Genomic DNA, 71,269 nt, shown 5'->3' with positions numbered 1-71,269 from the left:
GGGGTGGGGGGGGGGGGGGGTGGGGGGGGGGGGGGGTGGGGGGGGGGGGGGGTGGGGGGGGGGGGGGGTGGGGGGGGGGGGGGGTGGGGGGGGGGGGGGGTGGGGGGGGGGGGGGGTGGGGGGGGGGGGGGGTGGGGGGGGGGGGGGGTGGGGGGGGGGGGGGGTGGGGGGGGGGGGGGGTGGGGGGGGGGGGGGGTGGGGGGGGGGGGGGGTGGGGGGGGGGGGGGGTGGGGGGGGGGGGGGGTGGGGGGGGGGGGGGGTGGGGGGGGGGGGGGGTGGGGGGGGGGGGGGGTGGGGGGGGGGGGGGGTGGGGGGGGGGGGGGGTGGGGGGGGGGGGGGGTGGGGGGGGGGGGGGGTGGGGGGGGGGGGGGGTGGGGGGGGGGGGGGGTGGGGGGGGGGGGGGGTGGGGGGGGGGGGGGGTGGGGGGGGGGGGGGGTGGGGGGGGGGGGGGGTGGGGGGGGGGGGGGGTGGGGGGGGGGGGGGGTGGGGGGGGGGGGGGGTGGGGGGGGGGGGGGGTGGGGGGGGGGGGGGGTGGGGGGGGGGGGGGGTGGGGGGGGGGGGGGGTGGGGGGGGGGGGGGGTGGGGGGGGGGGGGGGTGGGGGGGGGGGGGGGTGGGGGGGGGGGGGGGTGGGGGGGGGGGGGGGTGGGGGGGGGGGGGGGTGGGGGGGGGGGGGGGTGGGGGGGGGGGGGGGTGGGGGGGGGGGGGGGTGGGGGGGGGGGGGGGTGGGGGGGGGGGGGGGTGGGGGGGGGGGGGGGTGGGGGGGGGGGGGGGTGGGGGGGGGGGGGGGTGGGGGGGGGGGGGGGTGGGGGGGGGGGGGGGTGGGGGGGGGGGGGGGTGGGGGGGGGGGGGGGTGGGGGGGGGGGGGGGTGGGGGGGGGGGGGGGTGGGGGGGGGGGGGGGTGGGGGGGGGGGGGGGTGGGGGGGGGGGGGGGTGGGGGGGGGGGGGGGTGGGGGGGGGGGGGGGTGGGGGGGGGGGGGGGTGGGGGGGGGGGGGGGTGGGGGGGGGGGGGGGTGGGGGGGGGGGGGGGTGGGGGGGGGGGGGGGTGGGGGGGGGGGGGGGTGGGGGGGGGGGGGGGTGGGGGGGGGGGGGGGTGGGGGGGGGGGGGGGTGGGGGGGGGGGGGGGTGGGGGGGGGGGGGGGTGGGGGGGGGGGGGGGTGGGGGGGGGGGGGGGTGGGGGGGGGGGGGGGTGGGGGGGGGGGGGGGTGGGGGGGGGGGGGGGTGGGGGGGGGGGGGGGTGGGGGGGGGGGGGGGTGGGGGGGGGGGGGGGTGGGGGGGGGGGGGGGTGGGGGGGGGGGGGGGTGGGGGGGGGGGGGGGTGGGGGGGGGGGGGGGTGGGGGGGGGGGGGGGTGGGGGGGGGGGGGGGTGGGGGGGGGGGGGGGTGGGGGGGGGGGGGGGTGGGGGGGGGGGGGGGTGGGGGGGGGGGGGGGTGGGGGGGGGGGGGGGTGGGGGGGGGGGGGGGTGGGGGGGGGGGGGGGTGGGGGGGGGGGGGGGTGGGGGGGGGGGGGGGTGGGGGGGGGGGGGGGTGGGGGGGGGGGGGGGTGGGGGGGGGGGGGGGTGGGGGGGGGGGGGGGTGGGGGGGGGGGGGGGTGGGGGGGGGGGGGGGTGGGGGGGGGGGGGGGTGGGGGGGGGGGGGGGTGGGGGGGGGGGGGGGTGGGGGGGGGGGGGGGTGGGGGGGGGGGGGGGTGGGGGGGGGGGGGGGTGGGGGGGGGGGGGGGTGGGGGGGGGGGGGGGTGGGGGGGGGGGGGGGTGGGGGGGGGGGGGGGTGGGGGGGGGGGGGGGTGGGGGGGGGGGGGGGTGGGGGGGGGGGGGGGTGGGGGGGGGGGGGGGTGGGGGGGGGGGGGGGTGGGGGGGGGGGGGGGTGGGGGGGGGGGGGGGTGGGGGGGGGGGGGGGTGGGGGGGGGGGGGGGTGGGGGGGGGGGGGGGTGGGGGGGGGGGGGGGTGGGGGGGGGGGGGGGTGGGGGGGGGGGGGGGTGGGGGGGGGGGGGGGTGGGGGGGGGGGGGGGTGGGGGGGGGGGGGGGTGGGGGGGGGGGGGGGTGGGGGGGGGGGGGGGTGGGGGGGGGGGGGGGTGGGGGGGGGGGGGGGTGGGGGGGGGGGGGGGTGGGGGGGGGGGGGGGTGGGGGGGGGGGGGGGTGGGGGGGGGGGGGGGTGGGGGGGGGGGGGGGTGGGGGGGGGGGGGGGTGGGGGGGGGGGGGGGTGGGGGGGGGGGGGGGTGGGGGGGGGGGGGGGTGGGGGGGGGGGGGGGTGGGGGGGGGGGGGGGTGGGGGGGGGGGGGGGTGGGGGGGGGGGGGGGTGGGGGGGGGGGGGGGTGGGGGGGGGGGGGGGTGGGGGGGGGGGGGGGTGGGGGGGGGGGGGGGTGGGGGGGGGGGGGGGTGGGGGGGGGGGGGGGTGGGGGGGGGGGGGGGTGGGGGGGGGGGGGGGTGGGGGGGGGGGGGGGTGGGGGGGGGGGGGGGTGGGGGGGGGGGGGGGTGGGGGGGGGGGGGGGTGGGGGGGGGGGGGGGTGGGGGGGGGGGGGGGTGGGGGGGGGGGGGGGTGGGGGGGGGGGGGGGTGGGGGGGGGGGGGGGTGGGGGGGGGGGGGGGTGGGGGGGGGGGGGGGTGGGGGGGGGGGGGGGTGGGGGGGGGGGGGGGTGGGGGGGGGGGGGGGTGGGGGGGGGGGGGGGTGGGGGGGGGGGGGGGTGGGGGGGGGGGGGGGTGGGGGGGGGGGGGGGTGGGGGGGGGGGGGGGTGGGGGGGGGGGGGGGTGGGGGGGGGGGGGGGTGGGGGGGGGGGGGGGTGGGGGGGGGGGGGGGTGGGGGGGGGGGGGGGTGGGGGGGGGGGGGGGTGGGGGGGGGGGGGGGTGGGGGGGGGGGGGGGTGGGGGGGGGGGGGGGTGGGGGGGGGGGGGGGTGGGGGGGGGGGGGGGTGGGGGGGGGGGGGGGTGGGGGGGGGGGGGGGTGGGGGGGGGGGGGGGTGGGGGGGGGGGGGGGTGGGGGGGGGGGGGGGTGGGGGGGGGGGGGGGTGGGGGGGGGGGGGGGTGGGGGGGGGGAATATTTTAGCCTGCTGATATTTACAAAGTTAAATGAGATATGTAAGATTCCCCAGCAGTTGGAATCAAAGCGCATGATAATCCCAATCTTTAAAAAAGAAGACCAAATGCACCCGTGGAATTATAAACCTATAACTTTGCTGGATATCTCCTATAAGATGTATACTGCGACTACTTCTTAATAAAGACTTAATGACTGGGCGGAGGAAAGCTTATTATATTTAATAATATAAAGACAAGCGGGCTTTAGGAAAAACCACAGCTTTGTCGATCATTGCATGAGCTTATCAGTTATAATACAAAAATACACAGCCTGTAAAAGCGGCAAACTCTTTGTTGCATTCATGGACCTATCCTCAGCATTTGATTCTATCGACGGAAAAGGTTGATCCTGTGGCAAAACTTCGTTAGGACAAATATTGATAGAAAGCTGGCTATTCTGATGAAGTTACACACAGATATCACAGCAAGAGTGAGAGTAGGAAATAAGGGCCAACTGACAGATTCAATCCAGTTGAGGAAGGGTGTAAAACAAGGTTGCTTGTTAGCTGTGCTTATTCAACTTCTTTATAAATGACTGTGTACAATCTATGGGAGACCCTACTTTTTTTTCCTCAAGTTGTGGAAGGGAGACAGATACCAATGCTCTTATATGCCAGCATTGCCATGGCTTGTCGTAATAGATCACCAAAGTAGGAATGAAGCGAATGCTCTCTAGATTAGCAATATACTGCAACATCAATAAACTAAAAAATTAATGGCAGCAAGACGAAAATAGTTGTCTTTGGAAGCAGAAATAAGAAACAAAACTGGAAAATAGAGGCAGCAGCTGGTCAGAGCAAACCTCCCTATATAAATACTTAGGACAAACCTTTCAGGATTCTTTTATCCTGGAGGCCCCAAATAAGGGAAAAAATTTCGAAAGCGCAACTTGTCTGTCCAATCAGGCTATTTAGATTTTTCTTTGGCAAAGGGAGGCCTACTGATTCCACCAATTCTTAAAAGCGTTTCCAGAGTAAAGAGTGCTTTAGGCCCAAGTACTGTCACGGAGCAGAAATTTGGGGTTGGGACTTATCGCATACAGTAGGAAGAAACTGGAAACGGTCCAAAATATCTTTCTGAGAAAGATTTTGGCCCTGCCACCCTCCACACCCACGCCCGTTGCTCCGAATGGAAGTAGGACTACCTTCCATCCGGACTAGAATCCATGTAAGAATACTTCTGTACTATAAAACCCTGGCAACTCTAAAGCCCAACCAATTAGTAAATCTGAGTTACAGACACATGATGAGAACAAATAGGTGGAAGGACCAAATTTCTCCCATACTAACTTTCTATATGAAATTCCTGTTATAAAACTATTCATATATGGGAATAGTGTAGGTAAATTCGTGACTGGCTCTATAGTAAAGATGCTCTACAAGACAACCAACTTGCTGCCACCCAGAAATACTCCCCATGGTTCTCTCGTGTTAAAAAGAACAAATGTTACGCACAATATCTTACAAATCTCAAGGAAGCAAACCTAAGAAAATCATTCACTTCCCTGAGATATTAGACATTTAAATCAGAACATTTACTGGGGAGATTTGCTAAAATACCAAGAGAGCTACGAGTATGCAGATGTAGCTTAAATCAGTATGAGGACATAATACACTACACACTTCACTGTCCATTTTATTCTGCTATCCGTAACAATCGCCATCAATGATATCCTGTCAGGCCTGACAGGCAGCGAGGAGGAGAAAGTTTGCTTTCTGATGGCTGATGTGTATGCTGAGGTTACATCCAAAGTAGCGATATTAATGTTTCTAGCAGCAAAAATCAGAGAAAGTTCAACTGATGTTCAAATCACAGAAGCTAAGCTGTAATGAAGGTGGTTGGAGATTCCTAGAATTACAGTCCTGTTGTGGCTAGATTTATGATATTTTGCTTGATGTTGTATGGCTGCATTGCTTCTGTATTCTAAAGCTTGAAAAACTCTCATAACATGTTTTATACTTTTGTAATTTGAGGGGAGTAGGGCTTCGGCTGAAGTACCTTTTTATGTGTATATGGCCTATGGCTAATAAACACTGATTGATAGTAGTATGCTTTGACCCCGCAGTAGCATAGAAAATTTGCAGAATATGATATTGAGAACAAAATTCCTGAGAATCTCACCTTTCATTTTTAGGAGGATCGTGCTTCTGACTATGACAATATGGCAGTGCGTGCCATAATCTCGCAAGCTAGAGAAATTGGTTGAGCAGGGGTTCTAGTAGTTGAAGGAGAAGGAGAGGCCTCTTTCTTTACATGGCGCTTTGCTCTTCCTCTTGAGTGTCAAAGCCAGAATTAAAGTTTGCATACCAGAGCCAGCATAGTGTAGTGGTTAGGAGTAGTGGGCTCTAATCTAGAGAACCTGGTGGGCTCTAATCTAGAGAACCGGGAACCCTTCCACATGAGCAGCGGACTCTAATCTGGTGAACCAGGTTTGTTTCCCCACTCTTAAAGCAGCTGCTGGATGGCCAGTCACAGTTCTCGCCGAACTCTGTCATCCCCACCTACCTTGCAAGGTATCTGTTGTGGGGACAGGAAGGGAAAGGAGCTTGTAAGCCACCTTGAATCTCCTTACGGTTGAGAAAAGTGAGGTATAAATCCAAACTCTTCTTCTAGAAGGCTAGAATGGATTATGCAAAATAAGAAAGATGATTGACATTTGCAGAACTGAGGTTTACTTGGTTCAGAATGTAGGCTACTTTGGTTCAGAGTGATTCTTTTTTTAGTTCCAAGTATAGACATTCCTATTTACAGTGCATGGTATGCACATCTGCAGGATAGAGCCTTATTCCTGAAAGAAAGGAAGCATATTAAACAAATACGGATCAGCCCCTTTACTTCTAGGTCATGTTGAGGAGCTTTCTCGTCCTAATCTACATGTTCCACTACTTTCATTTTGATCACTTTCCCAGACTTGAAGATAGCAACTAGGAATTTTGATTCCTGCTTGTCATTGAATCACAGGGCAAATCCTAAATATCCCATAGAGTTATGATTGTAGTTCAATTTCCAGGTTGCAGCCATTTCCATTCTGACCATTAAGCCTATAATTACTTTCTGCAGCCGTGATTTAAATCCAGGACAGACCTGCGTTTTAGCTTCTGATTTCAACTCTCAAGTTGCTGTCTCAGGACCTTCCTGGCATTGAAAGTCTCAGAGCTCTCTAAAACAGGGGCGAATCAACCTTGCTGTGCCAATGTTTAGTTTTGTGAAGACTGAGAGATTCTTGCTTTCCTTACAGAACCCCATTGATGTTGGCCATCATGAACGGCCATGTAGATTGTGTCCACCTCTTATTAGAGAAGGGATCCACTGTGGATGCAGCAGACAGGAGAGGCAGGACTGCACTGCACCGGGGGGTAAGTGGAAACCTTGCTTGGGGATTCCTACGGTCCCAACATAGCCCTGCAGGGAACTGGCTGTGTGGGGTCCCTTCCGCACATGCAGAATAATTCACTTTTATTGCCCTTTGCAGCTGGATCTTACTGTGCGTAATAGCAAAATCCACGTGCAAACAACTGTGAAAGTGGATTGAAAGTTCATTATTCTGCATGTGCGGAAGGGGCCTTTGTCTTCGGTCTTTCCGATGGAAATTGAAAAACTGAACATCTTTAGCCAGTCAAACCATCCAGTAGTCAAATATAAGAACATAAGAACAAGCCAGCTGGATCAGACCAGAGTCCATCTAGTCCAGCTCTCTGCTACTCGCAGTGGCCCACCAGGTGCCTTTGGGAGCTCACATGCAGGATGTGAAAACAATGGCCTTCTGCGGCTGTTGCTCCCGAGCACCTGGACTGTTAAGGCATTTGCAATCTCAGATCAAAGAGGATCAAGATTGGTAGCCATAAATCGACTTCTCCTCCATAAATCTATCCAAGCTCCTTTTAAAGCTATCCAGGTTAGTGGCCATCACCACCTCCTGTGACAGCATATTCCAAACACCAATCACACGTCGCGTGAAGAAATGTTTCCTTTTATTAGTCCTAATTCTTCCCCCCAGCATTTTCAATGTATGCCCCCTGGTTCTAGTATTGTGAGAATTGTGCATTTGATCCTGACCTCGCATTCCAAAGGGCCTGCAACCAAAGGGAAACGCCTACCTACACAGATACTGTCACCGTCGTATTTGTGTTGGGCATATTCTCTCATTAGTCGCTGTTCTTTGCTGCTCTCAGGCTGTTACTGGCTGTGAAGACTGCCTTGCAGCACTGCTGGACCATGATGCCTTTGTATTGTGTCGGGATTTCAAGGGCCGGACCCCGATCCATTTTGCCTCGGTGTGTGGGCATTCTGAAATCCTGAGGACCTTGCTGCAGGCAGCGCTCTCTACTGACCCTCTGGACTCTGTGGTGGACTATAGTGGCTACTCACCAATGCACTGGGCTTCTTACAGTGGTGAGTATTCAGAGGGCTGTGTGGGGTTTCCACTGACCTTCCCTGTCATGAGTGTATTCAGCAAGGCCCTTACTTAATCAAGCAAATTATGGTATGAGGCAGGGCAGCAAGATTAGGACACTGCTTTTCAAAGGTTCTGTCCCTGGGGAATCTTGCCATTTAAGTTTGTCTGTACATCCCTTATTTAGCTTCAGAGAAAGGTTGTTGCCCTCTTAAAACGAATGTCAGACCGTTGTAGCCTCTCTCATTAGGCGGAAATGCACAAACTCTTGGCCACCCAGTCTTAGAATATGCCTTCTCATTGCTATTAGTAGACTTCTCTAGAACCTGAAAAATGACCAAATGGGTGAAGAAATCTCTTGATTTTGCTGGAGCAGTTTCATGAAGCCAGAGAGTGACCTAATCATTTTGTCTTCCTCTTCTCTTTCCTCACCAGGGCATGAAGATTGTCTTGAATTGTTACTTGAACACAATCCATTTGCATACATAGAAGGAAACCCCTTTACTCCATTGCACTGTGCAGTGTAAGTTTCATCTGAAACTTGAAATATGGTGGGAGTGTGGTATATAGGATTAATGGATGGATGAGAGAAGCAAAGGTGGACTTTTGCCCTGGCAGTGAGATTGGCAGGCTGTATGCTTTCTATGGCAACCATCCCAAACATCTCTGTCTTTTTGAAGCAGTGCTTCCACAGATAGATGATAGCACTCAATCACTTTTCATTCCTAAGTCTTTTGTTTGGCAGGACTGGCCTACACGTATAGCACATTGTTAATGATAAAGGCACACCTGACATTCTCATATCTCCCTTTTGTTCCCGTACCCTTTTGTGTTCTCAGTTTTGTTCTGCCAGGAGATCCTTTTAGATATACCGGTATATTTACAGTTTTGACCATAATAAAGATGGATTGATTGATTGACTCTCATATGCGGAAGGCTGGGAATTGTGGTTTTATGATGGGTTGAGAATCTTTTTTGTTGAAGAAGCTATCACAGTTCCCTCAGCTCTTTGGCTAGGAGTATGAAAGGGGTTTTCATTTGGGGAACAGGCATTAAAACATTTGTTGAACACACATGCCCTCTAAATATCATAGGGGGAAAGAATCTTGAGTTTGGATAGCAGGTGAAAAAGTTTATCTTGGGGATGTAGTCTTTATGGAGTCCACCAGGGGGCATATGCAACTCTTTCCTCACCACCAGCAAAATGATGAGGCAGTTGTGGCAATTGAGAAGTTCCCCTAGGGTTAGCAAACTATGCAAAGAAAGGTAGCACTGATTCATAGCAAAGTTCTGTACTGACCTCATTCCCAGCTTACATCTCTTTTGTCCTGCCTGAGAATTGTTTTTAATTTAGAATAACCTACTCTCCTTTGCACAGAGTCTCAGGATCGAAGGCAGGTCACAACAATATTGAAACACTTTAAAGCACCTAAAACACCCTGCTAGTAAACGTAAGCATTTCTTCTGGAAGATTGTTCTACAAGCACTGGGCAGCTACTGGTAAAACAGAGACTCGAACCATTATAGAACACAACTAGACAATAAACAATAGATCTTGCTGACAATATATCTTGCTGGAAAAAAACACAGAGCTGTCACATGGCAGCATACTGGTAGATGCAACCCTTCAAGTATATGGACCCCTGGTCATGAAGGACCATAAAGATATGCACCACTATCCTATTTATTGGAAACAAATAGGCCATAGGTGTCAAACTCGTGGCCCTCTAGATGTTATGGACTACAGTTCCCATCAACCCCCTGCCAGCATCATGCTGTGAATTTGACACCTGTGAAATAGGCAGTCAGTTAAGAGATGTCAGTCTATGATCCCGCCACCTAGCCCCTATTAACAAAGTTTCTGGATTGTCGTCACGTGCAGCCCCATGTAGAGCTTGTTGCAGTAAACTAGCTTTTGGGGTTATTAAAGCATGGCTCAGCATACCAAGATAAGCCACCAGCAAATAGGAAGCCAACTTCCGCACTAATTGAACCTAGAAAAAAAAGCATTTTTCACAGTCATGGACACGTGTTTCTTCGACAGGAGGCAAGTATCTCACATGATTCCCAAGCTCCTAACATTATCTTTCAGTGAAGGTTGCATACCATCGTTGGTAGGAAGAACAATCCTATTTAAAGCAGCGGCCCTCCCGGCCAGCAACGTCTCCGTCTTATCTGGATTCCACTTCAGTTTGTTCTTCCTCAACCACTTGACCATCGCATTAAGACACCAGGCCAGGTATCCCCAATTTTGGAAGTGGTGAAGGGACCTTTGCCCAAATTTTGGGGTATCCTGGGTATTATGCCCTTCCTCATCCTGGAGTCTCAGGAGTACAAGAAACCCATCATATTAAAGCAGCATTTAAAAGTCCATAGCTTTCTACTGGCTTAAGCTTGCTTTCTGCTGCTCCAGAGACTAGGACCAGGAGTAATGGGTTCAAGGTGAAGGAAAAGAGATTTCACCTAAACATCAGGAAAAACTTCCCGACAGTAAGGGCTGTTCGACAGCGGAATGCACTTTGGAGGTTTTTAAAGAGAGGCTGGATGGCCATCTGTCAGGAGTGCTTTGATTATGTTTTCCTGCATTTCAGGGGTTTGGACTTGATGGCCCTTTGGGTCTCTTCCAACTCTATGATTCTATAATTCTGACCCTAGCCTCCAAAACCCACTTGATGATCTAGAAGATTCTCAGGTTTAGGTTGGATGACCTACCAAGGGCAGGGAGTTCCATAGCCTGGAGAAATCTACTGAGAATGCTCCTCACTATGCACACTCTATATCGTAATGCTACCTCCCTCTCCCCCCCCCCCCGTTTTTTTTTTGCTCCAATACACTTTTCTTTCAATTTTCCTGCAGTTATGGCAGTATGATTGAAGTTGTTTAGAAATCTGTCCATGTGGGTGTACTGAGACAGGCCTTTGGTCAATCTATCTCAGTCTGTTTTGGTTAGAAGTGGCTCTCCATGGCATTAAGTAGTTCTCCTACCTTCAGTCTATTTGAAAAGAGATTGAATTCAGGATTTTCTGCATGAAAAATATGCCCTCTGTCGAGGAACAACAGCCCTCCCTTTGTGCTTGTGTATAAAACATGCCACCTTTCTCAGCTTTTCCTCTTTTTAAGCATCATTTAGAGGAAAATTAAGCTGAACGATGTTAATTCATTTTGCTATATTTCCTTCCTTCTACAGAATTAACAACCAGGATGGCACTGCTGAAATGCTTGTAGAAGCATTGGGTGCCAAGATTGTTAATAGCAGAGATGCCAAAGGAAGGTGAGTGAATGCACAGTCTTTCTGTTTGCCATTGCTGGATGCCATCTTTCTTGTTTCAGGGCTTGGATGGGAAGCTTCCCTTCACAAGGGGGCACAGGGAAACACGGGGAATTGGGAGGAGATGCTGAGTCCTTGTCTCTTGCACCTTTCTAACGTTGAATAGGAGTAAACATACAGCCCAGCTACGAGGGGGCTAATCCGGTGAACAGGCCTCTGGATTCAGTTCTCTTCCCTCTTTGACTGCCATGAAACACACTCCCCTATTATGTTATTGTGCTCCACAGTTCTGTATCCCTTGGATCGTGTTCCAAGCTTTTGTGGAAGCCACCAGCAAGTGTTTTGTGTCTTTAAACATTATGATGTGTGTGTGTGAGGCGGGGGTGGGGGGTGGGGTGGAGAGGAGAGGAGAATACAGAGTTGTTGGTGGCTGCCTTTTTATCTTCTGCAATGTCTCGTTGGATGGCAAGATAAATAGTAGTTCCATGGAGGTTTGATCAGAAACAGTCAAGCAGAGAGGAGTTGCATTTTTGTTTATCAGTAATGTCAAAACTGTCAAGTAGATAGTTCACTCCCCATCATGATAGCTGAGTGGAAAGAGCATTTTTCTAATGTTGTATTGAATGCTTGCTGAAGAACTATGCTCAAGAAAATAGACAGAATCCCCCCCCCCCCCCCCGAACCAAAGCTTCAGTCTTGATTGACCGATAAGATCTTTCCAAAAGGACGTATAATCTTAGGAATATCCTAATCGCAGCCATTATACTAGAAGAAACAATGCAAAAGTTGGGGTGCTGTGTGGTTTCTGGGCTGTATGGCTGTGTTCTAGCAGCATTCTCTCCTGACGTTTTGCCTGCATCTGTGGCTGGCATCTTCAAAGGATCCTCTGAAGGATCCTTCTGGCCGTGAGAGCCTTCGACAATACAATGCAAAAGTTGCTGCTCTGTCAGGACCACATTTGTTCATGGCATTTCCTGTTCTCTTTCCAGGACCCCCCTTCACGCTGCTGCCTTTGCAGACAACATCCATGGTTTACAGCTGCTTTTGCGCCACCAGGCTGAGGTAGACATGACTGACCAACTGGGAAGGACCCCTCTTATGATGGCTGCTGAGAATGGCCGGACAGCAGCTCTTGGTGTGTGGTGAATCCTTTGTCTATCTTGTTCGCGCCATCACATCCTATCTCCTCCTGAGGTCTGCTTGCAGCCCCACAGCCTTTAAAATCCAGGGTGGAGGTCAGCCGGGCACATCTTTGAAACGTTCAAATGGCCTGATGCTGATCTGAGACTTGTGCCCTGCTGAGGTCTTTGTCAAGCTCATTTCTTTGATGTTTCAGCACCTGTGAACTATGTTAAGGTGTGCTTCTTCAGTCATTTACATTTGAGAATGGAAAAGTAATATGGGACGCATCTCTTGAGGACACTCCCATACACCTGGAAATTCATCTTGGGAGGCAGTCAGTGGGAGGTCTTGGGCTCTTACACTTTTCCCCGCTTTCTTCTTCCACAGGTGACCTGATGGTACTTTGAGGCATGAGACAAAAAAATGCAGATAATGTGCTCCATCCATAATATGTTTGTAATGATGAATTTGCTGCCCTCTAGCAGTACCACCAAAAATCTGTCACCCAAGACTGGCTGACAAGCTCTGCAGTTGTCCATATGTCTATGAACGAGCGAACGAACTAGTGAATTGCCTGCTTATCTGAATGTAGAATTCCTTTCCCACCCCACTTATATGCAGTTTAAAATATTCAAGCCAGTGGCTTGCTCCAGAGCTCTCTTTGGGGATAGGTACCATTACAGATTCTTGTTTCCAAGTCCGTGGTCATTCTAATCATGCAGGCTGTAAAAAAATGTGCCAGGTTCCTTAAGAGCATGGGGAGAAGCCCACAAATCAAAGAACCTCATAAATCAATTTTGTTACCTGTCCTCTTGCATCCTGATAGTTAGAAATTGATAATAATTTTAGGTTATATGGATTCCTTTAGGAATAGCCTGATCCATCACCATCAAGGATATTAATTAACTGTATTTTAAAAGTTTTTAATGTTTAAATGTTGCGACTGTGGCAGTCTGATTTCTATGGATTGATGTTCTTGTGTGTGTAAGCTGCCCAGAGCCTGGCCTTGGTTGGGATAGGATATGGGGTATTATGGCACCAGATTGGGAGGGGCAGTTAATACCTGAGAGGACAGGGTCAGAATTCAAAATGACCTGGACAGATTAGAGAGTTGGACCAACAAAACTAACAACATGAATTTCAGCAATGATAAACGTAAGATACTGCAGGAAAAATAAAATGCACAGATATAGGATGGGTGACACCTGGCTTGACAACAGTACATGTGAAAGGGACCTAGGAGTCTTAGTAGACCACCAACTAGAACATGAGTGTGGTGTGACAGCCAAGAAAGCCAATGCAATTCTGGGCTGCATCCGTAGGAGTGTAGTGTCTAGATTGAGGAACATAATGGTACTTCCTTCCCTCCCCCCAGGGAAGCCTGCCAAGAAAGGCGGCGCCAGAATGCCCATCCGCTTGGTTGCCCACCACGGAGGGCCTTGTTGAGGGCTGAGGGTGCAGCTGGGGGGAGGCGCAGCGACAGCGGAGTATGCTGCCTCAGAGGATGATGGAGTCTCTTTCTTTGGAGGTTTTTAAAGAGAGGCTGGATGGCCATCTGTCAGGAGTGCTTTGATTGTGTGTTCCTGTGTGGCAGGGGGTTGGATTTGATGGCCCTGAGGTCTCTTCCAACTCTATGATTCTATGGTTGTATTAAATTTAATAAAATAAACTTTAGTGAGGACACGAGATAGGGACTTTTCAGAGGCAGCCCCACAATTATGGGATAACCTCTCCGGGGAGGTACACCTGACCCCCCCCCCCCCCAACTATTATCTTCAGGAGGCAGTTGAACAGTTTTATTTAGGATTGATGTAGTATTGGCAGTCTTAACCAGAGTTTTTAATTTGTTGATTTTTATTGGAGTTTTATCATTGTTGTTTTTTTGTTTTATTTAATTAATGCTTTATGTATATGCTTGAGTTCTGCAAGGGAGAAAGGCAGCCGATAAGTGTTTTTAAATAAATAAAAATTAAGCATTCCTGCAGACTTGGGATGGTGCAAAACAGTATCATCCGTTGGTTTTGACCACCATCGTCCCCTCTTCCTCCAACATTATCTGATGATAACAGAAAGAAGTGACTTGATGAAATGCGTGTGAGCATTTTAAAAAATTTAGGTGGAAGAAAATGTATCGAGGTGAGATGTATCCTAGGACAAGTGATGTTTTGTGAAATCAACAGGAGAAATTCTAACATGTTGTTTTCTGTATCCCATCATTAAGAGTTTCTGCTGTACAGAGCAAAAGCAGATCTAACTGTGCTGGATGTCAACAAGAACACAGCTCTTCACCTGGCCTGCAGTAAGGTAAAGAACTCAGTGGGGGGCCTGCAGAAGGCACCTTCTCTGGCTACCTTTTCTGTATCTGTTGAATTCAGCTGCAAGTTGATCCATGTATCATTCGGATTGGGAAATGGAGCCAGGGGCTGAACAGCATCTGTGTTTTGCGCTCAAAACACATTTAAATTATGATTCCCAAATACACGATGAAGGTTCCCAAATACATGATGACTGTTAAGATTAGTTTAGCCTACTTTGTTCCAACACGTTTGAGTTTCTGCAGGATTTGCGTTTTTAGTTATCAGAGGGAATTGTGTTGGCAGAAGATTTGTGAAGACCATAGGCGTATATGAGGTAAAGGATAACTGTGGGTCATGAAGAAAGGGCAGAAGCTTCCTTTGCAGCTATCAGCATCTTGTCCTGTCTCAACCATGAGGCTAGAGACTTTCTGTTTTATAATCAGAATTACCAGAACCACGTTTCTGTTCCAACAACAGAAGAATCCCTTCCAACTTTTCCCACTTTGCTCCCCTTCTCCCATTGGTTGTCTTTTCCTTGTTGCTGCAGAGGGTTGGTTCTGCTTCTGCTGGTTGTTGCTGCAGAGGGTTGGTTCTGCTGCCATTACCTGGGATGGTACAGGTCAGGTGCTGAGTAAGTGAGAGTATCATTGCCCCCTCTTGACTAGATGACTCTAGTAATAGGAAAGATGCAAGGTATTTAGATGTTCAAAGCAATGGTTGCCGTCCCTTCTGGTGAATCTTTGATTCCTCTACGAGGAAGCAGTGGAACACAGTTCCAGGTGTAATCATTCCATTGTTGTATGCATACACTCAGTCCAGGTTGCCCAGTCCAGGTGACACATTCTAAGACCATAGAGGACCTGGAACATCATTTATGTGCTTCATTTATAGCCCATTTATAGCCCGCCTTACACTGCATACACTCAGTCAGTTGCCCAGTCCAGATGACACATTCTAAGACCATAGAGGACCTGGAACATCATTTATGTGCTTCATTTATAGCCCGCCTTTCTTGTTTAGATTCACGACAGATTGCAGAATTAGAAGGCATGCCATGGCTAATGCCCTTCCTCCTTTCCTCTTACTTGCAGTCCTCTTCTCAATTTTTTTTATTTCTTTGAATTGTAGCTTACAGCGCTGACCACAGCATACTCAGTCTAGAGACTGTGACAACCTATGGCTGTGGTGGCAAACCTTTGGCACTCCAGATGTTATGGACTACAATTCCCATCAGCCCCCCCTGTGTTAATTGGCCATCGCAATTTGTGCATGCTGGCGAAGCTGAAGTATGAATCCACTAACATCTCTAGATATAAAATTCACTCCTACGGACTGGCGTGATAAACTGGTCCATAACTATCTGGAGATTATAAGATTACTCCACCGGTTATAATAACTGGAGATTGAAAACATTGTGTTCATCTAACTTCTCCTAGGTTTGAGAGAAATGCCCCAGTGTTAAAAATGAAATATTCCTTTCACTTATCTACTTTTCCTTCCAGGGTCATGAAAAGTGTGCCTTGTTGATTCTGGGAGAAACCCAAGACCTTGGCCTTATCAATGCAACTAACAGTGCTCTGCAGATGTGAGTATTTGCACAGCTGATGGAAATGGAGAACACTTTTCCCTCATTTCCCTAGAGGCTGGCTTCCTTTTCTGTCCAATTTCCTAGTAAATTTATAGAAATGAGGCAAGCAGAAGGCTAAACTAAAGCAGGCTAAACTAATTTTCATGTAACTTGAATCCCCTCCCAAATCCAATGATGTCTTCTTGTTTAAGAGTGAAGTGTAAATTCCCTCTTGACAAAGGAAGTAAAGCCCCTTTCGCTGGGGGTGTCTCTATGGAAAAAAACAAACCGCTTTTTGTTGATGCTTGGAGGTTTTAACATCTGGGGCATCATACCTTTAGTGAGAGACAGGAAAATAGATATGATGATCACGTTGGTCAGTTTTGTTTAACTAAAAGGCGCATTTGCACTGCAGCGTTAAATCTATTTTAGTATTCATTCTTTCTTCTGTGGAATTCTGGGAACTCTAGTGGAGAGTTGGCTGCAGATCTTCTATGAAAAATACTCAGTACTCCCACCAGAATATAATGCCCGGTATACTTCGGGGCAAAGGCTTGGATTCTAAATTGGTTTATAACCCTTAAAAGTTGATTCTGCATTATCTCTATTCAGGGATAACTCAGATTCACTAGTAACCCTGGAATATCTTATTATTCATAAGAAACATCTCTACTGCCTTTCTAGCACTCGCATACAAGTCAGTGAACAGCCAAGTTAGCAGTATAAAACAAATGAAGTTTAACAGAATAAAACAACTGTACTGGTAAAGCAATAGCAGACCCCATCGTCACCAGTATCTATAAACACTGGAAACTGGATTAGAAGGAGGTTTAACCTAGAGTTGAAAACTACAAAATGTTCATAGCATGGCAGGGCTCTTTGGGGAGGAGGTGTTACAGCTGGGACACTGCCACAGAAAAGACCTTTCTCCACACATTTGTAGCTCTGATCTTCCCACAGAATCCCAGTCCCAAGCAAGGGCTCATCTAAAGCGAGGTAGTGCTTTTTCAGTCTTATCAGGGGACAGTTTAGACGTCAGATGGTTGGATCCTTGTAAAACCCTTTACTCTAATTTATCTGAAATTGCAGCTGGCCCTAGATGGAGTCAACTTGGCTGCAGTACTTTTTAGACGGTTAATAATAAATTGATGAAAATACACGTGTTTATGGGGAGGTCTCAGTAGTACTTAGGAGCCCACCATGAACCACAGCTGCTTCTACGTAGGGCTTTTTCCTCTCATGGACACCAGAAAGCCCCCAAAGTAAAAGGGAATGCCTAATGAGTACATGACTTCTTTTACTCCCTTTTTTTCTTTACTTCAGAGAAATATAAACCTTACTTTCTCTGAATAAAAATAAAACTACAGTGTAACTTCCCAAGTTTTCTGTCTGTTTCGGCATTCCCCCATAGCCACCCTGGGAAGACAGGCAGAGCTAAACTTCTGCCTTCCTCCTTCCCTTTCAGCATTTCAGAAGTGATATTTTTCCCTGTACAAATCTCTGCTGTAGAAATTGGGTGGCATGGCCCTGCAGACTAGGGTAGGGGACTGCTCAGTGGGCAAGACCAGCAGGGAGGTGTGGGAATGTCAGCTTGCTACAGTGGGCCTTATAGGTGCTGTTCCCACCCGCAGATCTGCTGCTTGCAGTTGCTGCTGCGGCAGAGGGGTGGGCATTTTCACACCCCTCTCTGGAAGGGAGTCAGGATTTCCCATGATAGCCGCTTGCAGCCATTCTCAAAATATGACCCATTGAGAGCATGTTGCATCCAATCTGATTCTACTTCTACCTTTAAAATAAAGACTCACGAATGAGTCACTTGAATTCCAAGCTTGTGAACCTTCTCTCAGCCCCCCCCCCCCCCAACCTGGCGTGCCCAAGAATACAAGTTTAATCCAGTTGAGCCCCTCTTTTTTTTTCTTCCTGCTGTGTGCAGGCCACTCCATATTGCAGCTCGAAACGGACTGGCCTCTGTTGTTCAGGCTCTGCTGAGCAGAGGTGCCACTGTGCTTGCTGTGGACGAAGAAGGTGCGTATTTCTCGCTCCTGGAAATCCTTCTCAGTAACTGTGTAGGGTCAGCTGCAGTGAAGTGTACTGGCAAAATGTATTCACTTCAACTGGAGAGTGTGGCTGTACTCTGTTCCCCAGAAAGATGGTTGTAGATTGTATATTCCTCTGCCATAGAACAAAGCATGCTAGATCTTCTTGGTTGTAGAATGCTTCACCTGAGTCCTGGTGCCTGCTCCCCTCATCCTTTTGAAAATAAAAATACATTTTGTCATAAATGCTCCTGTGTCAAAGTACCATATTCAATAATGCACAAAGTAATGGTTTCTACACGATCCTAACTTGAGACGAGCGGTCACCCTGGCCAGATGTAACGTTCTTCAATACAACAGAGAGTTCCACCTTTTAATTACTGATAGAACCTGTAGTTGCATTCTTGGTCTGGAGGAAACTGTTCATCATGTTCTTCATCACTGTCCTTTGTATGACTCTGAGTGGGAAAAATTACTCAATCCTCTTATGGCTGGTTTATGCAACTCTACAGATGTTGCCAAAACTTTGTTCTTGGTAGACAGTAGCTCAACTGCCATACTCGAACCAACAGCCAGATTTTTGTACGCTGTTATTACTGAACGTTCCCAAATTTTTACTAGACATAATTTAAATTTAATGGCTTGATGTTTTTAATTCCTATTTACTGTATGTCTAAACAGATCTTAATCTAATTTGTATTGTATATATTCGTTATGCCATTAAAGGTTTCATTCATTCATTCACAAAATAATGGTTTTGACAAAGGCAGTGTGTAACAATGAGTGATAATTCTCATGTTCTTTTGGGACTGTTTTCTAATGCTGAAGCATACAACTTTCTCAATCACTGCACCTCAACTGACCAAACTGTTATCTTTCTATGAAACAGAGTATAGCTCAGCTGGTTGGGAAGGGAGAAAATTTAGCGTTGTTTAGCATGTTCTTTTGCAAATGGATGCCAGGACAGGGAAGCTGAATTTCAGGCTGAGCTGCAGCCAATCACTGGCCTTCTGACTGGTGTTTGGAAGTGGCTCCTAGTGCAGCAGTCTTAGTTCTCAAGGCAACTGCTGTACAGCTATAACAGAAATAGCCTTACCATACCAATGAGCATACCTGACATCACTCAGGCTATGGCTTCTGTATATCTGCTGCATAGATGTCTTAACTATCACTAAATACAGGCTGAAATTATCATATATATATATATATATAGACAGACAGACAGACAGGGTTGTGTGTGTGTGTGTGTTTTAATGGTCGTTTGGACCAAAACAGAGTTATAAACAAACATTTTGCAAATAACATCATATAAAAATGGCTCATTTGCAATGATTGCTTAAATACGTGAGATTAATAACGGTCCACCTCTTGTGTAGCACCACCCGTTGCTGATATACATTTGGCCTTCTATTGCAGAACCTAAAGAATCACAGTTCTAGACTGAACACAGAAAAAAAATTGACTGAACACAGAGAAACGTGGAGGCTGGGATTGCAGTCATCCCAGGGTGGGATGTAAGGGCACATGTGGTTCATGGGATATGTCCAGTGTGTTTCTTAAGGTGGCCCTGTTTTACTTGGGAAACATTAGTGGCCTTGTTGTCCAAATCTGGTTTGTTGGGATTGAGCCTCTTCCTTTCTCTTTGTCTCGCAGGCCATACCCCAGCCTTGGCTTGCGCCCCCAACAAGGACGTTGCCGACTGCCTGGCACTTATCCTTTCCACCATGAAGCCTTTTCCACCTAAAGACGCCATCAGCCCTTTCAGCTTCAACCTCCTCAAGAACTGCGGCATTGCTGCCAAGACAGCGGCCTGCAGTGCCCTGCCCAACGGAAACAGCTGCCCCTACACCAAGGATAGGCACAATGCCATCGGCTTAGATGGCTGTTACTCGGAGTAGCTTAAAAACTATGATGGGTGATCTAATATCTTCTGTTTATTTAGAAATTCTATAAATATAGGACACTTTAAATGAGAACAAGACTGGAGGGACCTTCCAAAATGGCCTGGGTACCAAAAAAAAAAAGAGAGAGAGAGAGAGAGAGAAGATGATCTCGGCTTCTGCTTCCTATCTAGACTCTTGATTGACCACTAGCATCTCTTGCCATTAAATAAAACTGACAGGCAATGATGTGGTACTCAAATTCAACTGCATGTGAACGCTTGCCTCCAGTCGCTGTCACGGCACTGAAAGCAGGTTTCAGATCCTCTGCTCTTCATGCAAACATGGTGGCATTCTTTAAAAAATATCATTAGCAATTCATTCCGCCACCCCACTCAAAAATTTGACATTGGATTGGAATTCCTTACATTGGATGGCTCTATCTTATAAATTTACTCTTTGAAGTCTGAAAAAGTTGCTTTAGTTTTGATTGCCTCTATTCCTTTCCCAGGGGCATAGTTTCTGAGCTTGTGGTTTCCTTGGATATGCTACATGGCCACCCATTTAAACTCCCTTTTCCACTGGATTGATGCTCCTGAGAACAGAATCAAATTAACTTCTCATATGGGCTTGCCGAATAAGGAGGGCATAGCTCTCAAGGGTAGGGTGCCAGATTGGAAACTCAGAGCAGCTGAAAGTCGACCCACCTGAAGCTTTCTCATCTATTCAGCCACCTTTGCTGTTGTGATCATTTTCTCCACGTCCCTTACTGATGGCATTCGTTATGTAGGCCAAGCGTGGCCAACTCTGGCGCTTCAGATGTTCATGGACTACAATTCCTGTCAGCCTTGGCCATGCCAGCAGGGGCTGATGGGAATTGTAGTCCATGAACATCTGAAGCGGCAGAGTTGGACACCCCTGATGTCGGCCATGGAAGCTAGGCAGGGAGCAGAAGCCTGAGTTTCTTGCATGCTTTATTTGGCATTAGGGGGTTGACAAATAAGGGGACTGCCACGGGAGGGCAGCAGCACCTGGCAAAGTGCCACTATAACTGCTCCTTCTATGATGATGATGATGATGATGATGATGATGATGAATTTTTTTTCCTGTTTTGTGTTTGTCGTGCTTATCCCTTTTGATTCCAGTGAAAACACTTGAATTGAGAACTACTGTACCTGGGATACTCTGATACCGTCGGCAGCTTGTACTCCCTTGTATGCAAAATGGGAGCTGCTGCCCTGCCCAACGCGGTCCTCACTGATAACTTGTGTATGCGCTGCCCGAATCATCCCTACCATATCAGGCACTTTAGGGATATTCTCTTTTTGGAGGTTTTTTCTTTTCTTCCCCAGAGGATGGGGGGGTACCAAAACATTGGATCCCCAAAGAGAATTTCCTTCTTGGGTTTCCCCCGCTTTTCTGTGTTATGCAGTGTTTCCACATTAGACAAGTCAGTGTTGCTTTTTTTAAAAAATAAATTTATAAAGAAACAAAAATTTACCTTTTTAAAAACAGCAAAAAAAGCTTTCTGCAAGTATCATCTTTTTAAGGAAAACAATGCACTTCAAAAACTTACTTACAATCCTACGCTTGTATTTATAATTATTCCCCACCCCACCCACCCCAAATAGAATGTCATCTAACAGGTTTCATTAGGGAGCGCACATGTGTGTGCGTTTGTAGGTATCTCTGTAGGGTTAGTGTGTTGGGGTTTTTTTTTAATTTTAAAAAATTATATTTATAAAAATGCAGGCTTTGTGCATTTTGAGTGTGTGCACTTTCTTCTGTTTTGTACTGTAAGTTTTATCATGTGTAGAAACTAATGAAAATTCACCATATCACATGAATCTTCAAAGCCAAAGATTGGGGTGTAGCAATCAGATGAGGGCAAATCTTTTTTTTTTTTTTATCCAACAGTCTTTCCCCGTCTTACAGGGCTGCGCTGGTTCTTGCACTGCAGCCAGCAGAATACATACAAGACTTGCAAAATGAATCATTCCAAGACTGTACATGTTTGAATCAGTGAGCCATTGGGACTAGAGTACCTTTTAAGACAACTAGCTTTTATATTCCTAAACCCCTTCCTATGAAAACTGCTAGACTGTTAATGGAGAAAAATATGAACTAACTGTACACTTTAATCGCCCTGCTTCATGGTGAGTTTTTCAGTTGTTTTTTTAAAAATACATTAAGTTACAATTTCATTAACCAAAAAATTTGAATTGAAAGCCAATCTTTTGTTGTTGTTGTTTTTACACTGTCCATATGATATCGAGTGAGTACCATAGCCATTTCCATAGCCTCACTTACCTAGGGCTGGTCAGTTTTCCAATTGGAAACCAGCCAGTTGCGGGGGGGGGGGGGGGGGTATCTGCCAGAGAAGAGGTTAATCTAGATGTGAAAGTCAAAAACAAATCTGACAACAAGAAAACCCTTTTGGTATTATATAATTTACCAAAGCCAACCCCTTAGAGCCAAATATTTGAAGCTGCAATCTTGTCCTTTGGTGAACAGTTCTTGTTTTCTAAAAAAAATATTCTCAGTTCTCATTTTATTTCCATTTTATTTAGTCTCCACCAAATGGACGCTGTCTTCCCTACAGACCACTGCTTATCATCCCAAGTCAGCTGTTTTAAACGCAAGAGGAACGTTTCATTAGTTTGCTACCTTTGGATAGGTTGCAAAAATCGGGGGCCTTAAGGTAGCGTGTTCTAGTCTTCTAATGAACCCAGCCATTTCCTTCAACAAAGCCTTCCACAAAGACTAGGGCGCTACTAGCTTATCTGTTTCTTTCTTTGATGCCCAAGGAATTTTGAGAGATCTTTTTTCACTTTTGCAGCTGCTCCATGTAAGCATATCGAGTTTTACGGCTCTTGCGGAAAATGCACTTGCCAAATAGCACAGCAACAGTCTGTTGCAAGTTGGCCATTAATTTCTTAGCTGCACTGTGCTCAAGTAAGTTTTCTCTGCCCTCAGTTGCTCCAAGTTCTCTACCTTGAAAGAAAGTGTTAACCTTTCTGCACCAAATACCTCACATGGGAATAGAAATGAACAAAACTTGAATGGAAAGGTCCCTCTCTCCCATCTGCCACCCCGTGCTGTTTAACACAGAAAGGTCCATTTCAGTACTCTGCAGAGGGAGAGCTGGAAATAATTTTAAAGCCTTGTTTACATTGTAGGGTTTTGTTTTTATGGTACTGGCAACTTGAAACTTTTTCTAAATATTCTAATTTTATTTCAGCCTTTTAAGTGTGTTTCTCTTGTCTCTACCACACAAGAGGAAGAACGGGGAAGACGGGGGAAGGGAAGCTGTAGAAAAATAGCTGTCTGAAGTCACCCATTGTCTTTTTCAAGGGCTAAAATTAATCCTCCTTTAGTGACCGGGAAATCTCTTGATGGGTCTCTGAAATTTGAGGAATATACAGAAAGGAGGGAGGAGGAACCCTGCACTAATTTTGTGCTAGGGTTTGGAAAGACCTATCTCCTCAGTCCTCTGCTTCCCCCTCTAGATGCTACTGTTGGATATACAGCTCACCTGCGCTAGGTGACTGGGATATCCTTTTGGGGGGGGGGGAGGTTGCCTGAGGAAGCATGGCTCATCAATATTTGAGAAACAGAAATGCTGCTTCATAGTCTCTAGGGCAGTTTTTCTGTTAGGTGGATGGTTGTGAAGTTAGGAATGTGACCAGTGCAAAGATTGGGGGGGGGGGGGCTCTTCCCTCAGTAGCACAAGTATTGTCCATCTACATGTGTGGCCAGTTACATTTTTTTAAAAAACACTCAAAAATGGCAGCATGGGGAGAAGCTTAAAATGGTGGTAGGCTTTCCAAGATCATTTCAAACAAGGGAATCTCCTAGCCTTAGTGATACATGGATGTGCTTGCTTTTTATTTTATTTTATTCTATTAGGATTTTAGCAGGTTGTTAAGTATGTTTTCTTTTTGCTACCAGAGGAAAAATAATAACCTGACACCTGATCTTTTTCCAGTTAATTCATATTTGCTGATAACCTGTTCCTTTCCTCACATGACAACATTAAATATTCACTATATGACAATCAATGTGATCTCTTTAAGGGCTTCAGCGTTCTTAGTTCTGTAGCATCATGTATTTTTTAAAGTTCAGTTTTGCCCCTTTTGTTTCTTTTTCTTTCTTTCTTTTTTACAAATAATTATGATGAAGAAGAAAATGGAACGGAAAGAATTCCGGCAGCGCATATGTGATTACATTTCTTTCTTTCTTTTTAAAATAAAGGTCGTGGTTGGATTTGGGGGTGGGGGTGGGGAAATTTGGCCAGTTCTGCTGTAGTTGCCAGTCTTGTTCTCTTTTAATGCCTTGACATGTACATTTTGACAGCACAGCTTGACAATTTTAAGTAATAATCAAAGTGTCTGGTGGTAATAACTTGCATTATTGTGCTAAGATGAAAGTTGGTTTTCCCTAGTGCATTGTCAAAGAGGGCTGGAGGCAAACTTCCTTTTTCTCTTCCTCTTCTCTCCCTGCCCCCCACTTGCCTGCTTCAGTATTCTACAAGCACATTGGTGAAGGATGTGCAGTATTTTTTGCAGGGTTGGGGGAAATGGAGTGCCATTTCCCTGTGAAGAAGTGACAACAGGTTCTTGCTGACCGTTGGATCAAGTTGCCACCCTCCTTAAGGACACAGATCTCTTTTTCTTTTAGCTTCAAAATACATAACCCCCGCCTCCAAATTCTACTCTTCATGCTTAAAAACTGATCAGTGGATTTCCTCCTTCAATCCAGCCAAACAAGGAAGTTTCTCTCCAACCACCTTTCTCCGAAGCACTTGCTTTACAAATAAATAAGCACTTTTGTTTTAAAAGCATGAGGATCTAGTTCCCCCTTTTATAGCAACCCATAGGAAAAAGGCCAGCAAGGGGAAATGGGATTAGGAGGACAAAGTGTTTATTTATTTTTTCTTTTTCTTTGTGTGGGGTGGGAGGGTGGAGAATTCTTTCAGTTAAATTTCGTGTCTCTAGAGAATTAATGAACAAAGGGAAGTTGTGTTTAAAAAAAAACAGCACAAATACATTTCAGCTTGACAAGTGTATTTGCACTGCCATTGTTAGATAAATGGGCCACCCACCCTGGGAGCCCAGCTGAGCCATATAACTATTGACAAACACTGAATGTAAATGTCCTTGTAGAGGGCAAGTACTGGGAAGCTATAAATTGATATTATATTCCAAAACGGGCACTTCGATTGATTTAAAATAACGAATCCTGATTTTAAAAAAGATGGTGTTCATTTATTTTACTTCATTTTATGTTTGTTTTTCTTGCAGGGGATTATTCCCAAGTTCCTGGAAATTAGGATAAATTTTTTATTGTTTTCTTTCTTGTTTTCATATTTAAATTCTCTTGCCCCCCCCCCCCCCCAAAAAAAAAAGGAGTATGAAATCATGGGCTTACTACTCTATAGTAAGATATGAATTATGACCAGAATGGTACTTTTCCTAGGAATCAATATTTGAATTAGTGCTCAAAATACAGCTCCACAGACATTCTTTAAAAGGAAAGTTGTTTTCAGACTGGTCCCTGGAAGCTTATCCAGTGTTCCTTGATTAGGGTGGACTAGTACTGTTTCTGAAAGACAGCTTGCTTACCGCTGCCAGTCTTCTCCTAAGATGTATCCAACACATCCTAGCATTAACTCTGTGCCTGGCAGCTAGGTCCAGCAGACTGGGTGTCATTCATTACTAAATGAAAGATATGCCTGAAAACATAATCCAGAATTCCTTGAAGTGTTCAGGAGTTCTTTGGCCAATGCAGAAGGGGTTCCCTGAGAGTAGGAATGTCAGTGGCTTAAGATGTTCTGTACCAACTACAGAACTTTTTGTGTGTGTTAATTTCATTCAGCTGTTAGTAAAAATAATCTTAACCCTAATTAGACACTCTCCAGCCATGCTGAAGGGACTGTATTATCTGAGGGAGGAAGATTCCACACAGAATTCTTTTAAAATCTCTTCATAATATAAGCCCAACTCGCTTTTCTCTTGAGTTTTGGGGGTGGGGGAGAAAAAAAAGGTTAAGGGGTGGGGGTGGGGAAATGGAATTCTACATTTTAAATTACCACAGTTGTGAAACTGCTGGATAGTTTAGTTATTTGAAATTGTTTCTTTGGGCTGAGATCTTCTGGATTATCCAGCCCTAACTAAGCATGTAGTAACTTAATGTTAGTAACACCATTAACTGTTTAAGAACTCCATGCAAAAAGAAAAGAAGGTGAGGATCTGTAGAGATTTCCCACTTGAAGAAAAGATGTTAAACATGGCACAGATGTTGTGTGAACCTTGGAGTGGTAGCTTCACAATAATCATGATTATTGAATCAACAAAAAAAAACCTGTGTTAGAATAGGAAGAAAGTAATCTGGGGTGGGGTGGGGGACAAATCTTTAAGGACTCCTTTTTATGGCATCTGTAGCAAGTTCTCAGTGTCTTTCTTTCAATATCCTATGTGTAAATGCTGCACTTATGTATATTATGCACATAAACATTTCTTTGGAATAAGATAGGACAGACCTCATCACCAGTCAGGTATAAACAACTCTTCCTCTTCTGTGTGTTGGTTTTCCAATGTGTGTGTGCGTATGTGTGCGCGTGTGTATCTACGTTCTGTGAGCATCTTTTCAAATTCACTTCTGGTGCAAAAACAAAAGGGATTGAAAAAGAAAAAAATAGCCTTACTTTAAGTCCAATTTTATCTTAGTTCTATTAACCTAGTCATAATAAATGGGCATGAAAGTCTTTGAGGATCTTTAGTTGAACCTCAAAAGTAATTGGTGGGTGACAGTAAACTTTTTTCTAGACAAAAATTAGTATGCAATTTCAGCCACACGTGGCTCTTTCTAAAAGTCCTGCTTTCATTTATTGATAAGAATGGCACCGGGGTGGGGTGGGGGTTGGATTATGTCTGCTTGTGCCTGATTTGCCTTCTCAAAACCTTGGAAATTGAAACACCACCCCCACCCCCCAGTTACCAGAATGGAACCCTTTTTAATACTGCATGAGTAACCTCAAGTGTTTTTCCTTTCCCCCCCATGAGACCAGCATTTAAAGAAGGTGGAAAGGTTTGAAGCCCCTTCAGACAACTGGGTGGCAGCATCGATATTATAGCACGGTTGTGTGTTCGAGAGATACTCTGTCTGTGGGCCTCCACATTGCTTTTTGTGTATGATAATGGGTAAGATATGAAGGTTATAATTTCATGCCTGTTGCACCGTTGAGTAAAGAAAAGCCAGTGACATCTCTGGTTAGGGTTGGCTGTTGAATTGTGGGACCTAGAACACATCACTTCTTGTGGCGATAACTGGAAAGCATAGGGAACATCTTTTGTAAAAACTGGCATCTTATTAAAGATCAGGAAAGAGTGCCTTCAGGTTTTTGTCTCTGTTGCATCTGGAGAGATGCTGCCTTGGTAGTTAACGTTATCGAACCTGTAAGTGCAGGGCGCAATCCAAAGTGGAGGTGCTTTATCAGGAATAGAGACTACCTCAGTAAACAGCACAAATTGGTCTAGGATCTGGATGTGTCTACCGTTTATCTGGCGTCTCGGTCATGAAACAGTGTTGGTTCTTCATTGACTTGGTGGGGAATATTGCTCTTTTCCCCTTGGTTGTATTGCCTGCGATGCCGTGGTTTGGAACTTGAATCAGTCCGTTTGATCTCGGAAGTGATGCTAGATTTAATTTTGTCCTTGTCAGGTTGGCTGGATTTTCTGCATTTCCAGCATCTTTCCAACGATCACCTCCTCTAAACACACCAGCTTTGTGAAACAGGCGAAAACAATCCCTTCCAACAGTTCTCCAGTATCGTAGGAGGGGAGAGGGCCATCCAGCCACCCTGGGTTGCGTCCCTGAAAACAAACCTAGCTTTGTGTTAGGAAGGAACATACATACAGTTTTGTCTTCTCTGGGCATTGCCTTAATTCCAGGATTTGCACTAATGTTTTGTTTGACCAGTTGGGGATCTCTTAGGCGACGTAGAGAGGGGGAGGGGGAATAAAAATGAGCAATGAAAACGGAGGGAGGGAGGGAGGGAGGCCAGTGTTGTGAGTTGACCAAAAAAGAGAGAAAAGGCCAGTTCTTCTGGTAGAACTGAATATGTGGAGGCTGATGTCCAGATTCAGATGGGAAGTAGCAGGCGGGGAGGAGAGGAGATATTTTGTGAAATGTGCCCCCTGTTGAGCCTTTGGTGCACCTTTTAGAATACTGCAGCTAGCATTCCATTTCATTTGCTTTGGAATTACTGAAGATAAACATTTTTGGCACAGCCCACTTTCAAAACAAAGTCCACTGCTGATGGTAAAAACTGGAAAGGGTAGCCAGTCTGACAAGAGATTATACTGTTAACTGCCAGTTCTCTAGTTTTTGAAAGTGCATTTTTACATTGGTCCCCTTGAAAGGCACTTACCAAAATGGCTGCTTGGGTGTGTGTGGGGGGGTATGTGGGGGTGGGGGGGTGGGGGTGTGTCTGTGTGTGTGTGTCTGTGTGTGTGTGTGTGGGGGTGTGTGTTGAATTTAAGTTTTAATTGGGAAAGATTTCTGGTAATCTGGCGCTTATCAACACCTCTTTGCAGATGACTGAGACATTTTAAAGGTCTACTGACTTTTCTCCCATACTTTTATTTTTCCCTCCTCTCACCCAAATATGTTTTGGAAAAACTACACTAATCATTCCAGAAGTTGGCACTTCCTGTGGTGGAAAAGCATAACAAATTACTCTTTTGAAGGACAGGTAGCATTCTGGTTGGAGGGCCTCATGGTCAAGAAAGATGCCTCAAAGCTCAGCGGAGATGCATCTTGAGCTCTTTGGAATACTGGGGGGGGGGGGGTGTCTTTCACATAAAGATTTTTCTGTGTGTGGCTGAACTGTGTGTGGCTTTTCTCTGATTTTCACAACATCATTGAGTTGTTTTTCAGTGGTTTCCTTATTATTTGAAAAAAAATGACAAATGATGAAGAAACCATGAGAAGACAACAAATGAACAGTGACCTGAGGAGACTGCTGCAGTTCAGTCCCTGTAGCTCAGTAAAACCACCCTTGTGGAAAGATCCTTGGCTCTAAATAATTTTTTTTCTTTTTCTACATCTTGGCTCCCTTTCTTCCTCTCATAAAGGAACACTGAATAGAGATCAGGGTTTTTCCCTGTTGCTCTCACGGACACCTCAAAGTTCTGTATCTTTTACACAAATCAACTTTTATTTTCTACATAAAGTGAGCAACCTTTAGAATTTTAAGGTCTTATACGATTCATGTCTACATTAATAGTCTGAGTATGTCACTTCAAGTGTCATGTACAGAAACAGGTTATCTGGTCTCTTCTTCCTAGTCTAGATATTCCTTTGCCCCACAATAGGCACACATTGAAAACCTTCTCCGGGTGTGACATCTTTAGCCTCTGAATAGGTTTAGCTTCTGTTAGCTTTGTCCCCTCCCTATTCTATCCCAAGGGTGTTGAATGGTGGAGCTTTCTTTAACAGCTTCTTCATGCCATCCTAGTGTCTTACCTGCCTTGATGATGGCAGAAACATCTGGTTTGGGGTTTGCTTAGGAAATATGCTTAACAGATTTGAGATTCGTGTAAATATGAAATGGCAACTTCGAAATCTGAAGTGTCTGCAAAGTTTTAATGGAAGGGATCCAGAGATTCACTCTCTCTTTGAACGCTGGAGTATCTTGTGCACAGTATGGCTTTGATACTTGCCTGTAAACATACACATGCCACTTTCCACATTTTCAAGAGCTCTTCTGCCAAATCCTGATGCTTCCTTTCCTCAACATGTAGGAAACTCTGTAACCTTCTTGCCTTGAAGATTTGAGAGGAAAGAGGGAACTTTACAGAAAAATCTGAGGCTGCTTTTGCTTTTGCGGGTATGTTTAATGCTTACTCGTTACACGGTGGTTCTCTCTCTTCCCACCCCCAATAGTGACTTGATGGTATAGTTGTTTTGTGCAGGTACGATATTTGAAAATTGCACTGAATATAGCTGTGTGCCAGCTTCTGAACTGTCATTTGTTTTAGTGGTTATCCTCTTTTCAAACCAAAAATTAAGTCCTTTTTTTGTTCTTGGAGGATGAAACAAGTGTAATGTGTTTGTTATTTGCCCAGCTTTCTCCTAGTTTATCTAACTCCTCACCTCTTGCATGGAAACAATAGCTAGAGATGGTAGCATAGTTTTTTTTAAATTGCAAACATTTTAATCCTTTCATTTCTCTTCCTGCTTCAGTGAATGTTGTTTTACCAATAGTTAAGGAAAGGACACCACTCTACATATAGCAGAATTTTTTGCCTGAAATGTTTGAATTTCTGCTCATTTTAGAAATATTTCCTGTTTCTCACTCCCAGTTTGCTAGAGACTGCTTTTCTGTTTCTTAAAAATACAAATATGCATCTACCCATCAAGACAGTATTTGAAGGCACGTGTCTATGGAACATGAGAATGTGTAATTCTAATTTTAACACATAGGTGTTAACTTAGCAGAAGATCCCAGGGCATCATTCCCTGTTTTCATTGGAACTCAGCTACGGGGGTGGTGGTGGTGGTGGTAACACACTGATAAAATAGGGCCATCTCCCTTGAGGTGAAGGACAAGAGTATCTCCCCGCACCCACCCACTCTACACCATGTTCTTGTCATCCTAAGGGCAGCTTTTCAGATGAGAACAGAAAGTGAGAGCTGTGTGTCGTTTCACCTTTGTTTTAGCTTGGTAGTTGAGAATGCTTCCTAAAGCAGTGAGAGAAGCAATTGCTCCCTTTTCCCCCAAGTAATTGTCAACTTGGCCACCATAGCCTTAGTTCCAGTGATGCAGAATTCCTCCTTGGTGAGAACACCAATTGAGTTTTTTTTTATATTTTTCCTTTGCTAGAATTTCCTCCTCCAGTTCTTGTGTTTCTAAAGTATTGTTGTCCTGTTTTGGGTTGAGGAGAGCTTGTTTCTTTTGTCTTTAGGTTAAGACCTGGTCTCCTTTCTGCATTTGTCTGGCATAATTCCCTTCAGTATAATGAAAGAAGTGTTTCCTGTATCAGGTGAACTAACAGAAGGAAGAAGCAGCACACCTTTCTATGAGCCTAGCAGGCTGTCTTAGTAATGACATGTAAACTAGAAGCAATGACAGAACTCCTCCTTTTTGAGGAGCATTTCTTTCTACAATCCACCCCCTAAAAAATTAGTTGCCCTTCTCTTTGCTTGAGGCCTCATAATCAATGTTGTTATATGTAGAAAATGATACTTTCATCTGAGGGCCTGGTGGGAACGTGCAGAGGTGAATCAACAAGCTACAGGTAGAGTGTAGAATTTTCTTTTTCCCTCACAATTTTCTGAGAGAGATCCCAGTTGACATTTAGAGTATGGGACAAAATTGATTTCCAGAACAGATCCATGAACTCAAACTATTCCTTGTCATTCCAGACTGAAGTGGTTAAATTCATTATAAGGCCCTAGCTGTTTTCACAGTTCTTCAAATGAAAGATGATAGAAAGTTCCTGTCCTGAGCCTCCATCTTGGTGGTGTGAGCATTTGCTCTGGGGCTTCTCTGTCTCAATGGTTTTATTGCAAGAAGACATGGAAATGGACCCCAAACTCCAGATCACAGTTATTTACTACAGCTTCTGTGAATTCATTGGAGAGGAGATTCCCTTCATACCTGTTTTCACATTCAAAATTGGAGTGTTTCAGAAAACAATAAGAGGGTTTCCCTCAGTGGCCCGTTGCTTGAGGAGAATGGCACGTGTGTAGCGAAGGGATATTTTCTCCATCTTAAAGAGTCTCTTCATCAGAGAAAGATGTCTTGGGTTGGAGGAAGGATTTGACCAGTAGGGTGATTTGATACATGACAGTACATTACACAGAACCAGTGCTTTGTTTTCTATAGTTCAGCTGTCTTGAAGCCTGTTGCTTGCCTACTTTCCTACTTTTGTCAGGTTTGGCAACCTGTTTTGAAACTGAGATTGGGACTCCATTTTGACAGTCTCATCCACAGAGGGGTTTTCTTTCTTGCCTTAGTTACCTAAACTCCATTCCTTAACTACATATTCTTCTGAGATTTCTTGAGGTGGAGCCACGGTAAACTTGCATTATTGTTAATGGTTCTGTTGCATGTTGTTGTTTTTTTTAAAAAAATTGCTTGGCCATACTTGGTCTGCAGTTGAAGCAACAAACGTCACCAGGATAGAGTGCTGGGGTGGTGATTCTTTGAAGAACAGCAGGAGTTGCTTTGGTTTCCTTGCGTTCTGTTTAGTACAAACATGCCCAGATGATGGCCTGGGCTGCCTTTTGTGCTGAGTGTGTGCTTGTCTTATAGCAATACATGTTGGGTCTAATCTCACAGGCACTTCAAAAACTACCTGTGCTCCAAACACATTTCTTTCTTGGGAGCAGCAATAAAGGGATAGGGTGGGGTTTGGGGGGAGGGAAACCAGTTGCTGTGTTGAGAATTTGTAGCCTGTTTATATAGCTTGCACTGGGTTTTGTTTGCATTTCTTGCTATAATGGGAATGTGATTGGACCTATATGACCATTAATTTCACTCCTGGTGGAGGGTTTCATTCTTTGTAGCTTTGATTATTCTCATGCTGTTTGTTTTTATATTCATCTTTCCGCCCCACTTCCCAGTGTTGTTATGTTTTACAAAAAAGAAAAAGAAAAAAAAGAAAAGCCTGTTACTTTGCACTTGGACACACAAATGGTGTGTGTCACTCAAGGGGTATCCTAATTGTGTGGGGGTTTTGTGAGTGATAGGTACAGCCAGTATTTTGTAGTGATCTTTGTAGTTAAGAGTGGTCTAGATGGATTATGTTCTGTCTGCATGAGCCACTATCCTTGATTTTACTTGTTGCTGTTTCTCTTCCTCCTCCCCTGGCCATTCTCGCTACCGGCAGTACATGTAGCTGCGTGGAAGAAGGTTGCAGGGAGTCAGTGGACATGTTTCACTTGCTGCGTTTAGGGACAGCTTGCCTTGTGGGTGGCTTCCAGCTTGTCTCATGAAGCTTAACAAAAGTGTTTCTGTAGGTCACAGTTGCCGCCTACCTTTAGTGGAAACATGAAATGCCAGACCACACTTCACTTTTAATAAACAGCATAGATCACAGGTGTCAAACTCGCGTTCCTCCAGATGATGCTGGCAGGGGATGATGGGGACTGTAGGCCATAACATCTGGAGGGCCGCGAGTTTGACACCTATGGCATAGATGGTCCGAAACGTCGTCTTGAATTAAAGAGCCCATGTTTCCCAGAATTCCAAAACTGCTTGTTAATAAGGAGGCTTTGGCTCGTTCTTCTCGGGTTGATCTTGCAAACTCTGGAGAGGAGGTGTGTGGTCCCAGAGGAAGTCTACTGCCAACGAAGAAGAGGCAATATTGTATTCTCTGTGACCTGTCACTATGGTTCCTAAGTGGGCACTTTTGTGAAGTGGGATGGATTTTTCCACTGCTTGTCCAATCTTTTGGTCCAAAGGCATTCAAAGAAGAGTATACATGCTGGTGTGGCATCAGCCTAATGTACTGTGGCTAATTTTATCTGCACATTTTGGTCAAGGCTTTAAACTTTGATCAACATCTCCACAGCATTTTATAAATTGCATTAAGGCCAGTTTTTTTAAAGTAAAATAATGGTTGCTTTTGCTGCTGTGTCAGTCTTTCAGGGGAGCTGGGAGGAAGGCAGGTCATCAGAACTCTGTTGAAAGACTCTAGAGTGTCCCTTCCTTCCCTCAATATGACATTTAGGCACCACTTGCATGTCATGGTGCCCCAGGGATGCAGGATCACTTAATCAGCACTCAGCATTAAGGTAAGAAAAGGCAGTGAGCTTTGATAAATGTTAGTTGCCCTGGTTTTCTTTCCCTGCCCTTGTTAAAGTTCTTCTCACCCAGACTGTATAAAAAGAATGGGCTTTGGGAAGGCAGGCAGAATTCACCACACCTCACATTTCCATTTAAGTTGCCTGCCCCAAGTGCAAGCACTTTAACCTGTGTGTGTGTATGTGTATACTCATGTATGTGTGTATGTGAGCAAGAAAGAGAGAAATCTCAGCATGTTTTAATTGCGGGTGGCCTCAGTGTGTAGACAGACGAACAGTTGAGGTAAAGTCATCCTGGGCTTTTATTACCGACAGTGCATCTGTGCATGCAACTTTTTTGTTTGAGATGTAGTGATTGCATGTCAACATGGACACCATTGTTGACAGAGATGGCATTCCATCATTGTCACTCTGTTTCAGTTCACACCACATTTCAGAGGCTGGTGTATGTTCTACTTGCCACAAGGGCTGGTTTGCCAGCACCAAACCTTTGGCTGTTTTGCTTATTTGGGGTTCTCCCTGTGGCCAGTTTAGACAGACTGGCAGGGTGTTGTACTGAATCCTCTCACTGCTTATGTTGACTCCGTTTACTCAAAATGCAAAAGGAGTATCACCCTTTGGTGGCTTTACCCCTTCTGATTGTCATCTGAATTGACCCTAGTTCTTTGTTTGTTAGGCCATTTGAAACAAAACCTTCACTTTTATATGTTTGGATCTCCTCTCCCCACACACCACACACACCCCCCCCCGCACCTCATCAGAGGCCAATTCTGAACAGCTTTGTAGTAATAATAGAGTATTTAGATTGCTATGTATGAAAGTGAACGTTTGAATGTGAAATTCATTTACTTTTCAGAACTCTAAGGGGATGGGAGGAGAACAGGTCTTCGCACCTACCTCTTGCAATAAAAATGAAGTGGAGCAAGGCGCTGTAGAACCCTTTCTTGCTCTTCATCTCTGTGTAGGCCTAAAGTCTGGGCAAGGGGAAAAAATCTGAAGGGAGAGGAGCGGTAGCAATAGTGGAAATACTTTCTCCTGCTCTACATGGGGTTGTGTTCCTTCCTACCCTGTGCTAAAATAGCAAACATGAATGCGGGTGGGGTGGAGTTAGATCAACTGCTCATGTTTAATGGACTTAGTTTGGAGTTTCTATGTTTTTGTCTTTGTTGAACAGCTTGGGGCTGGATCGTCTTGGGGAGGAAAGCTACTTATGCATTCTCCTTCAGAGCGTTAAACCTACAACCTGCTGTTCAAAGCCAGCATGCAGGCCCATTGTCCTCCTTGAGAGCAGGGGCCTCAATTAAAGGTTGCTTGGCTAAGGAGGGTAATTGTTATTGGTTTAGATGCCTTTGTTACACATTTTTGCAAGATGAAAGGGTGCCCCAATGAGTGCTGTGTGTCAGGTAATGGTGTTCTGAGTAGGGATGGGAAATGGGGGGGGGGATGCTGCCTACTAGACACTCCCCCATCCAAGCCTGTTGACCACAGCAGTTGAGAGAGGTTTTAACTTTGCACCATTGTTTTGTTAGTATTGTGAATCTTGGACCAATGTTTAGAAGAGACTAAAAAAAGACACATTTTATCAGCTCACGGGCCTGCCTTCCTGCTTGCAGACACACGATCTTCCTTCAAACGCTGGTTTAAAGCACAACAAAAAAAAGGTTCTCTTCACAAATGGCTTGCGTGGCTGGTTGTGGGTAGGAGCTTCCAGTGCGGTCCCAACCTCTCTCCCAACCTTACGCAGTCCCCACCTTACCTGCCCAGTTCCAACCCAAATGCAGCCGAGTTCCCGTACGTTCCAATGTACAATCAAAGCGTACACTGTTTTTCTGCATGACACCTTACAGCCCAGAAACTTGAGATGCAGGTGATTTTGTTGGCATCAGACCTTTCTCAATGGTTTCCTCACCTCCTGATCTTGATCCCTCCTCCACTAGGGGTCTCTTGACAAAATGAAGCACTTCTTTCTATGTCAGCAAACAAACCTCTGACAAGTCTGCATTTCCTTCCAAGAACAGACAACCTCTTCCTCCCACCTCACCTGGTTGTTCCATGAAATGAAAGCATTATATTAAAAGATCTATATAAATATACGTAATGAAAAGAATAAGGAAAATTAGGGAGCTACCACAAGCCATCCATCATCCCCCAACACTCCCCCCCCTTCTTGGGCACAGTGTGGAAGCCACCTTGTATAAGCCCCTTATGTGAATCCAGTGAATGGTTTCTTTATTAAAAATTTATGTTTTTGGAATTTCTGCATCACCTTTTGGGGGTGGGGGAAGGGAGGGGGTTGAACAGGAACTTAAAAGCTAAATTAAAACAAAGCATTCAGACTTGATCTATTTTCTACAATGTATGCTGCGACCAGGTCCTGTTATTCATATTGTGGCTTTGAATCAATTATGTTTATTAAAATGCTGTTGCTTCTATCTGTCTCTGATTTGTTTTTCTGACGCCACACGTGGGTAGGTGGGGGATGATGTTCACAGAATGGGATAGAAGTGACAAGCAGGTTCTGACAACACATGATTTGGTAGCGCTTTCCCCCCCAAAACTAATCTGTTGTCTAGCCTTACTCTGTACGCATGGATACCCATCAGAAATAATTTTCCTATCCTATCCCTAAAGGTGTGTTTCACCCTGACTTGATTTGGTGATGCAAAGTAGTGTTACCATTACCAGACTATAAACTTGGAAGATTTGAAATCCCAGAAGATCTGTACCAGTCTAGGATAGAGGTTGAAGCACATTTTTGAATTATGCTAAAATCTTAACATAATTTAACCTACACCCTTTTCAGGAAATATTATTCCTGTTAAGCAGGTCAGTTTGATCTAGTAATTTTTTCTGTTATTTTTTCACGTTCAATACATGGGTATTTTAGTTTCCTGTTTCTGTAGACTGTTCCTGATAAAGGAGCTGAGCTGTGTTGCTTAAGTATGTGTGTAGCAATAGCTCTTACTTTAGTTAGTTTTAATCTCTAATATAGTGAACCAAGGGCACCATAATATCAGGCTTGTTAAAGATGGTTCTGTGTATACTAGCTTTTTAGTAGATGAGTGTACTAGTTTCTAGAAAGTATCCTTTTCTTCTGTGGCACATTGAGGTACTCTGGGGCAGAGGTGAAGTCACCCCTACTTGGATAAAAAATTGTATGAACAAGCAATATAAGGGCAGATGCGTGCATGTCTGGTCCCTTTTCCCTGAGAGAGTTTGTAAGTGGATGTTCTCAGGTGGCTTGCTTGGGGCCCACATCTAGGCCTCAGCATAACCCCTAATTTCAAAATTTTCTCTTCCCTATTCTGTACTCTCTAGTACCTTTATATCCTGCCCTTCTGTCAAGAAAAAGTAATATACATGGTTCTTCATTTTATCCTGTGCCAAGGTCATCACCCAGCTGGCTTCAGGAGCATCAGCAGTGACATAGTGAGTTAAGAGTAGGTGCATTCTAATCTGGAGGAACCGGGTTTGATTCCCCGCTCTGCCTGTCTGAGCTGTGGAGGCTTATCTGGGGAATTCAGATTAGCCTGTACACTCCCACACATGCCAGCTGGGTGACCTTGGGCTAGTCACAGCTTTTCGGAGCTCTCTCAGCCCCACCTACCTCACAGGGTGTTTGTTGTGAGGGGGGAAGGGCAAGGAGATTATAAGCCCCTTTGGGTCTCCTCCTGGAGAGAAAGGTGGGATATAAATTCAAACTCTTCCTCCTTCATCTTCAAAAGCTGAACATAGGTTTCATATCTGAATCCAACACTAACCACTACATGACCATGGCTGTCTTAATCGGCTTTCTCCCACATAACCTGGATCTGTCTTTAACTTCTCCATTCTTATTGGGAAAACCATAAGAGGCTTTGTCAGAGATTTATCTTTACATATTGGCAGCAGCTCACTTTAATCCTGTGTGAGCCATCCCTTCCTTTATCCTGACCTCCCCACTCTGTGTGAACCATGGGAGAGACTGTCAAATCCAGTTCCTTGTTTACCTCAGGTGCTTAGTGCCACAGGCCAGTGCTAATGACCAGCTGTGGTGCAAAAAGGGGAAGACTTTGCCAGTTAAATAATCTTGGTCCCTTGTCTTGAGATAAGTGGATATAGACAGCCAAAGTTGTTTACCTTGTCCAGTTTAAACCTTGTTAAAGATTGGTTGCTGACATCTGTGAGCCTCATTCTAGATTTGTGAAGAAGGCCTTGATTGGATTAGGTGACTCAGTGTTGACCTTCACCCAACCCTTCATATTCTGTAGGCCAGTGAAACAGCCTTTCTGTCATCTCTGACAGAACCTTTTTTTAAAAAATAATTCATGGTCAAGAACTTTTCGCTGCCCCAAAATGGCCTAGCCTATGAGTTCCATTGGAGAGGTTGTTGGGATGCGATTTGAATGTTATATGGCGTCCCTGGCAACTCTTACAAAATAAGTCTTACAGTGGGAAACTTGAAGTAGGCCCAGCTGCACCCACCACCATTTTCTCTTTAGCACATAATGGCAGGCTGTGTTCGTCGGTCCCTTCATCTGAGAAATTCCATTATTTCTTATCAGGGGAGCAGGTATGCTGCGCGGGTCGGGAGCTGTTTTAGCTGCCGTTATACCTGGAATGAATGTCCACTTGGAACTGTTTTAAAACCTCATTCCTCTTTATTAGTACACTTAGTTGAATGTGAATGAATTTCAAAGCTGCATTCATGATATGGATAGCTTGTAAACACAGCCATGCTGTAGGAACATTGTTCACATTCTCTCCCCCCACCCCCAATGTCAAGGTAGCTTATGTTGAAAGCCTTTCGGTTAAAGTGCAATGGGAGTCTACAATTTATATCCAAATTGAGCTGTTCCATAAGATACCTGCTCTTAACATCCCCATCTTCCCCCCCCCTCGCATTGCACTGTGAAAGGCACACAATTTATGCCTCAGTTTGTTGCTGTTTTGTCATATTCATTTATGGATGGTAGCAAATTCTTTCCTTTTGTGGGAAAGGTACTGGATAGGACACCAATGCAGGAACATGAAGGCAAGTAGATAGAATGGTGTACTATTGGTGCTACCGATCTTCCTCTTAAAGTTTTTCCTCAGATGGGCATTCTCTTGTGAGAATACAGTCAATTCCAACACCGCTCAGAATGCTAAGGGAAGGGGATGGTCATAACTGGTCCACGATGTTCTTCCTTATGGTTGCATGCTGAGAAAGTGCTACCAGTCGACGTGGAAACTGATTTGGCCCTCGAAGATGGCAATGCAAAGCATGAGGGCTCCACCCAGAAGGAAGCCCAAGTTCTGGAGGACAAAGTGTGTGAAGGAGCCTATTTTACACCTGGTAGAGCGTCTCTGCAGCATCTCAGGCAGCTAAAGAGAAATATAAACAGTCTGTTACCTTCCCAGGAGTCACAATAAAACAGTCTGCAGGTTGTCCTTGAAAGCATGATAATAAGCAGATTGTACAGTTATATCACAACCCTTGGCTACCTGAGTTCTTGAGCAATCTAGGAGCAGAGGTCTTAACATAGTTTGCTTTCCATGCACATGGACAACAATCCAATGTTAAATAGCTAAGAAGCACACAAGCAGTTTAACCTCTGATAGTACACAAGGGCTTACAGTCCTATTTTAGAAAGCAAGTCATGATACACTGGTGTAAAGGGAGTGGTTTGAGGTGCGAAATAAGATTGACAACTGGGCAGGAGAAGAATATCCCGCCTCTTTAACAGATGTTTAATGAGTAGAAATTGGCAGTTAAAGCTTTCATGGTATGGACATACCAACTGATATTTGCTCCAGTTCAAGCTTATATTAAAGGGACAGCTAGATGTACCCTTGTGGGAGAGTGGCTCATGGGAATAGACCTTTCCTCACACCTCATTATTTTGGGTCCCTGAAACAATCTCCTTTCCCCAGTTGTAGTGTTTCATCTTGGACATACTGCTATCTGTAGCACAACTGGAAGATATGCTGCTGAGGTAAGCAGTAAAGGAGTCAAAGGTATAGGTAAGGACAGCTTCACCCCCGTTCCCTTCCAAAATTCCCCATTTTGCTTTGCAGTAGTGCTTCAAATCCATGTAGAAAAATAGCAAAGCTATAAGGCTTATTTGGAACTTTTTATGACCTCAAAGACTAGGACCTCATGCCATATCTACTAGGGAAGTCTGGAAAGAGGCAGTAGTCCTTACCATGTCCACCAGGGCCACATACAGGAAAATGCCAGCTGTGATAGCAAAGATCCATGAGGTGACTTCTGAAGTACTTTTGCTGACAATTGTCCCCACTACCGTACCACAGTAGGCCAGAAAAGCAGAGAGCAGGTTGAAAAGCAGCACTCGCCGGAGAGGAATGCCTGCCTGAAGCAAGACAGCACAATCTCCTGCAAAGGAAAAGAATTTTGAAAAGTTGCCAAGAGCCACATTTTTCAAAACTAGGATGGACAAAACTATTATCCTTTCAAAACCAAGTAATAGAAACCATGAAAAAGCACAGAAGAGGGTACCCAAGATGATTAAAGTTTTGGAGTACCTTTTAGATGAGGCTGAAGATTTTGGGGCTTTTCAGATCAGAAAAAAAATGACTGGGGGGCATGATAGAAGTATATTAAATTAAGTAAGGAGTGAAGAAAGTGGGATGAGAACTTGTTTTTATGTCTCTGATCCTCTTAACATGGACCTGTCACAGCATGACCAAGATGCTGCTGTCTATGAAGTTGTTCCCTTGTCCATTTGGGCATATGCAAAGGTTTCCGTCTGCATGGGTCTTACTGGGATCTAGCAATAGCCATGTTGATAATGGTACAAGTAAATGAAGGAGGCCTATTTTGGCGGGTTAATATTATTATTGCCTTATTTGTTTGCTCAGCAGATTTGTACTCAAAGTGACTCACAAGAAGTAGCTACAGAAATAAACATACAGCCTAAATATTTTTTTTACAAAAATTAAATATGAAGATTTGAAGAAATTCTGGAGGTTTTGCCCTGCTGGCAGGAGCAGAAATTGGATTTGAGGAGGTTTGCTAACTGTGTATGCACATGCTACAATGGATGTTGCACTGAATTCTGATTTATTTTTCAATGTCTCTCACTTACCCAGTTCATGTGGCAATTCATGGCAAAATACAGCCACTGTGGTACTTAAACCACTAGAGATTCCATCAGAGAAGGCAGCCCCTAGAAGAAAGAATTCCAGATTACTGTAAGCCTGATGCTGCTTGTCTTCAATTTTTGGAAGTCTGGTTTATGGAAATGAATCTTGTTTGAAGATTATGTGAAAGGGGATCTGGGCAGGCCTTCCTGAAAATGAGTGACAGAGAGTGCCTTGTGCAACTTCCTTTCTAGTTCATGGGATATAACCAAATTCCTCTATGAACCCCACCACTGTGCCCTCGTCCTTTTCAAAATATTCTAAATCCAAGGGGAAAAAAACAGTTGCTGTAATCACACTAAATAAGTCAAAGGCAGTTGGTACAGGTAAATCAGTAAGAACCAACCCAAGCATGGAAAGTGTGACCTCACAAAAGCTAATGATCTCTAAATCTTTCTCCAAGGTTTCCAGCAGACTTCATGACTAAAGTGCTTTCCAGAGACTAAAGACAGTTTGAAAGAGAGATAATTGATTGTTGTGGGCACACTCCTACTGCTCTGCACTCCTACTGCAATGTCAATCAGGTACTACAGCATTTATAGTGCTTCTAAAACCTATATCAGGGGTCTGCAACCAGCGGCTCTCCAGATGTTCATGGACTACAAATCCCATCAACCCCTGCCAGCATGGCCAATTGGTCATGCTGGCAGGGGCTGATGGGATTTATAGTCCATGAACATCTGGAGAGCCGCTGGTTGCAGACCCCTGACCTATATAATCTGCTTGATAGCAAGTGAAACAAGGACAACAGAAACCTGCGTGTGCACACCGCACAAAGTGGTCTCACAAACTACTTTCAAATCTCTTCAAAGTGGCCTTTTGGGATAGTTGTGCCCAGAATTTGGGCCTCCTCCCTACAGAGTTTGGATTTTTTAACAACTGTTTATTATAAAGCATCTAGAGCAGGGGTAGGGAACCTTTAACACTCAAAGAGCCATTTGGACCCGTTTTCCATGGGAAAAGAAAACACTTGGAGCTGCAAATAATTTTTGACATTTAAAATGAAGATAACACTGTATATATTGGGGTTTTTTAACCTTTTACTCCGCTCATTCTGAGAAGCGCATGGATGCGTCCGCCCTGCTGCCTGCAGGGTGGGCAAGGATGGGGCCAGCAGCTCAGCTCGTGGAGCCGCAGTACAAGGGCAGAAGAGCCGCATGCGGCTCTCAAGCCGCAGGTTCCCTACCCCTGATCTAGAGCATGATATGACAAAAAATATTTCTATTTTTACTCTTATAAAGTTTGGATTGTTTTCTTCCCTGCAATGCCAGAAAAAAAACTAATTCAGTAATCCTTTGTTACAAATTCCTTACCAATGGCCAACCCATCTGTGAAATTGTGTATCCCATCTCCTAGAATAACCATCCATGCTATGTCTGCAATGCCGGCATTGAGGCTACCAGCTGGGCTGTGGGAATGGCCATGGTGATGTAGTTCTGCTGCCTGCCTCTCCAAGTTTGCCCCATACTCTTCTGAGTTGCGGATTTGGACAGCACAGTCCTGGACTTCGCTGAAGAGAGTCCCTGTTTCTCCTTCAGGCACTGTCAGGCTCTCAGATTCAGCACCTAGAACCCAAACCAAGTCGGGAAAGATTAGTGGACCTTGCCTGCCCCAAACCACAAGATAAAAGAAAAGAAAAGAAGGCTTGATACTAAGAAGAATTTACAGCAGGTAGTAAATCAGGCTCCATGGCTCACCTTGAGGTGTGGCTCTGACTCCCACATGACCACTGTCCTCTGTCTTGGCAGATCGGTCAGACGGGTTTCTAGTGGGGCCCTTTAGAAGAAGGGAAACAAGCACTGTGAAGCTTAGGTGAGAAGCGATGGTGCTGGTACAGAAGTGGTTATTCACCAGATGTCACTGAGTGTGGCCTCAGAATTCCTTGCAACATATAGAGGATTTTTGTCCAGTGGGGTATTTTGAAAATTATGCCCTGAGTGTAGGCACTTGGTCCTCAAACACTTTCATGAAACAAAGCTCAGTTTGCCTCTATGCATAGTGCTAAGATATGTAGATGCTGTGGAACTGTGTATCACTCTACCAGCAAATGACCATGTGGTGCTTGTGGTACTTTGACCTTTGGCTAATTGCCACAATTGGTGACACACACATGGGATGTGGGCTGTCTCCCTCTAGTGGCAGTGGTATGCTGTGCAGAAAATGTGACATTCTTTGGAACAAACTTTCTACAGTGCCATTTAAAATGCTTTTCAGCCCTTCTCCTGCAGTAGATGCAGTGGTGGGATCCAAATAATTTAACAACCGGTTCCGGTGGTGGGATTCAAATAATTTAACAACTGGTTGTTTGCAAGCACCATTTTAACAACCGGTTCTGCCGAAGTGGTGCGAACCTGCTGAATCCCACCACTGAGTAGATGTACATATATGGAAAACAGAAAATAATTTGTGATTGCATTTTTGACTGGGTTTCTGACTTACAAGTGCATTTTAATTTTCTAGAGCTTTATGTGTTATTTTGGTCTTAAAGACTGACACATATGGAGAGGGGCATTTCAGTCTGAAGGACGATGTCGTAATCTGGGAAAGTCAGCACAGATTTGTCCCCACAGGTCTTGCCAGACCAACCTTGTTTCCTTCTTTAATTGAAGAACAAGCTTACTAGATTGAGGGAATGCTGTCGATGTTGTTTTCCTGGATTTCAGCAAAACCTTTGGCAGGGTTCCCTATGATGTCCTGATGAGTAAACTAGAAGACTGTGGACTAGACTCTAGGATAGTTAGGTGGATAGAGAACTGGCTAGAAAACCATACTCAAAGAGTAGTTGTCAATGGCATTTCATCTGAATGCATGGAGATGTCCAGTGGAGTACCACAGGGTTTGGTTCAGGCCCTGGTACTTTTCAATATTCTTATAAATTATCTGGATGTGGGTGTAGAAGGACTACTAATTAGATTTGCAGATGACACCAAATCGGGAGGAGCAGCAAACACACCAGAAGATACAGATAAAAGTCAATGAGATCTGAATACACTGGAAAAGTGGGCAGATGTGAATAAGATGCATTTCATCGAGGAACATGCATACTGGATGGGGGATATACTATGAGCAGCAGTGTATGTGAACAAGATCTTGAGTTATGGGTGGACAGTAAGTTAAACATGAGCAGTCAGTGTGACATAGCAACAAAATCTTGGCATGTATCAACAGAGGCATATCATCCAATTGCAAAGATGTCATAGTCCCACTGTACACTGCACTGGTCAGGCCTCACTGTGTACAGTTCTGGAGGCCTCACTTCAAAAAGGACATGGACAGAATGCACAAGAGAACAAGGATGATCAGGAGACTGTAGACCAAGCACTGTGAAGGAAGATTGAGGGACTTGGGAATGATTAGACTGTAGGAGAAGGAGAAGGAGGAGGAGGAGGAGGAGGAGTTTGGATTTATATCCCCCCTTTCTCCCCTGTAGGAGACTTAAAGGGGCTTACAATCTCCTCGTCCTTCCCCTCTCACAACAAACACCAAGTGAGGTAGATGGGGCTGAGAGAGCTACGAGAAGCTTTGACTAGCCCAAGGTCACCCAGCTGGCATGTGTGGAAGTGTACAGGCTAATCTGAATTCCCCAGATTAGTCTCCATAGCTCAGGCGGCAGAACAGAGAATCAAACGCGGTTCCTCCAGATTAAATACACAAGCTCTTAACCTCCTACGCCACTGCTGCTCCAAATGGTAAAGCAAGGGTGATTTCAGTCTAAGTATAAGCCATGGCAATTCAGCACACATGACACCAGCAATCTATGTGGAGATTTTGCAAGAAGAAGGTTTTATTCTAGCTCATGCTTTCATGGACTACAACCAATTTTGTTAGATGCAGTATAATAAGAACATAAGAACTAGCCTGCTGGATCAGACCAGAGTCCATCTAGTCCAGCATTCTGCTACTCGCAGTGGCCCACCAGGTGCCTTTGGGAGCTCACATGCAGGATGTGAAAGCAATGGCCTCCTGCTGCTGCTGCTGCTCTTGAGCACTTGGTCTGCTAAGGCATTTGCAATCTGAGATCAAGGAGGATCAAGATTGGTAGCCATAGATCGACTTCTCCTCCATAAATCTGTCCAGGCCCTTTTTAAAGCTATCCAGGTTAGTGGCCATCACCACCTCCTGTGGCAGCATATTCCAAACACCAATCACACGTTGCGGGAAGAAGTGTTTCCTTTTATTAGTCCTAATTCTTCCCCCCAGCATTTTCAATGAATGCCCCCTGGTTCTAGTATTGTGAGAAAGAGAGAAAAATTTCTCTCTGTCAACATTATCTACCCCATGCATAATTTTATAGACTTCAATCATATCCCCCCTCAGACGTCTCCTCTCCAAACTAAAGAGTCCCAAACGCTGCAGCCTCTCCTCATAAGGAAGGTGCTCCAATCCTTCAATCATCCTCGTTGACCTTCTCTGCACTTTTTCTATCTCTTCGATATCCTTTTTGAGATGTGGCGACCATAATCTTCTCTCCCCACTTTCCTCCCTTTTCGTTCAGACACACAAAAATCCACATGCCATCATATGGCAGCTGAGCATCCTCCCACAAACCCAAGCAAATATGAGATTTCCAGTTCAACTCACAGAGGTACTGATGGGAAGAGCAACCTCTATTTTAAAAGCATTGTGCTGAAATCCCTGCTAGTATCCCAGCCAGCGCCTGAACTTCCCAGACCCCTACATCTCTCACCTGCGTTCTGTGAATTTTCTTCAGTGTTCCCATGAGATTCTCAATGAGGAACAGGAGGTAAATGCCTGCCAGCACACACAGACCCTTCAGTACTGCATCATCTGCTAAAGGCTCTTGGTTCAAAGGCAGCAGACCATGGGATGTTACTTGTGCCTGGATGAAAACAGTTCAGCAGAGAAAGGTGGTCTTTGGATAAAGAAGAACATACTGTCTCCCACAGTAGTTAACTAGACTTAAGAACAATCCTCCTAGATGAGACCAGTGATCTACCAAGTTGGGCCGTCAACCAGTGCCCCTGAAGGTCAAGGCATTCCCCTGGTATTGCCACCTAGCCTGATATTCAAAGATTTACTCCCTCCAGATACTTCCAGGAAGCCCACAAATATGGCAGCAATTACATTTTTTAAATAATCAGTATATCGCTTCCAGTGGTTTTAAACAGCCAGCTGAAAGCCCTCTAGGGGTGTTTGTAGGGGATTATCAGGTACAAGGGAATATCAGCGAAAACATGGAGACTATCCCCATTGCCTCTGCAGTCACAATGACAATGAGTGGACAACAGGGAATCTTCACCGTGTTGAGGTAGCCATGCACTGGTCAAATGCTCATTACAAATACCTCCCCTTCACTTTCTAATCCAAAATCATATGCTGGCATGCGAGGGAAATAGTACCTACGTGTGGCCAGAGATGCAACAGAGCGTCTCCACACAGTGTCCCCACAGCCAGCGCCACAAGAAAACTGAGAAGGAATCGAAAGACTTCACCACTGAGAAGAGGGACGAGGACGATAGCTAGTGCTGAAGGCAAGCTGGTCAAGGTGATGGCTGCGAATCCCCAGCCTAGGCCTGTGGGAAACGGACAGGATGAACAAACTGGGGAACAGGGACAGACAGAAGTGCTAAAAGCGACAATTGGCATGGCTAAATTTTGGAACCAGTGTGTGTACGCAGCCCCTCTCCCTGCACACTATCAATATGGATCAAAGGTAACAGAACTTCCTTTCTCTAGAGACTGTGAGGAGCTGTTTCCTTCCCCTAAAGCTGCAAGAGCACGAACCATGTTGCAAAAACTTATTAGCAACCGATATCTGAACATTGGGGTATCCCAAAGCAAGGATCATAAAGGCATCGGGAATACTGAAAGAGAGATTGAAAGTAGTGAATCTTTATTGCCTGCAAGCATAAACAAAGAGCGTGTGTGAGTGTTGGAGGAGGAGAAGGGTGAAATTCAGGAATGAGGCATAACAGCTGCCAAGGTAAATTGAGGTGAGTAGGGAAGAAGTGGCATGCTATGGTCAGACCCAGGAAGGATCCTAGAAATCAGGTTCTGGAACTGTGTGTCAAAGAAGAAACTTCTTTAGAAGTACAACATGGCTCGTGGTTATAGCCAACTGTAATTGCTCATGTTGTACAACATGGCACATATATTGGACTGTAGCTAGTGTGAAGTCAATGGGTACACTAGGCTGGGCCTAGTGTTAAAAAACTGTGGCATGATAGATTCCATTTAAATAACTGAAGTTTAGTTTAAGAATTTGTGGCTTAGAATCAATGGCAAGTCTTCCCTTCACCTCCCCCCGCCCTGATAATATTCCAAATTCTGCCCACATGACCTATCCAGCTTTGCCCACTGAAGATTTCCCCTGACTTCATGTGGATTTTTAAAAATCACCATCATCATTGCTTAAGCAATCCTAAAAACAAAAATCACCTATTGTTTCTGTGACTGCGAACACGGCATGGTGATTACAAGAGAGGGGAAGAAGAAATATCTTAGGCAAGTTCAGATTCATTTTGAAATGTTCATTGCAAGTTGTTGACCTTAAAATAGTTATTTTTATCCAACTTATACCGGGTCATAGAAGTTTCTGGTGTTTTAAAAAACAGCACAAATATTTTTGAACTCTCATCTGTCAACATGGCAGGTTCACTTGTCAAAGAAGGCTGCCCATGCCCTTGTTGGTGGCAGAATAGAAATTATAGGTACTGACTATCCTATTAGTTAATAGATTTTTAACTGGTAAAACATTTTCTTGAAATCTCCTAAGCTTATAGTTCTGGATGACTTCAAATTTCAAGGAGACTTAATTGACAGAAGTGGGTTTATGAAGTCTTGGTTGCCATAGCAACTGTGGGTTCTTGTTCCAAGGTATACATTTTACAATAAACAAAATGCATTCTTTTTCCTCAACACAGCCCAGTTCCCTTGCCAAGAAAAGCTAACAGGAATACTTTATATAACCCAAGTAAATATTTAATTTAATCAACTTCCCCGATGTGCCTCTCCAAAGAACTCATAATACTGTAGACAGCAGTAAATAGAGGAAGGAACGTGGAAACGAAAAGGCAAGTACCATCTGGAAGTATGAGAAATAGCGGATAGCCATCAATATGGAAAGGATAAATAAACATTTAGGAAAACAAAACATTCTTATTTAAACTTCAGGTACCTTTTCCAGGCTCCTTAAACTCTGATTTTTGAGCTTTCAACCAAAATTATCCACATTTTTTTCAGATTAATATGGTTGAAAATTGCTATTTTTTTTAAAAAAAATTTAAATCCAGTCTTTTGATGCCAAAGTCAATTCCAGATACTCAAGGTCTCATCCCACAGACAAGTGCAACCAAGATAGTCCTACAAAGAATACCAAGCTGACATATAGGGATTGGAACAGAAACATTTTGCATGCCACATTTTGGGGAAGGCAGCATAAGTTACCAGGCCAGAGAGAGTTTCCCATCAAGCCAGAAGACGCCACCTCATCATAGTGTTGGATGCAAACCCGGCTATCAATCTGGTAGAGCAAAGCTGGACACAGCAGAGTGAACTGCTCTGGAGTGATCTTGGAGATGGGATTCAAGCCAAAATTCACCAGCAACTGTGATACATTAAGGCACTGTGGACAATGAAAACAAGACAGAAACAAAACAGAAAGGCATAAGCAAATGTGATGGAGCAATGTCTGGAATTCCAGTCAATATTTCACTGATGCTCAAAGTCTGTTCAAAGAGAAGGGGGGGAAAAACCCAGCTCAAATTCTGCTGCATGAATGGCAAGGCATACTTCTAGAACAGAGGTTCTCAACCTGTGGGTCACGACCCCTTTGGGGGTCGAATGACCCTTTCACAGGGATCACCTAAGACTCTCTGCATCAGTGTTCTCCATCTGTAAAATGGATAAATGTTAGGGTTGGGGGGTCACCACAACATGAGGAACTGTATTAAAGGGTCATGGCATCACGAAGGTCGAGAACCACTGTTCTAGAACATTACTTGGCCCATGGAAAAGCCCTTCCCTGAGCCAACACTACACGTGGCAGAAAGTCCTGTCTCTATGTGTGCATACCAGAGGCGGAACGAGGGGAAACTGTGCCCGGGGCGTGTGTGCGCACCCTGCGCCCCTGCTGTGGCGGCGCCTGCCCTGGAATGCTGCTCCACCCCCTGCCCTGTTGGTGCTACGCCACTGGTGCACACACGCACATACAGAGGCAGGTGCACACACTGGCTTTTGCTGATTGACTGTCACATACTTTTATTATTATTTCTTTCATTTCTATGCTGCTGTCATGGGCTCAGGGTAGTTTCCAACACATTAATACACACAATAAAATCAGGGTTAAAATTAATTATCAAATTCAAATGGTGACTAAAATCTCACATAAATATTTCCATATAAACAAAATACAGCAAACACAAAGCAAAATTCAAAACTGGAAATCAGAAAAACTGAAACGGGTCAGAGAGTGGGAAGAATTATAGCAAAAGAGAGGAGAGAGGCCACAGAGGGAAAACACTGTTGCTACCTCAACCACATGCATGGTGGAACATCGCCATCTTACAGGCCCTGCAGAATTGCATCCGGTCCCCCAGGGCCCTGGTCTCATGAACAGAGTGCTCCACCAGGTTGGGACCAAGACAGAGAAAGACTTGGCCCTGGTTGAGACTAGCCAGACATATTTCAGACCAGGGATCACCAGCAGATTGTTGCTTACAGATTGCAATGCCCTTAGGGAATGTCCTAGGAGAGGCAGTCCTGTTGGTACAGTGGCCCCAGACCGTTTAGGGACTTAAAGGTAAGTACCCAGAGCCAATACAACTCCCATCGGGGCAGAGCAAGGGGGAACTGTGCCCAGGACATGCCTGCGTCCTGCGCCTTTCCCGTTCCCCCTCCACGCCCCTGCATGCGCCTGGTGCATCACACCCCACCCTTTCCCCTTGATGCTACTCCACTGCCTCCCATATTCTGTTTGCAGTAAACACAAGAACTGGTGAGTCAGTGCAGTGGTTTGAATGACAGGCTAGGACCTGGGAATAGTGTTGCCAGTCTCCAGGTGGGGACTGGAGTTCTCCTACAATTACAACTGATCTCCAGGCTACAGAGATCTATTTCCTCTGAGAAAAAGGTGGCTTTGGAGGATGAACCCCACTGCATCACATCTCTGCTGAGCTCCCTCTCCCCCCCCCCCACTCCCCTCTCCTCAGGCTTTTGCCCCCTCATCTCTGGGACTTCCAAATCCAGAGTAAGCAACCTTAGTGGACATCTACCAGGTGGGGCCTGGGCTTCTTCTGGAATTACGACAGATCTCCAGATTACAGAAATTAGTTCCTCTGGAAGAAATTGCAGCTTCAGAGGGCAGCCTTTATGGAATCATTTTCCCACTGAGCCCCCATCCCTCCACAAACATCATCCTGCCTTGGCTCTGCCCCCAAATATCTAGGAATTTCCCAAGCTGGAGTTGGCATCTGTACCTGGAGGACCCCAGTTCAAATATTCACTCAGTCATGAAACTTTGTGGGAGACCTTGTAACGGTCTCCTTTTTTAGCCTAACCTACCTCACAGGTTTGTCCTGGGTGAATCATTTACTTACATAAGTATTTATTTTCCATACAATAATAAATCAACACAGTAACACCAAACTTAAACAGCAAATCCAACCACAGATGGTGAAAAACAAAAACTCCCTCCCTGCTGCACCCATGGGAAAGCCAGTGATGATAACAGTCAGGCTGGCTGGCTAGATGGGAACGCCTGGCGGAAAAGCTCCGTCTTGCAGGCCCTGCAGAACTCATTCAGGTCTCACAGGCCCCTGATCTCGTTGGGGAGCTTATTCCACCAAGTAGGGGCCAGGACCAAAAAGGCCCTGGCCCTTGTAGAAGCCAGCCGGACATCCTTTGGGCCAGGAATCTCCAGTAGGTTTCCCTCCGATGAACGGAGGGATCTAATGGAGCAATACAGGGAGAAGCAGTCCCACAGGCATGCAGATCCAAGACTGCTCACAGCCTTAAAGGTTAACACCAACGCTTTGAATATGATCCAGTACTCGATCGGCAGCCAATGGAGTTGGTATAGAACCGGAGCGATGGTATGGCGGGATTAAAATGTAATAGATAGAATCTGGTTATGTCTCCCAGCTTGTCTTTCACTTACATCCTCATGCAGGTGGTTGTAGACAGAGTGATCCAGGGCAATGACCCTCTCCAAAAGATTTAGGCCAGGATGTCCATGGGGAGAGTTGAAAGGGGCTTCGCCCTTCCCAGCATGCTCTGTTGTTTGCCAGGAGCTCGATATGGTGACATGGTCGATACTTGGGAGTGCAGGAGGTACTGGTGCTGTTGGAGTAACGTAGTCGATCTGAGAGAGTCCATTCCTGAAGGAAAAGCAAAATAATAATTCCCAAAGAATATAAGATGATTCAGTTTTACATTTCTGTCACTGTTCAAACTGTTTAAATGGCTAGCTTGTAAATATCTTAATCTTCCATCCCCTGGTCAGATTGGAGACAATGGGTTTCAAGGTAAACTATTTTCCACTTTATTTCTTATCTAGCTTCTCCAGATTTGCTTTTATTATGAGACATTTAATTGACAGCAATAAAATCTTTTAATATTTAGTTAAGCCTGCTTAAGTGCTTATTAAACTTTTTTTTTCTTGCAGTAGCCAAGTCATCTAGAACAGGGGTAGGGAACCTGCGGCTCTCCAGATGTTCAGGAACTACAATTCCCATCAGCCCCTACCAGCATGGCCAATTGGCCATGCTGACAGAGGCTGATGGGGATTGTAGTTCTTGAACATCTGGAGAGCCGCAGGTTCCCTACCCCTGATCTAGAACAAAATGAGGTGCATCGCAAGCCCTCCTTGGTGAATGCAGAATGTGAGTTATTGAATCAGAGCAGTACCTTAAGGTGAGATTTTAATTTGACTACAAGCAAATTAGATATGCAAGACCAGCCGTGCAAGAGGTTAGCTACAAATCAAAATCAGCATCTGCAGCAGGAGCAAGAGCAAGCTTGAAATCCAGTCTGCTTTCTCAACGCAAGCAAGCATGATTGACAATCACTGTGGATTGGTTTACAGTTGGCAAGAGTAGCTTTTTCCTCATGCGTATTTCTGAAAGCAGAAGGATTACCTTGTGGTAACACCCTCTGCTTGAACCTTGCTTCTATGTTCAGTCGTATGGAGGTGCTCCAGTGCTGAGTGGAAGTGCAAGTGCTTGTTTTCTTGAACCTCCAAGATGTCCAGATGGGAGACGTGGCCGTGGCCCAGTGCCTCGTGCTCAATTTCAACCACCTGAACTTTCCCTAGTCCCAGGCTAAGCAGCAGGCGTGTCAGGCCCTCAAAGGACAGGGTGCCGTTCTCCCCATACTGCCCAAAAAGCTGCTGCAGGTAGTAACCCTGCTCCTGAGCGGCATCTTCGGGCAGGCCCTGCATCACTCCATCAGTGAGAAAGTTGGGAGGATCATCTGGTGCAAAACTACATACACCCTGCAGGGACAGCAGGGCCGCCCATGCGCCCGCTAGAAGGACCCTCAGTGCTTTCTGGTCCATTAACAGGGGCCTGCAATGGAAAGAACACAGAACTGAGCTCTGATGAATAAGCACAGCCTTAACAGTGGTTTTGCGGTTCTCAAAGTAAGGCAGGTAGGGCAAGTGACCTCAGGATGTAGCCTGGACTTCTCCTGGAATTACAACTGATGCCCAAACTACAGAGATCAGTGCCCTAGAGGAAATGACATATTTGGAGGTGGACTTCATGGTATATCACAGAGTCTAAGACAGGAGTCTGCAACCTGCGGCTCTCCAGATGTTCAGCAATGTTCAGTGCCAGCAGGGGCTGATGGAATTTGTAGTCCATGAACATCTGGAGAGCCACAGGTTGCAGACCCCTGGTCTAAGAGAAGAAGAGTAGAAGAAGAGTTTGGATTTATATCCCCCCTTTCTCTCCTGCAGGAGACTCAAAGGGGCTTACAATCTCCTTGCCCTTCCCCCCTCACAACAAACACCCTGTGAGGTAGGTGGGTCTGAGAGAGCTCCAAAAAGCTGTGACTAGCCCAAGGTCACCCAGCTGGCGTGTGTGGGAGTGTACAGGCTAATCTGAATTCCCCAGATAAGCCTCCACAGCTCAAGCGGCAGAGCGGGGAATCAAACCCAGTTCCTCCAGATTAGATAAACGAGCTCTTAACCTCCTATGCCACTGCTGCTCCTGAAGTCCTAGCGCAGGAGTCTGCAACCTGCGGCTTTCCAGATGTTCATGGACTACAAATCCCATCACCCCCTGCCAGCATGGCCAATTGATGGGATTTGTAGTCCATGAACATCTGGAAAGCCGCAGGTTGCAGACCCCTGTCCTAGCGTGATATCACAACCCCACTGAACTTCTTTCCCTCCTCAGGCAATATCCCATCAATGTGGAATAGTGGTTCAAGTGCTAGATTAAGATCTGGGAGACCCAGGTTCAAATCCTCACTCTGATGTGGAAGCTTCTGTTAACCTTGGGTCAGTCATACATTCGGCCTAAACTACCTCACAGGATTATTGTGTAGATAAAATGGAAGGGAACAACAGATCTTCAGGCTGCAGTGATCAGTTTCCCTGGAGAAAATGGCTGTTTTGGAGGGTGTACTCTACGGCATTATACCCTGCTGTGGCACCTACCATACCCAAATCACACCCTCCCCAATATCCACCCTCAAATCTCCAGAAATTTTCCAAGCCAGGGTTAGCAACCCTAGCAACAACACTTCTGGTGAATGCTAGAAGTAACGGCAGTTGTCAATAAGTCAATCCTTTAGGATTCGGGCAAACCTCTTCTAATTTACCATGGAGATTTGCCCAATACTTCTGATACTTGCGTCTCTGATGTAGTGCGTTGCCATATCACCTTGTTCCCATGCCCCCCTCCCCATTAAGACTGTGGAATATAGTACAAATACGAATTATCTGTTGCTGTATGTTTTTATGTTGCTCTCACAGCATTATATTTCTACATATGCTCCATAATGCCATTTCTTGCATTGTTTAACATGTCATGTGTCTATGCCAATAAAGGCTTGCTTACAAACATGTCATGTTTAATCCTCTTGACTTGTTTCAGATGTCTGCAGTGCTCACCCTGTTACATTGTTTATTACATATCTCCTTGTTCTACTGACTGTACTGACTTACATTATGTAATCTGCCTTGGTTCTCAGTGAAAAATGCAGACTATAAATAAGTAAATTTTTAAAAAAGAAACCTGCAGGAATTTCCCAAGCCATAGTTGCAACCCTGGATGCAGACCTTCTGGATAAGGTAAAGAGATCTGTTCAAAGAGACAGTGGTTTTCTCTCAAGATCAAAACAACAGCCACAGCGATATCTTTACAGTTAACTAGTGCCTTTGCTATAGACCAAGTGGAAGGCCTTCTGGTTTGAGACACACGGAAGCACTATCGCACTGCCAATGAACTGGAGCCCACAAAATATTTCCCATATGCACAATCATCCTCATACAAGAGGAAGACCTAATATTACTCCTTGCGGCCCGCTTGCAGTATGTGAAAGCGTTTGTGTTCCTACAGTCTTGTCTGTGTGTAAGACCTAGCACCAGATATTTCTTCTGATACAAATTCAAAAGTGAATTAAACAAAATCATGTGAATTGTACATTCCATTGCTCCATATGCACACTGCCATTCGTTAAAATTTCACACAAGTCTTTATGTGCAGTAGTGGCAGCCCTTGCACTAATTGCTTGCAAAGAAGTGCTGTGTGAAGTACATTTTTCTTTCTGCTCACACATGGCTTGTTCTGTCCTATTGTCTGAAACGCAGAGTACTGTTAAAACCAGACACTGGATGAAAAGATGGTAACTTTGCAAAGCCTTCTGCATTCACTTTGGGAATGTTTATTACTATATCATGTACATATTGATTACTATATCATATACATACATGCTTGCTATATACATACAGAGAGAGAGGAAGAGGAGGAGGAGAAGAAGGAGAAGAAGAGTTGGATTTATATACTCCCTTTCTCTCCTGTAAGGAGACTCAAAGGGGGTTACAAACTCCTTTCCCTTCCCCCCTCACAACAAACACCCTGTGAGGTAGGTGGGGCTGAGAAAGCTCAGAAGAATTGTGACTAGCCCAAGGTCACCCAGCTGGTGTGTGCTGGAGTGTACAGGCTAATCTGAATTCCACAGCTCAGGTGGCAGAGGGGGAATCAAAGCCTGTTTCTCCAGATTAGATACACCTGCTCTTAACCGCTATGCCACTGCTGCTCTTTATTCTTCACTGCTCTTCACTGAGTACTCTTCACTTTAATATTTTGTGCTTTGGTAGTTATAAAATTAAATAAGACCAAGCCATTTTTCCTTTCTGTATATCAGTCAGTTTTTATTTTGATACAAAATCAGCTCCAAACATTAAAAAGATAATAATAAAAATAAAAGATTGGGATGTTCGTCTCAATCAGCTGCTTATGTGATCCACTTGCCTGAAGACAGAATTTAGCAACTGGGAGGAGTCTGCAAGTAGAAAAGAAACAAAACCCTTTGGATCTTCCAGGTAAGGCTGACAGGATGGAAGTGATATACTGAGATTGGAGGTCATTATATAGCAGGCAGTGCAGGAGGACATGTTCTATAGTTTGTACTTCCTCTGTGTTGCACGGGAAAACTTTTTGGAGGAAAGGAATTGGCAGCATCTGCCGTCCAGGAGGTTTGAAAGTAGAACATTGAAACATGCACATGTAAAGATTCTTTGGTATTTGGGAATCTCAAGGTATCTGAGATAGTCTGCGGGTTGGAAACATTTTGTGTACTGCAGACTAGGTATGTAATTGTGTATCTAGGCCCTGTCTGATTGAAGGGTGTGATCCCAAAGCTGTTGCTTTATCGCTTCTTTTGCTTTTTGCAAAATGATGCAATAAGGCTTCTTTCAGATGCGGTAAGGCTTGAGCACAGAGGCCATGTCTCTGAAGTTTCCTCCCAATTGTGCTTTGCCAAGTTGAGTGATAGTTGTTGACAAGAATTAGGAGTGCTATGTCCATTGGCTCAAATATAAGCTTTAACCAGTAGTGGGTTGCATGTATCTCTACAGGGATCTCCACAGAGATCAAGCCAGTTTCTAATCTGAGGAGGGCGTTCAGGATGCATTGTGGAACATCATTTGCAGGAACTTGGATTGAACCGCTTCCAACAAATACTTTTCTTTGTAAATGCAGAGTTGGGAACCATATAAAAACCGAGATATAACCTTTCCCTTGAAGACTTTAGGGCTGCAGGGATAAAGGAAGCTCCTTTTGTGAAGTAGAATTTTGACACTATGGAGGAAGATTTATATGCAGATTCCTTAGCATCCCACACTTGGGCTGTCCAATGACCAGTTGATGGGAAGACCAGACCTAGATATTTAAAAGTTTTGGTTTGTTCAATATTATGTCTTCAATGTGCCATCTCTGTGTGTGATTATTTTCTGTAAAGACAATTACTTTTGTTTTTTTGGTAGTTTATTATAAGTTCTTCCTCTCTGTAGCATGCGACAAAGGCAACGTGGTCTCTCCTGAGGCCCACTTGTGAGTGAGAAAAGATGCCTTGTGCCGCCTGCATGTAATAAGGCAGGAATCTCTTTGGTAAATGGAAGATTAGATTCCTTAAATGTTGCACCAAGGAGTTAATACAATAGTTGGAAAGTAGGGGAGCTACAATGCCGCCTTGCCTGACTCCTTTGTCTAGTGGGATCTTGTTGGAGAAATGGCCCTGAGAGATGTATCTTACTTTTAGAAAGTTCCTTTCATTCAACAAACAGATAAGTATGTGAAGTCCTGAGTCTATTAAAGAGCATTCAGGTTATTTATTTATTTATTGGATCTCATAGACCACCTCATCCTTGAAGGGCTCTAGGCAGTTCACAATACCCATAGCCCGATCCTGGAGATGCTGTTAAATGTGGCTTTATAGTCTGCAAAACCTGTGTATGGAGCAGTATTTCTCTGCAAGGTGATGTAGGATTATACACAGGTGTATAGTAGAACGTTCTGCTGTAAAGCCTGCTTGCTCATCTGTCAGGATGTTTACACTGTCCAACCAATCAAGAAGTTTCCAGTACAGATGTCTTACTTAAAGTTTGCTAATGAGACTAATTGGCTGGTAGTTAGCAGGGTCTGATTTTTCTTCTTTTATATATATATTCCTTTCCACACAAAAGGACAGTAGAATTGACAATCCATTCACTTCTTCCTGGATCCTTTTTCTAGTAGAAAGCTCCTCTGGGCCCTAGTGCCTGCCTTTCCCTGCCTTCTTGTTCTCTGGAAGTGTTTTAAAACCTTATTTAAGTACCACTTCCTTTGAAACTATTATTATCTATACTGGGAAACATAGCACTTATATTGCTTTGGACGCTTGTTATTGAGACTTCCGTTTTTGTAAAGTTGTGCCCACCATTTTCTTTACCACAGCAAGAATGGAAAAGAAAATGGTGGGCGCAAAAATCGATAGAATTCAGATTCTGTCAAACCTTTGCTTTTTTGGTTAAATCAGTGAAATCAGCTGATCCATGAAGACTTAATGCTTTATATCTTTTCTGGAAGAGCTCCTTGCCAGATATCACAAAGCAGGAATAAATGTATCAGCTGGATAGAAACTAACAACTTATCTTGCGTTTAAAAGATTCACTCAATTGCACAGATACAAATGGGGGATAAACAGTAATTCTGTTCTTTACAAGACAAGCTGGTCTATTTAATGATCATGACTCCAGGGGATGTTGTCTCTTTTCCAGTAAATGAGATGGTTTAGTTCTTGAGCTGGACAGAAGCAGCCACAAACTGCGGTGACCAAGTAGCTACTGCACAGGTGCAAAGCTTCTTGGCCTAGTGCTGCACTCAAGGCAGACTTCATCAGGGAACACAGAGGGTGCCTGATCAGGTCTTGCATATAACCAAGGGGATGTTAATAAGGTGTGATTGTCTGACCTTGAGAGCCCAAGCTAGGCCAGACCCTGGTTAATATTTGGATGGGAGACCACCAAGGAAGCCCATTGTTGCTACACAGAAGGCAAACCAGCTCTGAACTTCTCTTGCCTTAAAAACCCCAAAGGGTTGCCATTAAGTGAGCTGTAACTTGACAGCAAAAAAAAAAAAAATCTGGCAAGCATATTTGCTGCAAATATGGTATGCCTTAATTCTGACCACACTTGTCTAAAACTCTTCAGGCTTTTATTATTTGTTCTTATGCTATTTCACATAGTCCTATGGAATTGGTCCGTGGTGGTGAACCTTTGGCACTCCAGATGTTATGGACTACAATTCCCATCAGCCCCTGCCAGCATGGCCAATTGGCTGGCAGGGGCTGATGGGAATTGTAGTCCACAACATCTGGAGTGCCGAAGGCTCGCCACCACTGGAATAGGTGGCTGAAGTTCAGTGTGAAGGATTCTGACCTGAACAGCAGCATTCAGCTTAAAAAAAAAACTTTCAGTCATTTCCCTGTTTTCCTGATTTGTTCAATTGCCTATTTGCCTGGCTTTAAATATCTGGAATGGGATGGCAGTAGCCACTCTTGGATTTGAAATGGCAACACTAAAATTAACCCTAGCCAATTCTGACCCGTGTAAAGTTACCCCAGCCCTGATCTGGGTGGATCAGGCTAGTCTGATGTATCTTGGAAACTAAGCACCTTGGTTAGTACTTGGATGGAAGACCACCAAGGAAGTCCAAAATCGCTACACAAAAGCAGACAAATCACTTCTGAGTGTCTCTTGCCTTGAAAGCTCCAAGGATTTGCCACAGGTTGGTTGCTTCTTGTTGGCACTTTCCACCACCAAAGTCATTCCAGACCCATTCCAGAAAGGAGATAGATTCTCTAGCAAGGACAGCTCACTAACTATATCCAACCAAATGCTTGTTCCTATACAACAACAAATATCTGTGAGCAATGAGTTAATCATATGAGCACACGAAGCTGCTTTATACAGAGTTAGACCCTTGTTTTATCAAAGGCAGAAGATAAAAGGGTCTCAGTCCGAGGTCTTTCACATTATCCACTGATCCTTCTAACTGGAGGTGTCAACGACTGAACCCAAGACCTCCCGCATACAAAATGAAATATTCTACCATTGAGTCACAGTCCCTCTCTGAAGCAAATTAGAGCAGGGAGCTTGTCCCCAAATCTTGCTTGATTACATCAGGTTTATGCATGCTTTTGTGACTTGACTGTGCCAGGAGGCAGCAAAAAACAAAACAAAAGCAAAACAGCCCACTCTCAGTCACTGTAGTACTATGAGGTGTTAGGCCATCTGTCAACCCCTTTCTCAGTTGCCATGGTTATTGTGTCAGTTGTAGACTGCAACCCAAATTAGACTGCTCCCCAAATTTCTTCTTCTCTGAATTTTGGGGAACAAAGAGTCCCAGGATCTGATACTCAAGTTCACAATTTCACAGCTGAAGGCTGCCCTGGCAGGGATTTAAAGCTTGAGGTAAACCAATGGCACTGGAGTGCTACCAATTTATTACATTACACGTTCGTAGGAAATATGGCGAAAGATTAACATCATTCACATGGCACATCGCAAAGATTATCTCTGTAACCCCCACATCAATCCTGCAGTCTCTCCCCCCCGCCCCGCCACAGCTCTATCAGCCTGTTTAAGGCCACCAAAGAATTCATGACAAGATCTGAGCCCTGAACTACCTCATTTGTCGGTTTCACAAATCCCTGGAAAAATAGCTGAAAAAGAATATATGCAAATAAAGCCACAGCGAATAATGAAACAAGAACGTTAAAAAATACCTGTTCCCCTTACTGAAATCCTGTCCAGAGAAATGTGAGGAAGTATCATCAGTCTTCAAATTTTGCCATTTTCTGGGAGACACAGCTTTAGGTCAATGTTATCACTTTTCTTAAAGTCCTGGCTGCTGGAGCCTGGTATGCCACAGCCACACAGAGGCAGCAACTAAAATCAACAGCTCCCTGTCCAAATAGTCATCTCTGATTATAAGGAAGAACTGTGATGTTCAGGCTTTTAATAGGAACAGTTTCGCTCTCATAGGGCTGTTTGATCTGTGGTGGGTGGATTGTGTTGCATTAGAGTAGGTGGGGCTTGCTTGGGCCTCTGCCCAAAATAAAGCAACAGGTGGGAAACAGGGACAGGATTTTTCAACTTTTCCCAGAAATTCGTGTCTGGAGTGGAGCGAAAACAGCATGTTCCTATATAACTGAGTTTTGGAGGGCAGTGGGGAAAGCAGTTTCATCAGAAAAGTGTATGCAAATATCTCTCATTACTTTGGGGTAAAGGCTGACTAAAAGGAATTTTAAAATCACATTAGACATTAACGACATCTGATCAGGCAGTTTCAGTGACCCTGTCTTTAATTCTCTCTGCAGGAGGGGTGCACAGCTTTGAGACTCTTTTCAGACCAGGATCAATTACATCATTAACCAGAGCTCCTGGTGGAGAGAGATTATTGCAGGAAAACAATTGTTGTATAAAATAGCATTTACTATAATTGTTTTGTCACACTGGAAAAGTCTTTACAAATAAAGGATTTTTTTTAAAAGTGAAGGAAACATAGTTTTGAGGGGCCATCGCATGAAGAGACAGAGTGAATTAAGGACTTAAGGTTCTGACAGAATTCTTTTAGGATTGGGGCTGGTTATGTGTGACCTTCCCCCAGCTTGGTAAATAGCAGCCTTCCAGGACCATTTTAGATCATGAAAATTATGGGAAAGGGGAAGCTGAAGCCCCTTCTCTCCATTTTCTGTAGTCTCAATCTGAATCAACCCCCCTAACATGTCTGGAAATTGAGTACCAAGTATAGAACTTCAGATCCATATCTATTCCTATTAGCCATGGGGGCTAAATAGTGACAGAGGCTTATCCAGATGTGTTTCTGCACTCCCACATTCCTGCTGGGTGACCTTGGGCTAGTCACAGTTCTTTGGAACTCTCAGCCCCAGCTACCTCACAAGGTGTCTGTTGTGGGGATAGGAAGGGAAAGGAGCTTGTAAGCGATCTTGAGTCTCCTTGCAGGAGCGAAAGGTAGGATATAAATCCAAACTCCTCCTCCCTCCTCCCTCCTCCCTCTTCCCCTTCTTCTTCTTCTTCTTCTTCTTCTTCTACTACTACTACTACTACTACTACTACTACTACTACTACTACGACAAGTTCTTCTTGACTCCTTTTTTGTGGACTTTCTGGAAACATTTGGTGAACCATTGCTGGAAACAGGGTGCTGGACTAGAGGGATCTTTGGCCTGATCTAACAAGGCTTTTAAAAAACGCCTCTAGGACTATGGTGTCAGCGGGAGTGTGGGTGTGAATTATATTTCACTTTGGGGGAAAATATAACAAGTTACATTTAGCAAGTGACAGGAGTACTTTCTGTCCTTGACAAGGCAGTTTTGCAAACCATATTGCTTTTTTGTGGAGAGGTTAATGGTTCACCAAGTTATCTGTTAGCTCAGAAATTAAGCAAGCTCTTTTTCCCACCAAGCAGGAAGTATTAAAGGTCAGTAGTGGCTGCATCACATGCGAATGGGAAGTGGGGGCGGGAACCAGCAAGACGAGGACTAGCACATTGTTCCAAGAGAAGGGGAAAATGCTTTGGTAATGGGGAGACCAGCCAAGCAATGATTTAGAGTTACCGATTTTTTTGACAATGTATGTCCTTGCTGTGTACCAAGCTATCAAAATGATCAAGCTATCAAAATGATCAAGAGTCAGTCACTGACAACCAGTTAACTGGCAGTTTGCACCCATGCTGAGGGAAATGCTTGCAGACGTTGATGCAAAAACAAGAGAAGATGGGATGGGAATACGAGAGAAGGACTCCAAGCTGAAACTAAACAAAATTTTAAAACTATTTAAATAAATCCAGTAGATCTTGGACTATGGCTTTGTTACCACCACAGGAAAATAAACAAAATATTTTCCTGTGTCAGGTTGCCTGGCTACACTGGCTCCATGCCTGGACGCGGAGACTTGTGTGGATCAGAAGTCTCCATAAGGCTCACAGAGAACGCTTATGTATGCTTGTGCCATATGGTTTCCCTCTTGTTTATGCCATTCTAGGATGTAATAAAAGCCCCTTTAGAGTTGAATTTATTATTTTCTTACTGTTTAGGATTTTAGTTTGAATAGGTTCGCCAGTTAAGTTTAAGGTTTTGTTCTTGTTATGTTCAGGAAAGTTTTGCCTATAAGTATATGTGTTTATCCCCTTAAGGTTTCCCTAATGTTTAAGTTTAGAAATGTTATTTTTGAAATTTGTGTCTGATGGCCAGAAAAAGTTTGATATTAAGGGACAAGAAAGTTGGCTCTGGAATGAAGCTGAGACCAACACCCAGCCAACTCCTTAACAAAGACAAAGACCCTCTTTGGACTTGCAGATTGAATCTGTTGCCAGCACCCAGAGGTCCCCAGCAGTTGGAAGACGTGCAGGGACCACCATTGGACAGTTTGAACCTTTTTTTGTTGCAGCGATGAGGGGTGGGAGCCCCAGTGCATTGCTAAAAGAAACAACCATCTGGTAAAGGACTCAACTGGATGCGGCAGCCAGCCCACCTGAAGTTCATGAATGGGCCTTATCTGCTTTCCATTCAGCACCATTGCGAGATCTCGCGGGAAGACGGCTGACAGCGGGATTTGGTAATCCCATTCAGAAGTGTAACTGTACCTTGCTTCTGTTTGTTTGTTTTGATTGGTGTTTTGGTGAGGGACTTGCCCCCTCACCTTCCACTTCGCTGCCCCTTTGCCCCTTTTGAAGTTTGGAAATAAAAGTTCTTGCACTGCGTTGCAAGAGCGCGATTCTCCTGACCGAGCTGTGACCATCGCTCGCAAAGAAAATCCTTTTGCTTTGAAGAACGTCGGCTTCCTGCACTTCATTATGTTGCTGAGCTGAAATCACTTATTGTTACCTGGCAAACAGCGGTAACAGCTTTGTTAGTCTTTAATGTGCCACTGGACTCCTGTTTTATTATACTGAAATACAGCAGCTTCTTGTGTTGCTGTAAAAGGTACAAGAGCCCAAATGCAAATAAGGAGGCAACCATACAATAACTTTTCTGGGTAAGACCTCAGTGTTCCATGTATTTTAATTTTGATCTGACTATCTGTTCCTGAGGGTCAACCTATGACTGAAAGATTGCGATTTTTGGCTTAAATATTCCTTTTGTGGACAACATAGTGGTGTATTTATATTACATTGATGACATTATATTGATGACATAATATTGATGGCAGAGACACAGATCCTCTGAAAATGCCAGCCACAGATGCAGGCGAAACGTCAGGAGAGAATGCTGCTAGAACACGGCCACACACCCCGGAAACCACACAGCACCCCAGACATTTTTATTGTCTTGAAGGGGAAATGTATTAAATGGATGAATAATTGTCATTCCACCATAGAATTTTTCCATTATTTCAGTGACATGGAACTGACATATATGAGTACAGATGCACATTTAGATGAGGGTCATTTATCCTTATAAAAAAGTCTACAGACAGGAAATGCTAATTACAATATTATAGACATCATCCTAACATGTCACGTAAAAACTTGCCTTAAAGGTTTTGTTTTTTTTTAACATATAAAGTGTAATATCTCTTCTCCTCATAGGTATTAGATGAAATCTCATGCCTTGATATCCCCACTTTTGACCTGAGGTTATTATTTGGGGTAATCGTGACAGCTGAAACAAAAACTGATGAGAAAGCAAGATAAAAACACTGATTAAAAATATTAGACCATATAGTTGTAAACATACTGATTGTGATATTAATCATGTTTTACCTCAGAGAGAGCTTTTCGGATACCAACTTTGGGCACTACGCAACCTAAATGACCAGTTGGTTTTTCATTCTTTGACTTGTTTTGTCCCTTTAAAATGAGCATGTTTGTTGAACAGGCATGTCAGCAGTTGTTTTATAGACGTGACCTTGCATTGAGTTTGTTAGAAACTGGTATCTTCTGCTCTTCATTAGATTAGTGATAGCTAATCTAGCTTTCTAGCTTGTTATTTACTTTTATGAATTTGATATGGACTAAACATGCCAGCGCTGCCTACTGTTCATGGTTAATATTCCCTCACTTGGAGGAGTGGGGAATCAAACCTGGTTCTTCAGATTAGAATCCACCTGCTCTTAACCACTACACCATGTTGGCTCTTATCATTGAAGAAGCACATGTAGCTGTCTCTGCTCCACTGAAGAATGGTGGCTGGATTACAAGCTGAAAAACCTGCCTATACCTTTTAAAATACCCAAGGCAGGCAGACAGAGTGTAGCTGACAGGCTTCCATCTTATTCCCATCCACACCACCTGGGGGTTAAACTTGAGTGTCAAAGTTGTACCATGAGGCTAAAGCTGGGTGTCATAAGGACTATGTGGCTGTCTCAGAATAGTGGCCTCCCATCTTCTTTGCCCTTACCTTTTCAAATAACATCCAATGATACAAAACACATGATGTGCCACTGTGTTCCAATTTTCTTCACTCCTACAAACACACCAATCTATTAAAACAAGGAATAGCACAAAAGCTCACACATTTTCTATTATATGTGATAAAACAGCCTTTACTATTTAGTCTGAGGAATATTTTGAGGCTCCAAGATTAAATTTATCAGACCTAAGTAATAAAACCAAATTAAACCATACTCCCGCCACACACACATTTAATCACTGGAATTCTTACCACTGACTAGACCTAATCTTGTTTTGCATTTTATCTGTATTTTGTACTTGTGATTTATTCTTTTATATTATTACAGGCAATGGACAAATGCAATAAATTGTTCACTCAGACTTAATCACTGACACCAGAAGAATTTGGTAGAAAAATGAATCTATTACTAATAGAAATTTAGCTGTCACTTTTGGGATTTTTAAAAAGTCTTCTTCAAATAATTTTTATAGGAATTTCCTTGGCCATCTTCCCCAGTTTATTGTGTTGGGCTAATTTTTTGGAGGCAGGCCAGTAAATATTCAGGTAAAGGAGTCCCTCTCTTGTTATTGTGTATCAAGTCATGCACATGTAGGGCAGATCACAAAACCAAGTGAATAGAATAACTTTATTTTTTAAAAAATAGCTTTTATTAATGAACACAATTGATTGCAAAAAAAAAACACAAAATATTGAGCTAAGAGCTATTTAAAGCATTCTGAGGAAAGAGAAAAATAAAAAGAGAAAACAAATACAGTACATTATGTTGCCCCCTCCCCACCACCAATTCAAATGCATAAGTAGGCATAATTAAAGCTAGCAGAATTTAGTTTGCAATTATTGCAGGGGTATAAACTGAATATTATATAGCATCCGCGTTTCCTCTGGCAGCTTCATGGCATTGTCTTTCCTTCCTTTGCCTCTCTCTCCTCTGATAAGCAAAACAATTCTACTTTTAAAATTTCATATCAGACTCCATTACTCCACCTGCTGGCAAATTTGCATTTCTTAGTTTCTAGAATCTTCTTGGGCCCACTGGTTTTGTGATGCTCTTCTATACTTCAAAGGGGCTTTTTCGCTCCTTCCAACTGGCCATTAATATATCAAAGCATTTCCTGCCACAGCAGGTAGAAGCTAAATTAGGAAACTAACTGTTTTGTCCTAAGCAGAGTTACACGCTTCTAAGTCAATTGTAGTCAACTGAAAGGTGCAACTCTGTTTAAGAGTGCAATGTAAATTCACACCTTCAATACTACCTGGAAGCAGAGGTGGGATCCAGCAGGTTCTCACCAGTTCCCGAGAGTGGGTTACTAATTATTTGTGTGTGCCGAGAGGGGGTTACTAATTGGGTCTGCTTTTCTGTTAGAAATTCCATTAGGTCCAAAAATCATAAAATCCTGTTGTTTCCTATGTGGCTGGTTAGCGAAGGTAGACAACGGGATAATTCTCCCTGTTGGGCTGTTTTAAAAACATGTTTTAGAAATATGGTCAAGTTCCTTGTTTAAGGAAAGTCTCCTTCTTTTGATTTCTAGAAACAAAATTAAGTATTTGCAAGTATTAAGTACTTGACAGGCAGTCAATTAGAGGAGAAATAGTTGTTTCTGTTGGCAGTAGACGACAGGACTTCCTATAATGAGTTTAAATTATGGACAGAAAGATATCAGCTGGAAATTAGGAACTTTTTTTACAGTAAGAGTTATTTACAGTAACAGAGAAATTATTAATGCCCTGCCCCCGGAATGCCCGTCCATGCCCCCGTCGTGCCCCACCGAGCCCCATTGGCACTACGCCACTGTTTGAATCCCACCACCAAGGGAACCTGTTACTAAAATTTTTGGACCCCACCACTGCCTGGAAGCAATCTTACACTGCTCTTTGAGTATCAACAGATTATACATCTTACCATTATGAATTTCACACAAGCTCTCTGTGTATAGAGAGCTCATTAATATTAAGAAAGAAAGAAAGAAAGAAAGAAAGAAAGAAAGAAAGAAAGAAAGAAAGAAAGAAAGAAAGAGAGGAGGAGGGAGGGAGGGAGGGAGGGACTTGAAGACTGCTGTTTTTGGCTGTCTGACATGCAACTTTGGTCATGCCTGCCCAGGCAATTCCATTCTGAAAAAAAAAAGCCTGTACTATGCTCTGTTCCACAGAAAGATGATAGTTCGGTCAGTTGAGGTGCAGTGGTTGAGAAAATTGTATGCTTCCATATTAGAATATAGCCCCAAATGAATATAAGAATTATCATTCTCCAACAGTAGGGCTCCGTCATCCAGGCTGGCAAAGACATAAGTAAGTGGGGGTTCTCGGGTTCAAACTCCCCCCCCCCCGCATTACATGTCCAAAGCTCCACCCCCATTTGTGATTTTTTGTATTTTTAAATGATTTTTTTTTCAATTTTTGGCCTGCAGAGGGCGCAGTTTTTAGGCGAGCAGCACTGAAATTTCAGGGATTTTTGGGAGACTCTCCTGATAATACCACCCAGGTTTGGTGAGGTTTGGTTCAGGTGGTCCAAAGTTATGGACTCCCAAAGGGAGTGCCCCATCCTCCATTGTTTCCAATGGGAGCTAATAGGAGATGGGAGCTACACCTTTGAGGGTCGAGAACTTTGGACCCCCTGAACCAAACTTCACCAAACCTGGGTGGCATCATCAGGAGAGTCTCCTAAATATACTCTGAAAGTTTGGTGCTGCTAGCTTAACAATTGCACCCCTGACAGCAAATCCACCCCCTTTGGCATGGATTTAAAGGGAGAATCTGAGGTCCCCAGTTTAAACAACATTGCAAGTGATGCTGTTTCAGGGTGGGGGATAATCCACCCTGAAACAGCATCACTTTCAATGTTGTTTTAACTGGGGACCCCAGATTGTCCCTTGAAGGTGGATTTAAAGGGAGAATCTGGGCTCCCTAGTTTAAACACCATTGAAAGTGATGCTGTTTCGGGGTGGATTCCAGCATCGCAGCGGCTGCCCATGGTGGTGGTGGGGAAGCACAAAACTCAGATTTTGCACCAGGTGCCATTTCCCCCAACTACGCCTCTGCCCGGAGGGGAGGACAGAAGGGACTGCCGGCTGCCGACTGGGAGCTCAGCCAGTGGGGGGCAGGCTGGGGGGGGGGGCAGGGGAGTCTGCTGTCCCTGGCCTTGGAGAGCTGCTTTTATAAGCACTGAGGCCGAGGCTGAGCTTGGGGAGGCATGGCCATGCACCCCGAAACCCCCCCCCCCCAATCTATACCTACGTCACTGCAGGTTGGTTAGGTCATGCCCCCAACCATTCAGGTAGGGCTATGTAAATTATTTGCACTTTCCTGGACTGTAGGGGACCATCCCACTCTTGTTTTGGCAGCTTACTAGTTTTCTAGCTCCATTAATTAGAACCATAAAGGACAGAGGGTTCTGATACTTAACATGGATTTTAAAAAAATCCTTGAAGGAATCTTTGTCCTCTGCTTTATCTGCATGGCCAAATCAGAAATCAAAAGAAGGAGGATGCATTAAGGAACAAATCTCACCTGAAAAATAAGGGTCAGAGAGAGGATCCCTTGGAACATAGGTCTGCAACCTGCGGCTCTCCAGATGTTCATGGACCACAATTCCCATCAGCCCCTGCTAGCATGGCCAATTGGCCATGCTGGCAGGGGCTGATGGGAATTGTAGCCCATGAACATCTGGAGAGCCTCAGGTTGCAGACCCTTGCCTTGGAAGAACCATCTCCTCAGGTCTGGGCAGGATCACAGGACTATCAGGCTTCTTCTGTGGCTGAAACAGCTGCTGCCCAGGGCTCTCAGGGGCCAGTACCAAGCTCCTTGACCACATAGAGCCCATTAACTCAGGCTTGCCTCAAGAAAGCACAACCTGCCTGAGGCTTTGAAGACTATTTCAATGGGGGAGAGAGGTTGTGCCAATTCTCTCAGCTTGAATATGCCAGCTACATTGAGTCTCAGCTGCTCGTGGACAGATTCCTGCCAGGCTCCTCTGACTTGGCCGCAGATACCTCCTGGCAGTTTCCCGCAACTGGTAAGCCCAGCAAAGATGGTGACATCGCTCTTATTTTCAGAACCTTTTTTCTCTCCTCAGCCCCAAATCTGGCACCTGCAGCCCTTGGGACCTCTGTGGGGAATGACCACCTTCTAAACTCCCCAACACTGGCACTTAAGGGGTGTGTGTGAATCATCAGCATGGGCCCTTGTAATGAACCACTCACCTGCTCCTTGCAAATGTTCTTTAGATAGAGACCGAGCGTCTTTGCCCCACTGAAGAGAAGATGCCTTCCCATTAAGTTCAATGCGTCATTCATTTTAATGTGCTGCCTTTGCTGAAACTATTATTTTGTGCATTATTGGACATGGTACTTTGATACAAGAGTATTTATGCCAAAATGCATTTTTACTTTCAAATGGGGCGGGGGGAGCAGGAGTTGGTAGGTAGGTACTAGGACCCAGGCGACGTATTCTGCAAAATGTGTTTTTACTGTCAAACAGATGGAGGGGGTGGGGAGCAAGAGCAAGACTAAGTAGGTACTAGGACTCCGGCAGAGTATTCTGCAACAAAGAAGGTCCAGCATGCTCTGTTATGTGGCAGAAGAATATACAACCCCACTTTCATTTTCCTGTGGAAGAGAGTAAGGCTGAAATTCTTCTTGTTGCACAGCTATTAAAGGCCCAGGACTCCTGATATGTACTGAATCGGAAATCCTATAAGAATTCAAGGCACATGCCATAATAAACTACAGGGCTTTGGAAAAGGAAGCTTTTGCTTCTTAAAGATACCAGCCTCATGTGGTGGAAGCCCAAACAGCAAACCAGTTTTCTCCTAGAGTACTGCCACTCAAGGAGGAAGGAAGCAACCAGGGGAGCAAATAAAAATGGAGCTAAAATTATCTAGCCCAAGATTAGTTGATTTTATTAAATACATCATCATCATTAAATACATCATTGTTATCATAATAAACAGAAGATGTAGCAAAAATTATTTGAAAACCATGCCTTATGTATTAATCTATTATGATATAAACTTAGAAAAACACTTAAGCATAGAATTGTTGCCATTGCTATTCCAAAAAGCAATAGAATATATAGAGGATACATTAGATATAATAGTGGTGGGGAAAGTAAGAATATGGAAGGGCTGTGAGAACTCATGAAAAGCAATACAAGTGTGAAACAGACTTTTCTCTGTGATACACCTCTGAAGATGCCAGCCACAGATGCAGGCGAAACGTTAGTAACAAGATCTAACAGACCACGGCCCCGAAAACCCACCACAACCAATACATTTTTGTCGTATCAAGATAGAATAAAGAATCAGATCATTTCAACCTTTATTATACCAGTACTTTTGAATACCATTGTTCGGTCTAAAAGACTGTTGCCAATATTTGAAAACTGATTACTTAGCAATAGTACTGAAAGAATGCTAGGACGGAAGTATTAATTGCTAACCACCTTTTAATTATTATTTTTTTATATCCAGCATTTCTCCCTAGCTGGGGCTCAAAGACGCTCAGAATATCATTATCTCTTCCTCCATTTTCTCACAACGACCTTGACAGTTTGAGATTGACCCAAGGTCACCCAACAAGCTTCCATGGTAGAAGTTGGGATTTAAACCCAGATCTAGTCAGGATCCTACTCTGTCACTCTGTCCATTGTGCCACACTGGCTCTCTAGAAAAATGGTTGAAAGGCCTGTTAGCCCCCAGTGGGCTTTTCCTGCAATCTCAGTTTCCTCGCTTCTAAGTTCCTGTTTCTTTGGAGATTTTTTCCAACAGGTGTTTAGCTCTCTTTTGGTTTAATTGCATGGTTTTACATGGCATATAAAATTGCTTGATGTCAAACCAGCCACTAGAGGGAGCAAACCACATGTGGAACTGAACCACAGAGACACACAGGGAAGAAACAGAAATTTAAAAGCAAGGAAACTATTGGAAAAAGTTTGGCAATAACATTTCAAAGCCAGCCTCCCTATTGCTTTTTACAGGCAAGCTCAACCCCCCAGCTTTCCCCCCCTCTCGAGCAGGACTCCCAGTTAAAGAATTACAAAGGAAGGAGGGAGTTGTGTGAAAACCAACAGATTCACAACGCCATCCTAGTCACTACTCCACTTGAAATTGCACTCTGTTCCAATCTACTATACAAAGTCAGAGGACAAGTCTATTTAGTCCTAAAGCCTGGTTTGCACAGGCGTGTTCACCACTAATGGCCCAATCCTGCACCACTTCTAGAGGGATTTCCAGGTGGCACATGGAGGCCTCAAAGATGAAAAAAACCCAGCCATCTCCATAGGGCAAAACAGAATTATGCCACCCTGAACAGCACCTGTCTGTCTCTCATTTAGCCCTCCCCGCCAGAGTAAGTGCCATTTATGGGCAAATGCGCTGGTCAGAGACCCTGCACCAGCTCCATGTGCCGATTTCACCTCCCCCCTTGGATTGAGCTGCCCATCTATCTATGCTTCATTCATGCACTCTTGATGACTGAAGGGAATATCTGAACAGACACTACTGAAATGTATGGTATGCAAGGTACTATCTAATTTCTCCATTACATTACATTGGTGATGGCCAGTTCACACATATTATCATTTGATGTTATTAAAGTGTGTAAACCTGAACCAAGGATGTAAGAAATGAACTGCTGATTATATCTGGGGAGGCCATGCTACAAAAATACATGTGAAACCAAGCCTGATGCTGTACAAATTCAAACACAAGACAAGACTATCCCCTTCCCTTCTGCCAAGTAAATCTTCAGTGCTGCCTCCCAAACTGGTCAATTCATTCTTTTTCTACCCATTGCAAACTCTGACATGAGAAATCTCACCTGCTAAAAATCTCTCACTTCTCAGCCCTCTTTTGCATCTCACCATGATAGTTTACGGCAGGGGTGGAAAGGCTGCAGAGGTAAAGGAAACCTGCAGATGTTATGGATAAGACTATCGGCTTTTTTGCGGGGGAGGGTTCTACAGAGCCTTAGGAGTGTTCTGAAGAACTTAAAGGGAAAGGGGGAGATTTTGCCTATGGTATTCTGCCTCTTCTATTAGTTGCATCTGGAACTTTGCCTCCTCTGTGCGGTCAGTAGTGCAGCAGTATCTGTACCATTTTAAATTTCCTCCAAAAGAGGGATAGAGTTCTTAAAAGTTGGCAGTGCATGCTATGAGGGAGCCTCTGATTTTGCAAAGAAATCTTGGCGCTTTTTTTTTTGGTGGGGGGGAGTTCCAAAGTAAAAGAAAGAACCTGGTGCAAGTTTATGGAAAACGGTATGATGTCTGCCTCTCAGAACAAATCCCCACCCAACATGTCAGTTTTATGCTATTTACAAATG

General features: G+C 45.1%; 2 protein-coding genes across 2 annotated transcripts in view; one reads left to right on the top strand and one right to left on the bottom strand.

The window, feature by feature from the left end:
* The window catches only part of ANKRD52 (ankyrin repeat domain 52), a 32,279-nt gene extending 7,442 nt beyond the window's left edge, over nt 1–24,837 (top strand). Inside the window, exons 6-14 of the mRNA XM_048487438.1 lie at nt 6,304–6,421; nt 7,238–7,457; nt 7,894–7,981; nt 10,646–10,729; nt 11,716–11,861; nt 14,070–14,152; nt 15,648–15,730; nt 17,646–17,737; nt 19,402–24,837. Of these exons, the coding sequence (XP_048343395.1) occupies nt 6,304–6,421; nt 7,238–7,457; nt 7,894–7,981; nt 10,646–10,729; nt 11,716–11,861; nt 14,070–14,152; nt 15,648–15,730; nt 17,646–17,737; nt 19,402–19,646 (1,159 nt within the window). The 3' untranslated portion in view covers nt 19,647–24,837. The remainder of the gene's footprint in view (nt 1–6,303; nt 6,422–7,237; nt 7,458–7,893; nt 7,982–10,645; nt 10,730–11,715; nt 11,862–14,069; nt 14,153–15,647; nt 15,731–17,645; nt 17,738–19,401) is intronic.
* Nucleotides 24,838–38,061: 13,224 nt separating this feature from the next.
* Nucleotides 38,062–59,537, bottom strand: SLC39A5 (solute carrier family 39 member 5). Its single transcript, XM_048492103.1, has 11 exons — nt 59,304–59,537; nt 51,665–52,093; nt 50,686–50,905; nt 47,976–48,153; nt 45,933–46,102; nt 45,256–45,408; nt 42,266–42,344; nt 41,882–42,133; nt 40,514–40,594; nt 39,611–39,801; nt 38,062–38,789 (listed from the first exon to the last, which is right to left on the bottom strand). Exons 2-11 carry the CDS (start codon nt 52,081–52,083, stop codon nt 38,637–38,639), a joined length of 1,896 nt encoding a protein of 631 aa, XP_048348060.1. The 5' UTR covers nt 52,084–52,093; nt 59,304–59,537; the 3' UTR covers nt 38,062–38,636.
* Nucleotides 59,538–71,269: the final 11,732 nt, after the last annotated feature.

This window comes from Sphaerodactylus townsendi, linkage group LG03, assembly GCF_021028975.2.
Source record: "Sphaerodactylus townsendi isolate TG3544 linkage group LG03, MPM_Stown_v2.3, whole genome shotgun sequence".
Lineage (NCBI taxonomy): Eukaryota > Metazoa > Chordata > Lepidosauria > Squamata > Sphaerodactylidae > Sphaerodactylus > Sphaerodactylus townsendi.
This window is presented reverse-complemented; position numbering and strand designations above follow the sequence as displayed.

Coding starts and splice junctions, on each gene's coding strand:
- SLC39A5 (XM_048492103.1), bottom strand. CDS start 52,083: ATGGACCAGAAAGCACTGAGGGTCCTTCTAGCGGGCGCATGGGCGGCC. Junction 48,154..50,685: donor ACAACCACCTGCATGAGGAT/GTAAGTGAAAGA, acceptor CATTGTCCACAG/TGCCTTAATGTATCACAGTT. Junction 40,595..41,881: donor CACAGATGGGTTGGCCATTG/GTAAGGAATTTG, acceptor TCTTTCTTCTAG/GGGCTGCCTTCTCTGATGGA.